Raw genomic sequence first — 71,013 nt, 5'->3', positions numbered from 1 at the left:
TGCCCCTGCACTGGGCCCTCCTCGGGGCGCGGGACCCCCGGAGTAGTGCATAGAGTAGTGGTAGCCCCGGTCGGCCGCGTCCGGCGACGCCGCGTCCTGGTGGCGCAGCGAGAAGTTCCCGTTGATGTAGAGGGGAAGGGGGGGGCTGACGCCAGTCTCGTACTCGCCGCTGTCGTACTCCGGCGAGCCGCTGCCGCCGCCGCCGCCGTACAGCGAGTCGTAGCAGTATCCGTGGGAGCGCAGCGAGAGCCCCGTGGCCCCGGAGCCCACCGCAGCCGCGCCGCACTGCGAGCCCGAGAGGCGTGAGCACGGATACGGGTGGTAACCGTGCACCGAGGCGCCCACGGCGGAGCCGCCCGAGGCGAAGGGCCCCGCGCCAGCAGCGTGGTAGCGGGCAGAGGCCGGGTCCTGGCAGTGCTCGGTGAGGAAGTTCCGTGTGTTGAGCTGCAGGCAGCCGGCCACCAGGTTGGTGGTGGGCTGCGACAGGCCTTTGCACAGCGTCTGCACATAGGACACCAGGTCGGGCCGCTTGCCCGAGCGCAGGATCTCCGACAGCGCCCAGATGTAGTTCTTGGCCAGCCGCAGCGTCTCGATCTTGGACAGCTTCTGCGTCTTGGAGTAGCAGGGCACCACCTTGCGTAGGTTGTCCAGGGCCGAGTTGAGGTCGTGCATGCGCGTGCGCTCCCGGGCGTTGGCCTTCTGCCGCCGCACCTTGGAGCGCTCCAGACGCGCTGGCGTCATCTTCCGCTTCTTGGGCCCGCGCTTCCGTGGCTGATCGCTGTCCTCACCGACGCCACCTTCCTCCTCCCCGTCCCTCTCACACTCATCTTCGTCGTCGTCGTCGTCGTCGTCGTCATCATCGTCGTCAGGGGCCACATCAGAGGATGGTGTTTGTCCAGCGCGCTCGTGCTTGTCGTCGCCCAGCCCTACCCGCACTGACTCCTCCTCCCGTGCTTTGGACTCCTCCCCTTCACTGTCCTCAGCCCAGCTGGGGAAACGGTGGACGTTGGAGAGTAAGGACGGGTCACTGAACAGTCTGGTCAACATGGCACCTTTACCCACCGAGAACAAAAGAGAAGGAAAATCATCAAGTGAGGTCTTTGGAAGTTCAAACAATGAGACACTCTATGCAGTTAGACCTAATTTCTTGATAAATTGATAAATAGGATTATTTAAGGACAAAACGAGGGAAAATAAATGCAACACAACAGAAATCCATCCATAGTTCTGGATAAAACCGTAAATTCGCCATTATGTTGTTGTGCACAGTTGTGTGGTGTGTATTAAATTATATTCTTGTCATGAAGTGAATACAGCTACATCTCACAAATTAAACAAATTAGGTTATAGGATGAAACAAGACCTGTAGGCCTACTTATAGGGTTTAGACATTTTTGAACATTAGGCCTATCTTATAAATATGGCACCATGAATTCATTGTCCATTCCATTTAATCCTTAAATATGGCTTTTTAAAAAAGGCTTAGAATGTACTAGGCCTAATCCTGTCAACCAATTTGTACATCTGTAATCTGTAAAGCAGTCATTTAACACAGTAATAGCTTTAATCTCATCCACTCAGAGCACCAGCACAAATATGGATCTGCATGGATTGATGTGAAATTCCAACCAATGGCATACCCATCCAGCGGCCTTCTGCCGAGCAACCAAGAGCCACCAGACGGGGCCTCGCGGTAATTTACCTCCCTGCTGTCGTCCGCGTGGCCTTTCGCGCCCTTGCACAGCGGGTCTCGGCGGCGCGAGCCACATTACTGATCCCGTGGGGCGTGAGGTAAAGTACTGCCCAGCCCCCTATTCCCCAAAAGCCTTCCTCACGCGATCCTGGCTACATTCCAACACTATTCACACCACAATCGACCAAAAGAACCAACTAATCACTTCTTCGAAAAAACATGCGATTTCATATTTGCAATGCTATTTGATATAAAGATGTTAAACATTCCGAGAAGACGTAAATTAATTGTTCAGCCGTTACCAACCAACCAAGACAAAATTGTCACATTTTGATCGAACATTTCTTAATTTGAAGTCATTAGATATAGCTCAGTTTTTTGTTACTTGGCACCTGCGGGCACCGGCGCGAAAGCCCCAGCTGAGCCCTTGCAAGCTTGCAAGGCCCGCGTGTTCTGTCTGTTGAGCTCATTAGTCTTTCTGTACCTTCTCCAACAACATCTGTCACTTTAATCAATAAATATGATTTTGAAGCAACATTATTAAAAAATAAGATATATGTTACTACACGCGTTAACACAAAATACTTTGAAATATGGAGGCTAACTGGATGAGGATAGACGTTTTATTGTAGGCTGACGACAAATCCACTTAACATGGAAAACGAAATTATAAGTAACATTATTTAATTTTGTTTCTGCCCCCTCACGGATTATTTTTCTTCACAGAATGGTTGTGAGTTAATTACACGTGATGTACAGTGCTCAAAGCAACGAAACCTAATCATGAGTCTGTGTATAAAATTAAAACACCTACCAGCAGGACGATCACCTCAATAAACTGTTTGATCATGAATATTTTTGGTCAACTACTGTCTAAGCGCGCATATATTTCAGACCGTCTTGGTTGGAATATAGCATGCGCTACGGAAAGCCACTTAAAAGTGTTGTGAATGTGAAATTGTGTGTGTGTGTGTGTGTGTGTGGAGAGAGAGGGTGAAGGAGATGTATAGAGAGAAAGCAAGAGACAGAGAGGGAGAGAGAGTGTATGTGTGTGTGTACGCGCGCCCATTAGACTCAAACGCAAGGTGGTGGCCTAGGCTTCTTCACTCTAGGGCGTGCCAGAGGCGAAACCAAGCTTTTGCATTTAGGGCGTCAGAGATTTGTTCAATGAAAAACTTTTAATTAGTGGTGCATGATTTTACAAGACATCCACTTAACAAGCTTGTATGCAAGAATGGACATGCTAAAAGCACATTTTAACTCCCGAATAACGTGTAATATTGTCTCTCCATTTAGCCATCGTTAAAAATAGATTTGAATTAAACAATAACAACCAGTTCAGATTCATAAGCCTTTAAATACATTCTGTATTCTGTCAGACAGTGAATAGCCCGAAAGCCCGTGTTAAAGCATCTTCTGATTATCAAATAGGCCTATCATTAATTAAAAAAACAAAACATTTTCTATAAGTCACGTTCCCTTCCTACACGTTTCTCTTTTATTTAGGATGTCCCACCCATTCGCTCAGCTTACCGACTGCGCAGAGAATACGGCAATAAATTCCCCATTTCGAGCGGGGCCATGAAGCGCGAGGGCAGTTAGCTGACAGCAAAGGAGAAACCACTCTCGCGCTTGCTGGCTCTCTCTCTCTCTCTGTCTCTGACTCTCTCTACCTTAGCCCATCTACGTTTTCTTTTTTTCTTTTTGTAATGATTGACAGACGTATCCATAGCAGAAATCTTGGTTTTAAAGACAAGTGATTTTATCGCTCCATCTTCGCTTGTAAGTAGGTAGGTGTGCGCCTCACGGTTATCCGCGCCAAACTGGCGTGAAATGATGAATTGTCCGCCTGTTAAAAGACAATTTGATGTTCCGCGCTTTTCGAACCTGAAGGACGAATCGATTTGAGAAGATACACACAGACAAAACTATAACGTAGTCTATATGATCAATGTAGACAAAAATATCCTTCAATCAACTGCAGTAATTCCACAACGAGCTATTATTGCGCCTGGCGTTAGACAAAACATGCGAGATAACCTAGAAACGTACGTGGTTGACTCAGGTTTGCATTATTAATAGCTATGTATTAATTAAATTAATTATTTCCCAATTTCACGCGGTCACTCGACTCACCCCGGTTTGTTTACTCTCCAACTTACCTCCGCGGGAGCTCGTGAGGGGTGAAAATGCGCGTGTGCTCATCAGACCATCTTCAGGGACCGCGAGCCGAACGTACGTGTAGGTGCGGCCAGACGGGACTGTGTGTGTATGTGTGTGCGTTCTCCGCGTGCTGAGAGAGAGAGAAAGAGAGAGAGGGAAAGAGAGAGTGGCATCGCTACCAGGCAGGGCGACATACCAGCCTCGATGCCAGGCCATATGGTTGGCACGTCACCGGCAGGAGCCATCACACGAGCCTCGGTTGATTGACACGCGCGTGCATTCGGAGAGATTGCCTTCCCGCGGGAGGAGGAGCTCGCCATCTGTCACTGCGCGCTCACACAGCCAGAAAGAGAGAATGCGAGAAAGACAGACTAGGGCTGAGATGGTGAGATGGAGATGGATAAAGAGAACGGAAGGGTGAAACGGGCAAACCATTGGGCATAGATAATGCCACCATTCGGCCAAGCCAGATACCCGCTCAACCTATTTTGGACTGTCTTCTTTTTACAAGCCAGTAAGCAAGTGGTAAAAGATAAAGTGATGGAGGAATGTGTGTGTTTGTGTGTATGTGTGCAGGGTAGGTGGTGGGGGAGCCATTTCTGAGGCCTGTGAACAGAAGGTATATGATTTATTTATTTAACTCATTAAGTAAAATTATAATCTCTTGTTTGCGGGGGAGGAAAAACAATCAGAAATTCTGTGCAGGGTCTGTGGAGAAGACAGGCATTTTAAAATCAAGGCACTCGCCCTCAATAAAGAACGACAGAGGGAGAGAGAGAGGGAGGGATAAGTGAATGACAAAGAGAGAGAAATAGAATATGAGGAAAGAAAACAACAGAGAGAGAGAGAGAAGGGAGATGTTTATTTACAGATCACCACAAGCATATAGGAAAGCATCAGAGGAGTGCTATGGGTGTCTACTGGCTCACACCGACACACTGTCTTTGGAGTGAGGGGATGGAAGGGAATAGAAATGGGTGCCTTGGGCTGGGTGAACACCAAGGACCCAGGTGTGGCTGTGTGTGTGTGGCGGGGGTTTGGGTGAATCTCCCGGGATGAGCTTGATGGCAATGCCAACAGTCTGGCATCCACTAGTCTGTGCACACCATGGACGGCTGAACTGTTGCAAAAAAGGGAAAAAAAATCAAACGCTTCTTTTTTGACGTTAGCTTTGTGTAATATCTTCGATTTATGCATGGAGTCCTTCCCCTTTCCCTTTTAACGTCTTGCGTTTGGGTCCAGTTTCTCTGCGACATCAGGGGAAATATTAGCACAAATACAAGAGGTAATCAGGCTGCCTTTGGAGGAGATGGGGGGGAGACAGGAGAGATCATCTGATCCCATGCCCAGTGTGAGCTCCCCCATCTGGGACAGCTCTGCGCACGGACCCCCCAGTGGCTGGTTGATGTGTTAAATACAGGTTTGGGTCACCAGCAGAAGTGGTGCTGCTGGTAATGCTGAGTGTGTATATTTATGTGTTTGTGTGTGTGTGTGTGTGTGTATGTGTGTGTGTGTGTGCCTGTATGCCTGTATGTTTATGCTACAGTGTGTGTTTGTTTAGGTGTGTGTGTGTGTGTGTGTGTGTTTGTGTCTTTGAGAGTGTGTGCAGCCGCACCAGCGGGTACGGTAATCCTGGGCTCTCAGGAGAGCAGGCTGGCACGCAGACGGACAGGGTGGGCACCATACCCGCCTCCCTGGCACAACCTCAAACTCAGGCCAGACACAGGGGAGAACTGGGTACCCTTCTGCCAGCCAAAATCTGTTTGTGTGTGTGTGTATGTGCATGTGTGTGACCGTGTGCATGTTTATGGGCCTGTGTGTGTGTGTGTTAATGTGTGCCTGTCTATAGCTTTGTGTGTGTGCCTGTATGTGTTGCTTATTGTGCATGTACAGTATGTCTGAGTGTGTGTGTGTGTGTGTCTGCTGTGGCCTTATGTGACGTGCTGGATGAGATGGGGGGGGATGGGGTGTGAGAATCAGCAGGAGTGTGTGTTTTGTTTTAGCTGGCTGGCACAATAAACAGAGGTCAAGTGCAGAAAGTGTGTGTGAGAGGATGGGAGATGGTTATCCAACCAATTAGGTGCCTTTGCCAAGATAACTAGCAAATGTCAACAGCCTCGCTTTAGCCTGTAGTTGCTAAATTAACATTTCTAGACAATTCTCTTACACTCTTACACACACACACACACACACCCTAATCCTGAGGTTGTATTTTCTTCACCTTGACACTGCTCTTCTCTGACCCATTCACTTTCCCTGTCACACTCTCATGGTCTTGCATTCTTCTTCTAAATCTCTAAATTGACCACTACTTCACCTTTCCCTTACCCTGTCCTTGTCTTTGCCCACGCTCCCCCCCCCACCTACACACACACACACACACACACACACACACACACACACACACACACACACACACACACACACAAGCATACGGCACAATGTAGACTCATGTTGTGGACAGACACACACATTCACACTCCACAACCCCCCACCAAGCAGACCCTCTCTCTCTCAGACCCCATCTGTACTGTGGTCGTTCCTGCAGCCCCCTCATTGCATATGCACAAATGCAAATGCCTATTAATTAATTACTGGACTAATTAGTGCAGTGCTATCTGCTATCTATAAATCAAGAGGAGAGGAGAGAGGGACCTCACCAACGACTAGCATACCAGAGGGAGTGTCCGAGTGTCTGCATGCACATGCGTGTGTCTGTGTGTGCGTGTGTATGCAGCACCTGTGTGTGTGTGTGTGTGTGTATGTGTGTATGCATTTAATTAGATAGAGCATGTTCAATCTGCAAAGGGATCTACGTACAGTATGATAAGTGTACTATATGTATACAATAATCACTTCCTCATCCATCATTTCCGTAACCACTTTAGTGGAATTGTTATGCTAACATATCTGTAGGTCTCAGCCACCTTCCTTGTTATGGCAAAACATAATTGATACAGTATATGATAGAATAATAGAAAATCATGTACAAATAGATAATAATGGCTATATATATTCACATTGATTTGTTTATCACTTGAGTAATGTGATTTAATTTGTGAAGCTCTCTTAATAAAGATATTGTTAGACAGATAGACTTCAGTCTTTTGTACTTCTTGCTTACGTGGTGTGTTAATAAAACCTTGAACCCATCTGTAAATATTTCCACAGCACTTGCGTTTATGACGGTTGCTCAGTACAGCCTCGGCTGCCTTGGCAGCACCCTGTATTTGTTTTATGTGCGCTTGTAGGTGTGCCAGGCCCCCATCATAGGTGTCTGCGAAGATCTCCGGTCTGAAATATTTATTTCTCACGAGGGCCTAATTGCAGCTTCAGAGGACTCCACCTCTTGGTGTAACACCGGGGATGGGTGCAGAGAGAGAGAGAGAGAGAGAGAAAGAGAGAGAGAGAGATGGGGGGGGTGGAAATGAGGGACAGAAAACAGAAAGACACGTCTGGCCTCTTGCTCACTTCCTCCCTCTCCTCTCTTTGGCCAGGCACGATGGTTGGAGCTATGGGGTTTTTGGTCTTTTAATTATAGTTATGCTGGATTAATTATGGCACCAGAACACACACACACACACACACACCCTCTCTCTCTCTCGCTCACATAGTCACACACTCAGGAGCAATAGCGCCATGTATTATTGATGAATGAGCAGTGAGTGCAGAGCTTTAGGGGAGAGCAGGGTAATTAAATCACTGCCCCTCTGCCTCTTCTCTCTCGGCTCCATCCTCTCAGCCATCCCTCCCTCCAACTCTTGGATCATCGTCCTCCTTTGTCAGATCTTTCTCTCTCTCTCTCTCATCCTGCGCCTCCTCTTCCTCCTCTGCTTGTTCTTTCCTCCCTCCTCCTTTCCTTGTTCTCCCTTCACTTCACAATGGATGGAACATGCGCACGAAGGGCTAGATCTGAGGCTTTAGGTCAGATTTGTGGATTTCTCTAACTTTTTGGGCAGGTTACCAGTTACTAGGGGCAGCTGTGGCCTACTGGTTAGGGCTTCGGACTTGAAACCGGAGGGTTGCTGGTTCGAACCCCGACCAGTAGGCACGGCTGAAGTGCTCTTGAGCAAGGCACCTAACCCCTCACTGCTCCCTGAGCGCCGCTGTTGTAGCAGGCAGCTCACTGCACCGGGATTAGTGTGTGTTAAGTGTGTGCTGAGTGTGTTTCACTAATTCACTATGTGAATAATATGTGGATAAATGCAGAGACCAAATTTCCCTCACGGGATCAAAAGAGTATATATACTATACTTATACTTATACAGTTGTTTAGTAGTAAGCAAGCACCTTGGAAATGTTGGTTGAGCACCGTAGTGAAGCTGCAGTTGGTGATGTTGCACTGTTTGAAGCTGAGGAAATGTATCTGAATACGTTCTTGCACAAAATGTATAACTGAATGGGTTTTATTATTCAACATAATGCTGTTTGAATCATCCATGAACATTTTGTTAAAAAAAATAAAGTATGTAGCAATGAGCCAATTTGCACTTATTTTACAAAACTGAAATAAAATGGATCCATCCTTAAAATTTTGTAGGCTCAAGATTACATTGATTTGGCGTTTTGATCGTTCAGTTCATGAAATGAAAGGTATGTCTCCCGGAAACTGCCTCACAGACTCCTTTGGTGGGAATGAGGGGTGTATTACTGATGATAGGAAGTATGTCTTACCCTATGAGAGGACTTTCAGTGTGTGAAACATGTTCAGAGAGCTTCACTTTGAAGCAAGTCATTGGCATGTGAAGTGTAATCACATCTATAACATCAGCACCCTGCTCCAGATGCACAATAGCAAAAAAATAATGACTCACAATGAGTCTATTTTTGCAAGTTGAATTAGTGAATTCACAATAGATTTCAACTGGTGTGCATAGACCGTTCTGTTGAAACAATAATATTCATGAAATGTACTGTAATGCACATGGTGTTCAGTACTGGCATTGCTAATGTCATTGACATGCAACATTCCTTTCATCAGCCATGTATTATAGACAATACAGTTGAAAATCACATAAAACATTTAAATGTCACAATATATAAAACATTTTTAAATCATTCTGTGGAAGAGCTGTGAGCTCATGACGGGTGAGTAGGCTATATAAGGAGAAATCACTGGGCCAAAATGTGTTTTAAAAAAATGCGGGTGGAAAATAGTCACTTAGCCTATGCTGAACAGTTTGCCTTTTCGTTTTTGGCTAGGTGTATTTATTTTAAGTGGCCTGAGAGGGAAATTTATTGAAATGTTACGACTAAAGTATTATTATTTTAAAAATCAACCGATATGGAAAAAAAACCCTGCAATTTGGTTTTGAACTTCTCACTTAAAAGGGAAAACGGTTGATTTTGCTTCATGGACGTATTTGCACGTATTTGAGTTCATGGTGCCAACTCTTAGAATAGAGCGACATCTAGTGGATGAATTGATGCCAAGCTGCCAAGGCTACTGCTGTCCCCCTCGTGTTGTATTCCTGTAGGCCTAAACTAGCAATGCCACATTCTACAAATTGTAGGTTTACCTTTCGCAGGGAGAAAACATGTTAGATTTTTTGCCATAACAAGGAGAAAACAAGTCAATTAATGTCTGATGACTTGGTTATTATTAGCCTATCTTTAGTCAGACTCACACTGATACTTAGCAGCAGGCTATGTTGATTTATCCTGTGCGTACATGAATAAATATATATTTTACGTATAGCCTACTTTACACTTTACATCTACATTTAATATTGTAGTAAAATATACTTCATTTGAGACATTTGCGTTGTGAATACTTTAGAGGGCGCCCTACACTGAAGTGAGATACATCGGCATTCCCGTGTGGTCAAGAACACACGCGAATACGTGCGGATACTGCATCGGTAATATGATGCTTGTAAACAAAGTTTCTTTTTTTATGGATAGACCAGTCGACAAAAGCAAGTGCTTTTAAAGTCGAGGTAAAACACTGCTTTAAAATGCAGATTTACATAAAGAAAGTCTCACATTGCTTTGTGCCATTTGATGTAGGATTGATCTCGCCTGCAGATGATGCTATCAAACAGTGGTTGTTAGGAGAACGCTGTGTTCTTCATGATGGCACCTTACGTCAGTTGTCAGGAAATTGACGTAAATCCTTCAGTCCTATCATAATGGTTTTACTTGTCCTTGTATCCTGTGTATAATGTGTAATGTCACGGCACACTTTTTTGTTTCAATGTTGTGTGCTTTTTTTCAATTAGTCATAAGTTGTGTCTGTCTTTGAGCCCTTGCATTTAAAGTTGTAGATCTATGTTGCGTAAATCCCAAGACATAAAGATAACATTTTGTCTGGTATTTTCGTCATAGGCCTATCACTGAAATAAAGGTCAAAGAAGGAAGAAATGTAAGGAAAAAAGTACTTGCTCACAAAATCATGACCTTCAACTTTGCCTGCTATGAGTTGATGTCAGTAATGAGATACAGCTCTCCCTGTTGATGTGAAAGTGTCGCATAGCAGTGTAGCATTTTGGGCTGTCGGGTCTTGTGTGGTTGTTCTTCCGTTCTTCCTTGTGGCCCGTCCTGCCATCTCCCAGGGAGACACAGACAGATGTGGCCAAACATGTCATGGTAAAGGTCAGTGTGAAGGCATGCCAGGCCTCTGCTCCTCAGCCATGCCAACGTCCGGAATTGGACTTATCTCAGAAGGACACACACACTGTATCATCTGTGGCACTGTTAACAACAGAGGGAAATCCTGTTTGTGACAGTGATCCGAATGTGTCCAGTAGTTCTGTGGTACACCTGTGTACATGTACATCAGATCATAGACACACATACACTCACACACTCACACACTTTTACACACTTTTCGCGTTCATGCAGTCAGACAGTGGCATAGACACTCATAAATGCCATTGCCTCATGTAATCTCTTCACCTCTTATTCCCCCTTTACCCACTTGTTTATTTCATTCCTTCCTCTGTCTGCTGCCCTCCCTCTATAGCACCACCCCCCTCTGGATTATCCATCATTCCGTGAATGTGGGACTGTTGTTCTAACACATTCCAGATGGATCTTAGGTTAGGCAAAAGAGCTGCTGCTTGCAACTGAACACAGCCATAATAACAGTCATTACAGCGCCTTGTAATCCCCCTGTGAGTTAGTGTGTGCATGTGCATGCATGCATGCGTGTGTGTGTGTGTGTCTGCCTGTGTCTGTAAGTGAATGAGAACTCATATCTCCCCACAAGCTTTCAATCTTATGTTTACCAATGTGTTAGGTCTGTATGTACGTGAAATCACGTTCATACTGTACACCACCACCCCCCCCCCCCCCCCCCCCCCCCCAATCTCTCCAGCCTGTGTGAACCAGATCACTGTGCATGTGGACACTAGACGTCAACCCAACGCTGTGTCCATGTGGACACTAGGAGTGAACCCAACGCTGTGCATGTGGACACTAGGAGTGAACCCAATGCTGTCCATGTGGACACTCGGAGTGAACCCAACGCTGTGCATGTGGACACTAGGAGTGAACCCAACGCTGTGTCCATGTGGACACTAGGAGTGAACCCAACGCTGTGCGTGTGGACGTGTTGTTGCCCTGTGCTCCCATGAGGGAATAAAGCAGGCCTTGTCTGGTCCCCCCTGCTCCCCTCCGAACACATCTGACCGCAGAGTGCATTCGTTGCTTTTATCTCCCTCTCAGTCAGCGCGCCGAGGCCTCCCTGACAAAGGGATGTCCTTGGGATATGAATACCTCGGTCTGGAGAGACTGTCTTTTTTTTTGTGCGTTGGGATGTTGTCCTGTCATGTGTGGGATGTTCTCAGAGACACACAAAGCAAGCTGCAGGGTGATCTCATGTGCGCCGTGTGTGTGCGTACTTGCCCCAAATGTTTCCTAACGTATCGCCACTGACGTCTTAGTCTCTCTCAAGTTTTTCGCCCATGCGTTTCAAAGTGGCGCAGAGCTTAAGTGAGTGGGCGCAGCATTGACACTTCAAAACCAAGGAGAGTCTGGAGGGATTGAGGGTGTTAGAGAGTGGCAGAGGAGAGGGATGAACAGGGACCTTCCCTGAATTTGAGGCTCAGTGGTTGTTTTGAGTGGAGGGGGTGGGGGAGTATGTGTGTGAAGAATTGGATTTCATTTTTTATCCTGAGACCACAGATGGTTGTGATTACGGCTGGGGGTACACCTGGGGTCAACTTGTCTGCATTTATATATTTGTGAGTGTGTGTGTGTGTGTGTGTGTGTGTGTGAGAGAGAGAGAGACAGACAGAGAGAGAGAATTGGATAGTTAGATGGATGAACTAGCTACCAACACTGACAGAAGCCATGCTGGTGTTTTTGTGCGTCCAGGGCCACCACACTTCCTCAGCCCAACTCTGTTTTCCACAGTCTTAAGTTACTAACTCACTCTGTCATTGGAGCTGCTTGTCAGAGTGTACTGGAGGGCAAGGGGCTGATGTCCAAATCTATATTAAGGTGGAGGACATAATATGTCAACTGCTATGTTTACTGAACTTAGTATATGTTCTTTCACTGAAACATTTCCTAATTAAATTCCCTGTATTTGTGTAAAGGGTATTTGAGTAAGTCATTTTATCACTCTTATTAATAATGGAAGCTGTTTATTATCATTACTGTGGTCTGTCATCAGTGTTCCACTGTCATCTGTAGCTGTAAGCACAAACTAATAATTTTGCCACCATAATCTCTGGATCTGACAGGCTGTCATGTTTTATTGTGGTTATCAGCCAAATCTGATTTCATGTGACCCCTTTGTGACACTCTCAGTGTCCTGCTGTCTCATTGGGCAATTCCATCCTCTCCCTACTTGTTTATAGGTAGTATGTTCTACCTGGCTATGACCCTGTTGCTGATTGGCTACTTTTTTTCTCTCAATCCAATGAAACTAAAAAATAAACAGTGTACAGCGCAACCTCAACTGTATGCTCAACCTAATAGGGGTCAAGAACTGTTCCCAGTTACCCAGCTCAGCTCTGCCAAATGTTACATGCTACTTTAAAGGGCAGCAAACAGACAGGGAGGACAAGAACAACTCACTTTTTCTGTCTTTTTTTGTCATCTGTATCTTTCCTGTCATTCTCTCCTGATCTTTACCCTGTTTACTCTCTGAGCGCTTGTCTGTCCCTCCCCCCTTGCTCTTTCTCCTCCTCTCCCTCTCTCCTCCTCTCCCTCTCTCCCTCTCTTTCTCTCTTTCTCTCTTTCTCTCTCACCCATTCTAAATCTCTCATTCACAAATAGAGGCCAAAGGAGGCTCAACAGACGGGATGGGATTATCTTTTTTTTTCTGATTACAAATCAAACACAGCAGAAGTGCGCATGCCCACACAGCCAGGCAGACACAAACACCCACACACATACACTTATATATATACACACACACACACACACACACACACACACAGACACTCGCTCACCCACGCAGGATTCCGTATCCCCCGTCCTCCCTCTCTCTCTCTCTCTCTCTCTCTCGCCCAGTTTCTCCTCCCCTCCTCTGTGTCCCCGCCCCTCTGGCTTGCCCAGCTGAAGGGACGTCCTCATTCACTCTGCCTGCACAGGTTCTCAACGAGAGGGAGGGACACAGAGAGAGAGAGAGAGAGAGAGAGAGAGAGAGAGAGAGAGAGAGGGGCACAGAAGAAAGGAAGAGAGATAGAGGGATCAAGATAAATACACTACACTGCAGAGGAGAGCTGAGCTGAGCGGACTACTGGACACTACAGAGAGAGAGAGACAGAGAGAAAGAGAGAGAGAAAAAGTGCAGATTAAAGAAAGGAAATAGAGAGAAAGGGAGAAAGAGGAGGAGAGAGAGAAAGACCATTTGGCGGTTAAGACAAAAAACGAGAGTGAGAGGGACAGCAAGAGAGGACAAGGGAGAGAAACAGTAGCAGTAGTGGTGTTGTGTGCACTGTGTGTGTGTGTGTGTGAGTGTGAGAGTGTGTGTGTGTGTGTGTGTGTGAGTGTGAGTGTGAGTGTGCGTGTGTGTGAGTGAGTGTGTGTGTGTGTGAGTGTGCGTGTGTGTGTGTGTGAGAGAGATTGGGGAAAGCTGTAGTGCTAACCTGGGGCCAGGTGAATGATGGAACCCACGGCAGCAGCACCTGAGGTGGCAGCCGAGCCCAAAGAGAGGCGGAAGATCCAGTTCGCCGTGCCGGCCACCGAACCCACCCAGCTGGACCCACGGCAGGTCGAGATGGTAGGTGCCATGGATGTGTGTGTGTGTGACCGTCTTTGTGTGTTTGAGATGGTCCATGAAGGAATAGGTGTATGTAATATAAGTGGTCTTAATGTGGGTACTGCAATCTGTGTGTGTGTGTGTGTGTATAAACAGGTGTGATTTGTCTTGCTAATGCTGTTTTGTGTGCTTTTGGGTGTGTGTGTGAGAGAGAGAGAGAGAGAGAGAGAGAGAGAGAGAGAGAGAGAGAGAGAGAGAGAGAGTGTGTGTGTGTCTGTGTTCTGTAAACATGCACCATAACCCTGCATTGTGACACAGTGAGGCAGGAGTTGAACGTATATGTATTACTTAGTTGATCTGAACTCTAATCTGCTTTTATCTCATGCGTTTCATACATATAGCAAAGCAGTGTGTGTGTGTGTGTGAGAGAGAGAGAGAGAGAGAGAGTGAATGTATGTACTGGACAAATAACTAAGTGTGAGTGTGGCTGTTTTCCCAATACTCCAAACTGTCCCCAACTTCAAAAATACAAATGGAGACCTGGCTGGCAATCAAGTTAATCATTACAGTATTAGCTGGTGTCTGTTTCTGTCTGCCTTTGGGACTGTCTACTTTGCCCTCCTCTCTTCTGTTTCTCTCTCTCTCTCTTCTGTCTGTCTCTCTCTCTTCTCTTCTGTCTGTCTCTCTCTCTCTTCTCTCTTCTCTCTCTCTCTCTCTTCTCTCTCTTTCTCCCTCTGTCTGTTTGTATGGCCAGTCTTCCACTCTTCTTCATCCAGCCACCTGCGCAGGTTTGCGCAAAGGTACTGTACCGGTGTGTGACCGGTGTGTGGTTGTGTGTGTGTGTGTGTGTGTGTGTGTGTGTGTGTGTGTGGTTGTGTGTGTGTGTGTGTGTGTGTGTGTGTGTGGTTGTGTGTATGTGTGTGGTTGTGTGTGTGTGTAGCTCTGGTCTGGGATGGGCCCGTGCTTAGCTGTACAAGCTCCCCAGTTTGTGTTTAAGGTTTTATTTTAGTCCGGGAGAAAGTGGGTCAAAGTCGCCTCCGGATACTGGTGGGGTTTGTGTGATCCAGGCCAACCCGTCACTCTCTGGAGGAAGAAGAGCAGAGAGGAGAAGGAGAAGAAGAGGTTGAGGCGAAGAAGAAAGAGAGGTTGAGGGGAAGAGAAGAGTGGAGGATAACAGAACAAGTTGAAGTGGAAGGGTGTGATTAAAGGAGAGAAGAAGCTGTAGAACGCTTAATGAATGATACAAGTGTCTAATGCACTTCACTTGGGCTTCAGGCTGCAGATAGAGCAAATGGCAGTTGTAATTTAGCTTTGCCATCCACCCCACCCTCATCAGCATTTGTCACTCTGTGTTCTTCACAAGCTTTTCACTTCCTTTTCATAGAGGAAATGGTTACTAAATGTTTGTCTGTTTTGCACTTACAAGGGTGTGTGTGTGTGTGTGTGTGTGTGTGTAAGAAGAGTTCAAGTGGTTCTGCATGGACAGATAGGTTGAGACAAATGTTAAAAGGATAAATGTTGAGTCTGTGTATGGAAATAGTAGTTTTGTGTGTAATAACGACAGTTAAAGTCTGGTGCCCTTGTAGTACTAGGCCCATAAAGTCAACCTTTCTTGCTTAAACCAACAGTTTGCCACCTTCAAGGTAGGGAGGAAAGCAGTTAGTACTGAAGGCATATTCTTGTTGACTGAAGTGTCTAACTTGTCCTTGATGTGACTTTCACTAGATGTGTATGACTGAATTGGCTACAGTGTCAATATCATGGCATACTTACGGCAAACATCTACAAAGACCTTGACAGAGAGGGATATAGTATGGTGACATTACACCTTAGAATCTCATTGTTGTAGGATTTGTAACGATCACATTATCAGCATGAATCACTCTTCACCTTTTTTTGGAAAAAGCAAAGAAAAGATGGGTAGTTTCATAATCAGAATGAGAGCTTTGTTTCACAAAGCCTGACAATTATAGCCTGGCCACGCCCACCTAGAGCTCGTTTCAGGGAGATGCTAGTCTCGAACACCATTATTCACTAACATTTCCATCGGTAGTAGGTAGGAGGAAAGGGAAGGTTTCATAATCGTGAGTCCCCAGACTCTATTCATGAAGTGGTTTTAACTAGGCTATAACAATTAGCCCTTCTTAAAATATATACTTTTTGTTTAATCTACATCTGTTGAAGGATAAAAAAAACTGGTAACTGGTCATTGCCAATTCCAGTACTTCCATATCATACTTCTAATGCTATAGAAGTGTTGGAGTGGACATCTGAAACAAATGCAGTTTTTTCTACCAACCTCAAGTTTTTGAGAACTTTAATGATCAATTTCTTGAGAACATTAATCATCCAATCGGAACACATAGAACCGGTTATGTGGTTGCCCTGTAATATTGTTCAATCTGGGCATGCATTGACAATGTCAGAGAATTGGGTTACACTTTACTTGACAGTGTCGACATAAGACACTGTCATGAACGTGTCATAAACAAGTCATAAACATTTATGACATAACGCTTCTGTTATTAAGTGACATTTGGTTTTTGTCATGACAACTTAGGGTTAGGATTGGGGTTAGGTTTAGGATTGCGGTTATAGGATTAGGGTTAGAGGTTAGGATTAGGGTTAGGGTTAGGTTTCATGTGTCATGACAGTGTCATGTGTTCATGACAGTGTCATGCAACTCTTATGTCGATAGCGTCAAGTAAAGTGTTATCGAGACTTGTCTCCACTTTGTACCACTTTACAAGTTCAGTTGTGACTTTTTGAGTGCATCTCTGATACAGTTTTTAGGCTATGAGATGTAACAGGCAGGTCAGTATAGTTGATCTGTTGACTGTTTGCAGGTGATGGCTTAGCCCACCCTGGCCCCTGCCTAGAGCCGGTCCTGTACTATATATACTGTACTTTTATTTCAATATAGAATATATGTTGGAGTGGACCAAAGCTGTTTGATGGAAAACCGTTGGAAAAAGTTATTATGATGTTCAAATTATCTGGACATTTTTGAAGTATACAGACATGTGTGGATCTGGATAAATTTAAACGCTCACCCTGATTGTGAAACAACCCAGACATTGTTAAACTGTCGTGACATTTTCCTGGTATGTTTCAGGTCTGAGTAACCTGTTACAGGGAAAGTAAACACACGGTGAATATGAACTTCACAATGAACTTCTATTGACCATTATGTTCTCTAAGTTTCTCATTAAGTTTCAACAGCACTCTCTGCAGATGCATCAACAACCTTCTCTGCATCTTCACTAACCAGTGCAAACAAGGAATTCAGAGCACTTAAAGGGACACCAGGCAACGTTTTCGTGTTAATTAATCATCTTTGTAAGTCGGTATATGGTTAAATGACTCATTACGGGGCGAATGAAGGCTCTCTCGCCCGCTCCTAATGCCTGTAGGAAGAATATCCCACTTGCAAGTTCGGTGTATCCTACCCGCCGACCGAAGCAGGATCAGTTTACAGCACAGAGGCAGACTAATGAAACGCTAGAGATTATTGCAAACGGAGCCGGCGAAGAGGCAGCGAAAAACCCTTGACGGAAGACGCAAAGAAAAGGAAAAGAGCTTCAGACCGAGCGAGGGGGAGTTTCGATGAGAAAAAGAGAAAAAGTCCCTTTAAAAGCACAAGGACTGATGATGTTAGTGACCAGCTGTATATCAGTATTTTCCCTGTAGTTTCGCTGGGCCCAGAGGACACAATAGTAGCCGGTAAACAACCAGGTGGAAATGTACCTGGAATTGGGGTGAGGAGGATGTTTAGACTGTTTGGTGTGTTGCATGTGAGGCCTCTAAACCGATCTGATGACCTCTGAGTTGGGGTCAGTAATGCAAAGTATTTTACCACAGTTCGGGGGGAAGTCTGGGGATTGTGGCCTTGAGTGTCCTAGACTCAGATAGAGGATTCCTGTAGGAACTCACTTGGAGTTAGCATCCATCACAGAGTTCCAGACTCTTCTTGGCCGTGAGCTATGGTTCAGAGGGCATTCTAGTAGCTATGTGTTGTCTTAATGCCCTACTGAGGTACTCTGTGTAAGAAACGCTTGAACTACCAGATAGTGGAAACATAGATGGAAGTATGTCCAGTTAAAGCATGGACAAGTGTGTAGTACCTGTAGGGTTACCTATGGGAACACATTTAATGGAGGAGAATACTGCTGTTTACATTCAAAAGCTTATCTTTGAGTGTTGTAGATTTTGTAGTTGTGTGTGTGTGTGTGTGTGTGTGTGTGTGTGTGTGTGTGTGCACTTGCAAATGTGTTCATGCACACTTAAGTGCCGTCCCTGGGGATATAAAAGTGGGTTCACCTTAAACACCCCTGTGTGTACACTCATTCCCTCACTCACGCCCTTTCTCTCTCACACACACATACACACACACGCCCACACACGCCCACACATGCACACACTCAAACAAGCGGCCCTCTCACACCACAGGTGGCCTAATGTGATTATTGCAAATGATTTAATGGCACCAAACAACCTTAGATGGCTTCAGATGAAACACTATCTCCAGGAGAACTCTGAGCACCAATGCCACAGAACAGATCTGAAAAAAGTCAAGTAGAACAGCTCTGCTTTCCATTCCATTAACTCCTGCACTGTTGTACGAGTTTATGCCCACAGCAGCAACTGCACACCTACTCACACACTCACCCACTCACTCACACACTCACTCACACACACACACACACACACACACACACAATCCCTCACTCACTCACTCACTCACTGACTCACTCACTCACTCACTGACTCACACACACACACACACACACACACACACACACACACACACACACACACACACACACACACACACACACACACACACACACACACACACCCATATTCAAACACAGTTTATTTGAAAGAAGGAAAGCTTTCATTTGACACAGTTACTGGGGAAACCATATGTTGGCCACTGAGTGCAGCAATTAGAAATAGACATTATCTCTAATGATAGGTAATAGAGTAACTACAGCCATTATGGCGTCAATGATTTGTTTGTACGTAACATAAACAAACTGCTTGACACACACATGCAAACACCCTTACAGTATACACAAAAACAAATATGGAGTATAAAAGATATGAATCAACACTGAATAAATAGTCAGTGGTTATTTGTTATCCGGCAAATTTCTCTATCATCCCTCCCTTGCGCTCTCTCTCTCTCTCTTGCTCAGACGTCATACAACGACCTTTAGTGCAGTGAGTGTTTGTGTGTAAACACAGAGAGGTAAGGGACTGTCAACACACACTCCTATCAACAGAACATCAGAAATGCATTTACACACACACACACACACAAGTGAGCAAGCAAGCACATTCCTTGGCAAAAACATGCTAGGAACTAACAATGCTTTGGTTAACAGTTTACAAGTGACTTAGCTGAATAAATATGTGAAAGAGGGAGATAGTGAGTGAAAGCACGTGTGGGTAAATGATCGTGGGTGTGATTGTAACACACACACACACACACACACACACACACACACACACACACACACACACACATACATCCTACCATAGACAAAAATGGGTGCGCAAACGCACAGACATATTGATCAGTAAGTCTGAGGAAGAAAGGACACTATAGGGAAAGAGAGAGACTTATGAATGAGAGAGAATGAGAATGAGAACAATGAGAAGGCCTAATAGTCCACAAGGTGAGTACTTGATAGAATACATATGAAAGGATAAGTGGAAAAGGTGACTGAGGTAGTTAGAATGATTGAGGGAACTAATCTTGGTGTGTGTGTGTGTGTGTGTGTGTGTGTGTGTGTTTGTGTTGTGTAAACAGTTCAAACACATTTTTTTTTTTTAATGCGACAGGATAGTGGAGAATGACAGGAAGTGAGTGGGAGAGAGAGTCGGGGTGGGACCCTGGGTTGCCGGCGTACGGTGCAGGTGCCCCAGCCAGATGCGCCACGGCTGGGGCCCAAACACAAATATTTAACAAAACCTAAATGATTTGTGTTCTGATGACACTTGAAACAGCAATCGCATAACCCATTGCATATGCATACACACACACGCGCGTACGTGCGAGCGCACACACACACACACACACACACACACACACACACACACACACACACACACACACATAAGAAAGAGAAGGCAGGGAGGTTACCAGCTCCTTCAGACATCACCTTTCAACCAGCATATTGCACCCATAAACATGACATACTTTTCAACTACTCCTGTCCACACACAGACATGTGTGTCTCTCTTTCACACACATGCACACAGCATGTCAGCGTGTTCCTTCTTGTGTTCAGAAATGTTGAAACTGTCTACACGAGGAACATTTGACTTCAGTGTCTAGTAGTCACGAGAATCTAAGTATCTGATCTACGGAACAGGAAACAGCTCTGTTGTAAGCTCCTCGCCCCATACGACTTCTGCTCCTCGTAGCTTTGCTGCAGGCCCTGCATTAGAGTCTAGTGCACGTTAGTGGGGCTGCTGCCTACCTGCTCCTAACTGATGCTGTATAAGAAATGAGGTGCTGAGCGCTGGTTATTCTACTGAGTAGTGCTGAGTCTCATCTGGAGCTTTGGGAATGGGTAAGGTTCTCATTTAGATGATGGATGACCTCAAGAGTCTTTAGCAGCGGGTTTTCTTCTTAAAGTGAATCTCTCTCTCTCCCTCTCTCTCTCTCTCTTTCTCTTTGTGTCTGTATTTATGAGTGAGTGTTCCTTTTAGATAGATAGATAGATAGATAGATAGATAGATAGATAGATACTTTATTGATCCCCAGGGGAAATTCAAGGTCTCAGCAGCATACAGACAACACAAACACATTCTTTAACAGCAGAAAGAGTAATTAAAGTATCTAATATAAAAACACAACTAAGCAATAAGGACAGTAGAAGATAAAGAATATGCGAAATATACTAAAATACAAATATACTAACTAACACTTAATCTAAATCAATTCTAAAAACAGTATCCACATAGTGGTGATTAATCAATCAGAAGCGCTTGCGATGACTGAGGCAGGGACTGAGCCAGTGATTTTCTGTGCATAGTAAGGTAAGGTAAGGTGCTCTGTGTGAATGAGTGTCATGGTGATAGTGCAATGGTGATAGTGGTCATGGTGATAGTGCAAATGAGTAAGTCCAACAGTGCAACAATGCAGAAATAAAGTAAAGTCTATATATCTATATATTTAACTATTTTAAGAAAAGGTATAAGTGTGGCCACAGTTCGGCTGTGGCATGGAGGGAGGGGTTATGCATATGTGCTAATGTGCTAATATAGCATGCAAACAGTGAGGCAGAAAGACAGTGGTAAAAGTGGCTAGTGGACAGACAGTATCCAAACATGGAGGGGGTGAAGAGGCAGACAGACTATGCAGAGAAGTCTATCTCTCCTCTTCCCTTAAGTGAAGCATTGAACAGTTCAATCGCCCTGGGGACAAATTACTTTCTCAGTATGTCTGTTGTGCAAGGCAGTGAGCGAAGTCTCCAGCTGATCAGTTCAGCTCCCACTACAGAGCCAGCTTTCCTTACCAGCCTGTCAATTCGCCCCGCATCCTTCTTCCTTGTGCTTCCTCCCCAACATACTACTGCATAGAAGAGGACGCTGGCAACAACAGACTGGTAGAACATCCTGAGGAGCTTGCTGCACACATTGAAGGACCCCAGCCTCCTCAGGAAGTACAGCCTGCTCTGCCCTTTCTTGTAGAGTGCATCAGTGTTGGCTGTCCAGTCCAGTTTATTGTCCAGGTGGAGACCCAGATACTTGTAGGTGCTAACCACCTCCACATTGACCCCATCAATGTGGACTGGTAGCAGAGTGGGCTTAGACCTGCAGAAATCCACCACCATCTCCTTGGTCTTTGAAGTGTTAAGTTGAAGATGATTGAGTTTGCACCATTGCACAAAGTCCTCCACCAGGCTCCTGTACTCCTCCTCCTGCCCGTTCCTGATACACCCCACAATTGCAGTATCATCAGAAAACTTCTGCATATGGCATGACTCGGTGTTGTAGCAGAAGTCAGATGTGTACAGGGTGAACAGGACTGGAGAGAGCGCAGTTCCCTGTGGCGCTCCGGAGCTGCTGATCAGTGTCAGAGAGACAGTTCTTCAGTCTAACAAACTGTGGTCGCTCGGTCAGGTAATCTGTAATCCAGGTTACCAGGTGAGCGTCCACACCCATCTGCAAGAGCTTGTCTCCCAATCTGAGGGGTTGGATGGTGTTAAAAGCAATTGAGAAATCAAAGAACATGATTCTCACAGCACTTTTCCCCTTGTCTAGGTGAGAATGTGTCCTGTGTAGAAGATAAGTGATGGCATCGTCCACGCTCACTTTCTCCTGGTATGCAAACTGTAATGGGTCTAGTGCATGGCGTACCTGGGGTCTGAGCATAAGACCAATCGCTCCATTGTCTTCATCACATGTGATGTAAGAGCGACAGGTCTGTAGTCATTAAGCTCACTAGGGTGTGGCTTCTTAGGGACGGGGGTAAGACATGATGTCTTCCACAGTGTTGGAACTTGTCCAAGGCGTAGGCTCAAATTGAAGATGTGCTTCAGTGGCTCCCCCAGTTCAGCAGCACAGGCCTTGAGTAGCCTTGGACACAGTCTGACAGGCCCCGCTGCTTTATTGCTGCGCAATTTCTTTAGTTGGACTGTCACTTGATCTGTTGTAATGGTGAGGGTTGTAAGGGGAGGGGAGGGGGAGGGGTGCATCTGGGATCTGTGTGTCTGATGGCTGTTGACTGAGGTCGTTGTCACCTCATTGTTCGTGATCGCCATGTGGGGGAGGGGTGCAAAATCCAGTGATGGTGGGGGTACGATAGCCTGTGATGATGGAGGTGAGTGTTGCACTGGTATTGAGGGGGTGTGGGGGTGGGGGCTGGGGGATGGTGGACAGACCACCGCCATTGGAGCGTGAGCAGGGTAGTCAAACCTGTTGTAGAAGTGGTTCAACTGGTTCGCCCTGTCCAGGTCCCCCTCCACAGAACTGCTGTTCTTCTTCTTTTTAAAAGCCTTGGGCGCTGTTGAGGAGTTTCAGACACAGTTGAAAACAGCATAGTGTCCTTTTGGAACATTCCTCCCGATTTGGTATCACCCACTTCCTCACCCCATCTCTGCCTCTCAGCTGACATGAGCTGTCCTCTGTAAAGCGCTCGAGAGGTGATTTAGTGTACGTGAAGGAGTGAGTGACACACGGCACACCCACCCATTAAATCTGCCATACTTGTGGCTTTGAGGTTTCTGAGTGGAGATTCCCTGCATCTCTGTCGATCAGGGCAAGGCGAGGCATACTAGTGATGTGTGTCTCCAGGCACGTTTCATGTACTCTGATTATTTACAGTTTCGTTATTTGTCAGAATGACATCACCTGTGCTGTGGAAGTAGATTGCTAAAAACTAGGCTGCGTGTCTATGCTTGTGTACAAAACATTCTCATGACCACCACCGAGTTCCACCGATCGCATGCCACTTCCCCACTGTGTCGTCTTGGTTGCTGACACTTCACTGACTTTTGTGTGTGTGTGTGTGTGTGTGTGTGTGTGCGCTCCTGGCGCGTGGCTATATTTACACCTGTATGTGTTTCCGACTTGCTAATATTTCCCTGTGCTCCCCGTGAGGCCCTGACTCTCATCCCAGTGGATAATTTGTGCTCCATTACTACATAACAAATCCTACCCACAATCCCCTGCAGGCCTAGCTGTACCCCTAGGTAAGAAAACCGATTCATTAAGCACACAACGGGTGGTGGTGCTACACAGAAATAATTGTGTGCATGTGTGTGTGTGTCAAAAAGGAACTTAAGAAACTGTTGGGCTGCCAGCAGGGAAAATTTAGGTCCCTCTGAAAAGCCACAACAAGACCCCCTGATGCTGTTTTGATCCCAAATTCTCTGTGTGAGTGAGTCTGAGTTCTCATATGCCGACAGAACACACTTTCCATGTTTCCATAGCAAAAGCACTCAAGTAGAAGAACAGATACTTGGGTTAAAAAAAACGTCTGTAAAAGTTTAAGTACTGATTCAACTTCTTTACTCGAGTAGAAGTAACAAAATACAGGCTCTAATATGTACTCAAAGGGTAAGGAATCCCGCTTTTTTGAAGGACTATTTTACTGGCTGTTACTGTTGGAAGGAGCAGACTGCAGCCCACACAGATACTGTATCTATTCCAATTTAACAACTGTTACTCAAATAACAACTTCTCACTGTCCCTAAAACTACCAGGCAAGCTTGTTGCCTTGAACCAAGCCAAGGATGAACTTGCCGAGAAACAAACATTCTGTTTTGAGGTAAGCTTGCTGGTAGAATAGGCCTAGTAAGTGGCAAATGACAAAACAAATAATAAGACGCGTCATCTGTTAGACCTTCATGTCCTGATAAAGCGCTAGATTTCAGAGAGAAGTGTTTCTGTTATCATGTAACCATTGTGTCTGGCACTCTATTGCCTGTGGCGCCTCAGCATATGTTTCAAAGGCGTCCCCCTTTTGTCCACTATTGTCCAATCCATTCATTTCTTGATGCTGGGAGACACACATTACATGAAATACAAATAATCAATACCTCCCCTCAAATGCACCAATGCAAAAGTACCAAGGCTATTTTGAAAATGTATGGAGTAGAAACTATAATTATTTCGGTTTAGATGTAGGTGAGTGAAAGCATGATCATGGTCATGGAGACAAACAAGAGAAAAGCTCTGTTTGTTTTGTGCCACGGCGTCAGAACTGTCATTTTTTCATGGTTGTGTTCTGTCCGTTCTCAGCAGAGGCAGTCCTATGACTGTGACATTCAGCATAGCCTTGCTGTTATGTAACTTACCAGGAGCATGGATAAACATCGGTGGTTAGTTGTGCAGTGACGTGTCCTCTCTCTCTGCGTTCCTCATAGATTATGGACTGCTTTAACCTGTTGAGGAGTACGTTCACAAATATGTGATTAGAATGTTCGCAATCCGAGAGTTCCATATTATGATGCGACGTATATCGTAGAATTCTAGAAGAAACCAGGAAAATAATTCACTCCTCAACAGGTTAAGTCCCTCTCTGTGCATTGGGTCTGATCCTAAGCTCAATGACAGTGGTAAACACGTTTGCAAAAGCAGTGTGTAAAATGTGGACAGGTCCATTTCAGGTCAGCTTAATAGGGAGCAGGGACTACAACAGTCTTACAGTATATTATTATTACATACAGAGATGGCGTCACAGATGAACACCACTTCCTGTTATTGCTGTAGTTTTTCATAGGCACTTCCTAGTACTGATTTGTGAAGGGCAGGGAACCAGCACTCTGCTCTGTTGTGCAATAGCACAGTGTACCAATGGAAAATCTGTTATTCAAAGATGTCTGTTTGTAGAGTTGGATATTTTACTAGATTTAATGTGTCTGCTAAAATGAAATGACAAAGATCCAAAGAAGCAGGCAAAGAGTGAGATAAAGGAGAACCAAGAACCACGAGAGAAGAGTGAGATTTGTTAGTGGAGATCAATACCCTGTCAATTAAGGGAAAAGTCAATATGAATGTCAATATGAATGAACAAACTGGAGTGTAATAGACATACAGGCCTGTAGTCAATATGTCTGTGCGTTTGCGCACCCATTTTTGTCTATGGTAGGATGTATGTGTGTGTGTGTGTGTGTGCGTGTGTGTGCGTGTGTGTGTGTGTGTGTGTGTGTGTGCGCGTGCGGGTGCTGAGATCTAGTTTAGGGTGTCCTACTGCGTCGGCTGATGCTTTTAATAGGCTGATAGTGCTATCAGAGAAACATTCTCCAGGGGGGAGTCCCACATCTGCCACAGTTATGCCCTGCACAACCCACCCACCTGAGCATGGACTCTCTCTCTCTCTCTCACACACACACACACACACACGTGTACACAACCACAGCCCTTATTGCACCATACTCATCACTCTGTTTGTCTCTGTCTCCCTCCCACTGGTGCCCTGATGGGCAGGGGCGCTGCTAGGGTTGTATTCCATAGTAGCACCATGGCCCAGGGCGCTAATCACCCCCCCCCCCCCCCCCCCTCCAAAAAAAAAAAAGAACGGTGGCTACCCTACACGTAGAGGTGTTTCAAGCTTTTTAAAAGTTATGGGATGGGGGAGATTTCACCCAGGGAATTTTTTTTACATTCTGGCTGCTAAACACACCATTTTAACGCAATTTGGGTGGGACAGAAATACCTAATACCTTTACAGAGCAAGCAGCTCTGGCCATATCGGCTCTGGCTCATGACGTGAACATTGCTTTAAATGCATTATCGCTTCACTACCCACTATCGCTTCACAAACACGCGAACAAGGGAAAGAAAAGAAAAAAAGAAACCAATGAGCTTATGTCGCAATTTGCGATAGGCCTAGAGAAAAGACAGCTATGCTAACCTAACAATAATGATTTGCTTACACTGCTGTTTGTCCCAAACTTTGAGATGATCCATACTCCGCATTAACTGAATCTTATCAATCTTGAAACCCGAACTGATGTTCCAAACAGCGTGACTGTAGAATGCCTAATCTCACTACCTGCTAAGAACAGTGCTCCTATTACTGTTAAACACCTGAACAATATTAAGCTGCTGTTTTCTTTTCATGACGAGCACTACGCTTGAATGATTTATGACTGAATGGAACGTTGCGTTTTTAAGCGTCAGAACTGCTTATCATGTCGTGACAAAGTTTAGGCCTACACCAATCATCTTCTAATGTATCCTTATGTTGAGATGCCCATTCTCTTTGCCCTAATCATCATTTGTGCCCGAAGTATGTTTCAATTAAGACAGTACACAAGCTATTTTTGTTGTTGTAATATTTAATAATTTCATGAATAAAGCGTTTAAAAATTGTACGCACAGTGCGTAGGCCTACTGGATTACGGCTGGCGGCGCCATTGCTGATGGGGCATGTCTCCTGATTAGTAGTGGATGTGTGCACATCCCCACCGGTGTGGTGCAGGGCAAATGGAACTAGAACGGCAAAGGAACGTCGGGTCGAAACGTTGCAACACAATAAATATATATGGGAGTTTTAGCAGAGTGCGGGCATTTTATTCCTTTGCATGTCTCCTGATTACCGCTCCATTCTTAGGTTTGAATCACCTTTTAGAGCAAAGACTGCTGGGAAGGGACTGAGAACCAGTTCTGAGAGACAGAGACAGAGACAGAGAGATGTGATGCACTGTGATCATAAATGATCTGGTATATTGAGTAACAGAGACACAGCCTGTCAGACTGATGTGTGTGCATACAGTGCCCTGCTCTCTGGTCAGTTTTAAAATGGCCCAACCATTTTAAAGATGAATGGACCAAGCAAATGTATTGTCCACGACAGTATTTCAACCACTCTTCGGTTTTGACAGTTAGCAAGAACATCTTTCATAACAGAGACTATAAATGATTGCCTGAAATAGACTGTCTGTCTACTTTGCATAGCCCAGAGAATAATGAATAATGAAAATGATAGTGAAATGAGGTAATGCTTCCTGTGAACTTCCTATCATTATACTGACATCACTGTATGATTGAGAACAATTCCAAATCCGATCGGTATACTGTATGTTTGGATGTGTTTGGTTCTGAGTGCGGAGGCTGTGCATGTCAGTCTTTCTTGAGAATTTTCTTAACCAAAGTTAGACAAGTTTATTAACCTACAGTTCTACCTGAGTACTCACGCACACACCTGCACATACACACATGCACCTGCACAGTGCGCACAAACACACACACATGCACCTGCACAGTGCGCGCACGCACACACACACACACACACACACACACAGACACTTTTACACCTGCATGTGCACCTGTGCTGCTGAAAAGCTGTTTTCAATGAGAAGATCAGAACAATAAGCCTCTACAAATGCTGGTGCTGCACATAGAGATTTTTTCTCGTGTGTGTGTCTGTGCGCATTTGCACATGATGAAAGAATGTTTGCTCATTAAGCATGTTTCAGAAGTCAGATTTGATGGCTTGAGTCTGTAGTGTAAAGAGAGAAACTTACGTAATTCCTAACGAGGTTCTTTTCAAAGCCAGAGAATTACAAGACTTATGGCTTCTGGTTACATCATTGTCTGTCACTTTCACAATCCTTGTCACTTGGTGGGGGAGAGAGAGGTTCTTGTGCATGTCCCAGTTTGCAGTAATGCTTCTCATTCATTGGTCTCATTTCATTTCATCTCTCTGTGTTTCTCACTCCACTGCCTCTCTCTCTCTCTCTCTCTCTCTCTCTCTCTCTCTCTCTCTCTCTGTGTGTGTGCGTGTTGGGTGGCTAAATGTTGGTTGCCCCATCAGCTGGAATATGGGTTGAAAGCTGAACAGTCCAAATCCATCTGATTTCATCTGACACATAGCTTGTTGATCCAAATGTCTCTCGTCCTCTCTCTCTCTCTCTCTGTCTGACATATTTCTATCTGGGCTATTATTTGAGCTAATTTTAGACCAATGTCTTGGAGTAAAGTAAAAAAAAAAAATGGAACCTGTGATAAATTTATAAATTGTTACAAAACACCTCCTTGACCTTAATTATCTTTGCACCACCAACCCTGTCTCTCTTCTTGCTCGCGACCTCTCTCTCTCTCCTTTCTCTCTCTCTCTCTCTCTCTCTCTCTCTTTCCTTCTCTCCTTCATTCCTTCACCTGACCTCTTTCTCGTCCTCTCTCCCTTCTTCATGCATAAACAGACTCTGTTGATGTTTCACTCTCTGAAGCAGGTCTCATCCACACACACACACACACACACACCACCACCACCACCACCACCACCACCTCCTTGCTATTGCTTTGCTTTATCCGTATGGAATGATAGACTGACAGAATGACACAGACCGAGAGAGAGAGAGAGAGAGAGAGAGAGAGAGAGAGAGAGAGAGAGAGAGAGAGAGAGAGAGAGAGAGAGAGAGAGACACCATATGAGGTGAGGGAGTGTAGATGGGGACTGTGAATGGCAGGGATCTTTAAATAGGGCAGTGATGTGCCATTAGTGGGGTTTACAGGAGCAGAGATGAACACAAGAGTGGATAATGGAGAGGATTGGGGCAACAAAATAATGGGACTGAGTTTAGCTGGGCATGAAAAAAGGGACAATGAAGCCCCCTCAGGATAAGAGAAGAGGTCAATAGGATGAAGAGAAGAAAGGGAAAGAGAAGAGGAGAAGAAAAGGGGTCAAAAGGAGAGAGATAGAGAGAGCGAGAGATGGTGGGATTTAAGTGCTGTTGGAATGCTGTGGGTGTTGTCCCAATAAATGTGGCTCTGATCTGTGGCCGGTTGTGCTGGTAGCTTTCCACCATGGCTAAGTCGCACTGCTTTGGCAACAATTGGATTGTTAATATGACGCAAAACCTTACGTCCACCCACAATCACACCAGCATGCTGAGAGAGAGGAAAAGAGAGAGAGAGAGAGACTAGTATTGTTTGAGTCTTGAAAAAAGAGGGCTAAGAGGAATATTCCATTAATTACATGATTTATGAGTGGTCCATCACTGGAATTAGCCCTGCATGTGCAAGACACTTCCCGACAGCTCCCTAAATTCCAGTTCTTACAACATTACCCTGAGACTATATACATTATAGTGTTTCATATGTCATATGCTATATGTTTCTATGTCTCCTTAGGGTCTGCAAGTAAGACGTAGAGAGAATATAACGAATGTGTCCTAATGAATGATGAGCCACATATTTCCATGGCCTGAACGCTTCCTCTGCAGACTGTGGCATGACCTTATGTTTGATTAACTTTTACCCAGAAATATGTGTTGGTGGATGTCATGTCTTACACCACGGCCTCCCCACACCCAACACCCTCTTAGGGGACTGGAGTCTCTCATGCCTCCCTGTAACCCACTTACATCATCATCCCACAGATGGCTCCAGCAAAAGCCAGCAAAACAAAACAACAGGGTGAGGGTGCAACCCCACGGTCAGCACGTGTCCACCCCTGGAGTGGACGCGGTCACTGCAGCCCCACACAGACCCAGCTGTCTACACACGCACAGCTGTCTCTCCCAGCACCTCTGACCACTGTCATGTCAGCCCCCCCCCCCCCCCCCACCCCCACACACACACAGTATCGCCCACGGAACAGGCCTTGTTTGTAAGAGGGCCCCAGTCTCCATAGAGGGCCCAAGACAGGCCCATGCTGAACCCTCAGGAGAGTGAGCTTCTGCTGGGAAGACAGTAGGGTGGAGAGGGGACAGGGCAGGGAGGAGTGGAGGGATGGCTGATAGAGGCTGTGGATGGGGGAGATTAGCGTTATCACCTCTCCATGTCCTGTCAGATGCGTCAGGCTGCCGCAGAAGGGGGTCTACGCGCAAGCTGACGCACTCACTCGCACTCACAGACACACACAAACACACACACTCTCTCAGAATGGATACAGGCTCAAGGGGAATGCGTAACTCCATGCACGTATGTACAGTGCTTTTAAAATATAGATAAGCTGAAAACTAGAGGGATAGGATGACTGACATACACACGCTCAACAACACACCGGCACAAACACACGCTTCCACTACACCTAATTGGCAGCTAATATGCATTAGTGAAGCCAAATACACAACAGTTAGAGCCAGCATGTACTGCTGATGTGTAGCTGTTTCTGTCTAAATAGGCACCACAACACGGAAAAAATACTTTCTCCTGTTTTTCTCTATGCCTCTTTCTCTGCCCCTCTAAGTCCCAGCTTGTTGTGTAAAAGTCGTTTCTGAGCATGATTTCTGAGGGTCATAATTGCACGTAAGCTGTGGCAGAGCAGCATGAGCCAGAACATTCTGGAAGACTCCTGCCTGTGTTTGGATGGCCCCTCGGAGCTGAGGTCACCCACTGGCTGACCCATGACCTCAGCTGGAATTTTGATTGGAGCAAATCCTTGATGAGGCGGCTGTGTTCCAAAATGCCCCCCTCCCCTCCCAAGGAAAAAAAAGAAGGTTGAATGTGGCTGGCCAGGACGTTAGATGACAACTCTCATGGCAACTGTGTTCAGAGTCAACTGCACTGTATTTTTTTTGTTTGTGCTCATGGGTCAAGGTTGTCTGTTTTTTCTCTCTCCCTCTGTGTGTGTGTGTGTGTGTGCGTGTGTGTGTGTGTGTGTGTGTATTAGATACGGCGTCGGAGGCCCACACCTGCCACCTTGTTCAGAGTGGCTGACCAGTCCCCTGAGGACGATAATTCTACTCACCAGGTGAGACATCTCCACATCCAGTCAGGAGGATCTAGATCTCCACACCCAGCATGTAACATTTACTATGACACACACACACTGAGTATATATATATATACTATAAAGTCCTCCATCAGTGAGGGAAACATTCAAGACCTACTGCGGACAGATGAAACCAGTGATAGTGGGGAACTTATTCTTCATACACATGCAAGTCAATATCACATTATCACATTTATATCAATAAGTAATACTAAAATAAAACAATTATAACAGCTAAGTGGTGTGTAGCAACGAATTTACAGGGGTCTGCTGTATAAACTATAAAGCCTAAATAAATAAATTTCAATGTCAGAGTTCATATGCACACATAGACAAGGTTGCATGGGATTTCTTTATTAGCTAATGAAATGTTGTTTTGGACTGTAAGCCTGCATGACATGCGACACACACATATCACCTTGTATCATAGTTTAGAGCTAATTCAGATGACTGTTATGTTGTAAGAATATGATGTACCCGGGTCTTATCCCAACACCCAAGTCTGAAGAACAAACAAGACATTCTGATTCCTGTCTTCATCTCGTTAACCTCCACATGCACATTGTATTCTCTTTGATGAATATGACATCAGAGGAGCGTGCTACATCCTTCCTGTCAGGACACTTCCACTCAGTGGAATATTTAATTGCTCATTCCACTTGTCTGTTTGAGTCTGTCACTCCTTTGTGAGTTTATTGGTCTAGATTTTCTAAGAACACCCCCCACCCCACCCCTGTCTTTCTTTTAACTTTCCTTCTTCAGTGGGTCGTTGGGGAGAATGGGGTTCTCAAGCCCAAACGAGTCAACCCAAATGTGTACCAGCCGCCATCACTGAAAGGTATGAATGTGTGCTCAAACATGAGGTCAATGGTAAACTGCACTGCGTAGTTATGTTGTGTGTGAGCTGTGATGTGGCTTGCTTGGCTCGGCCCTGTGTTGTTGTGTATACCCTTTGCCAGTGTCCAAATGTGCTGGTGTGCCTGCATCAGTCTGTTGGGTATGCAACATGCTTCTCTGTGCTTCACTTGCACTGGTGTTTTATGTTCTGTCTTTGCACGTCACCAGCATTGAGGAGTGCACGTTTTTATATGTACATGCATGTGCATGCCAATTCACATGTGTGTGTGACAGAGTGAGAGAGAGAGAGTGAGAGAGAGAGAGAGAGAGATTAGAAGTGGTGACAGCTGTGGTGGGTGTAAATCTGTGTGGCCTTGGATCATCCAGGATTACAAAGTAGAGCATACAGCTGTGCTTGCACACACACACATACACACACACACACACACACACACACACACACAATAGACACACAGATGCACTCATACACTACATTCATCCACCCATCCATCCATCTATCTATCCATTGATCTACTCATCCATCCATAGTTATCTGACTATGTTGATATATAATTTTTTGTCTATTTGGGCAAGTACCTTTGTCTGAATAAAACTCAGACATAAACATGCATAGGCAATGTATGCAAAATGAATGAGAAATGTAACTTAATAGTTCATTTGACCGATTGTTCCATCCATCACACCAGTCTGCACAGGTGGACTTACTTGACCTGATCATTAACAGTTTGCTTCTGTGTCTTGCATGTTACAGTAACACTGGATTATTCCCTCTCAAATAAAGCTTCTGCTTTCCAGCTGTGAACTCACCTGCAAGAGAAAAGGGGGAATATTTTAGACTCAGACGCACGTCCAAGCTTTTTCATTACTCCTGAAAGAGGGTCTTTTATAAGTGAAGTGAGTCACTGCGGCCTAACACACATAACCTATCTGTGCCATCTCCCCACTGATAAATCCCTCATCAGTGCACATGTGCAGACTGAATGCTGCCTTTCTGTGTGGGAGATCAAAATGAGTACTTAGAGGGCCCAAGGTTGTAGCCGTTGTGTAAGTGAATGTGGTTAAGATACAGAAAGAGAGAGGGGGGGGGGGGGTAGAGGAGAGGAAAGACGACAGAAAAATGTCAAATCAATAGTGTATTCAAGGAAAGCCAATAGAAAAGAACTGTGTGGTGAAGCTTCTGCAGACTTCATGATCGCTCCATTGATGGTGGTGTCTCGCTATAAAGTGTACAGAGGCTCAGAATGTTTTTCACTTTGTCTGTAGGGGGACTCTGCTGGTGTGCTTTTCTAACTGTCTCTGGGGCTTTCTGCCTGTCTGTCTGTCTGTCTGTCTCACTCTCCATCTGTCTTCCCTGTCTGTCTGTCAGCCTGTCTGCGTGCGCCTACTTGTCTGACATTTGAACATCTCAGACATCTGCAGCCCCTGGCGTAGCACCCCAGTGATGCACATGACACCAAAACCTGTACCCTTTTTACCTATGGATGTGTCCCAATGTGTGTGTCCCTGCCTTGGTGGGTTGTGTGTATGTTCCCGGTGTGTGTGTGTGTGTGTGTGTGTGTGTGTGTGTGTGTGTGTGTGTGTGTGTGTGTGTAGCCGTGCAGCAGATGGCTGAAGCTCAGATGCAGAAGCTAGGTGTGTACCCACACATGGAGGAGGAGAATGAAGACTACCCTGGACAGGGTGATGAGGACGAGGAGACAGGCCTCACTGAGAGCAGTGGTAAACACCGCTCCAGACACACACACACACACACACACACACACACACACACACACACACACACAAACTAACACGCTCTATCATAATTCACACAAACATGCACGCACACACATACACAATCTCTCTCTCTCTACCGTAATTGGGGCTGGTTGTGTTTGCAGGGGCTAATCGGCCCTGCTCACGCTCAGATGGCACTCTCTCCTCTCCTCTCCTCTCCGTGCCCTTGTCTGAGCCAGTGACCTAAGCAGCGTCCGGCCAGCTGTGGCCATCGTGCCAGAGGAAGACCAGCCCAGCTACTGCTTCTGGCACTGCCTTAAATTAACATCTCTTTTCACACCTACACACACACACACACACACACACACAGCACACACTTATTGTGATGCAAAACATGCACACCCCCCCCCCCCCCCAAAAAAATGCAGAGACACTCACACACATACACACGCAGATGCAAAACACATCAGTGAATATTCACACACACACACACACACACACACACACACACCGCAGGCTCAGGCTCAGTGTTGCATGCAAATTCAGATGTGCCAACCGACACAACAAAAAAGGAGCCAGATAGCGTTTAACTGTCAATCGTCCTCCAGTAGGGCTGAATCATGCCTTTCCTGTAATAACCAAAGAGGACGTCAAATGAATGGCACACATACACATAAATAGACCCTTTCAAGAGAGTTCCATTATCAGCATCATAGTTGGCCCCACAAGGCTTCCGTTTTAACATTCCATATGTTATCTTAATGCAGAGGAAGTAGATTGGGAACCAAATAGAACGTTCAAGCATTGTTTTTGTTTTTATTGTTTAAAGGGTCTATACATACAGTATACATACACATAAATATACACACACACACACACACACACACACACACACACACACACACACATATACATATACAGTACATACAGAGAGAGAGAGGTGTTTGAAAATGATCAATGGGATTACAAGCTCACAGAGCTTGTTTGTGAAGTGTGAGTGGCCCACTATCTGATCCGTGTGTTACCCTCTGAGCTCTACCCTTTTGGCCTATCCCCACCTCTATGTTTCTTTTCTTAGCTTTTGGAACAAGCCTGTGTATTTATACATTCATTCATTGTGTCTGATGGAACAGCATCTCACTGTATCATCACAAATACAATTGGCCCAGAGTTTTATGCCAAAAAAAGGTTAATGTGAATTTTGAATTAAATGCTTCATAATCTAATATTTGAAAATATGGACCTCTGTTGAAAACAGGCAGCAGTGAAACAACTTTTTAAAAGTTGTATTTTACTTCCTATTGATTGCAGAGTTGGATGACTAATGTACTGTATGTATCACTTCATCTTTATTGGTGAAATCGCTTGGCATCACTAAGGCCAGGGCTGAGCACAGGTAGCCAGTGACCTCAAAATGCAAAGCACATAAATGTAATCAGATATGGCCAGGAGAGAGATGTTCCATCAGTCCACTATAGTATCCACCATCACAAAGGCCTTTTTAAAGGGACACCAGGCAACGTTTTCGTGTTAATTACTCATCTTCGTAAGTCGGTATATGGTTAAATGACTCATTACAGGGCGAATTAAGACTCTCTCGCCCGCCCCTACTGCCTGTAGGAAGAATATCCCGCTTGCAAGTTCAGTGTATCGTACCCGCCGACCGAAGCAGGATCAGTTTTCATCCTGCATCCACAGCACAGAGGCAGGCTAACGAAACTCTAGCGATTGTTGCAAACGTGTGTATAATGGCAGAGTCGGCGAAGAAGCAGCGAAAACCCTTGACGAAAGATGCAAAGAAAAGGAAAAGAGCTTCAGACCGAGCGAGGGGGAGTTTCGTAGAGAAAAAGCATCAAGCTTGCCTGGTGTCCCTTTAAAAGCGTCCAAGCGCTACAAAAGTTGTCACACTTTTATGACATCACTTCTATTTCACATAGATCAACAGGAGGTCGGACCTACGGACACCGGATCCGGGATGGGCACAGCGGTGGCCATGGCCCGGAGCGGCGTGGAAGAGGAGAGTGAGGAAGAGGAGGAGGAAGAAGAGGAGCAAAAGAGAGAGGAGGGGAGTCGGAAAGGGGAGTGACTGTAAAAGAGAGGTGGAGAGAGATGGGGATGGGGACAAATAGAAGTGCAAATGTATAAAAAGACTGACCCACTTGAAAAATAAAAAGGCATGAAGGATGTGTGTGTGTGTGTGTGTGTGTGTGTCTGTCGGTGTGTGTGTGTGTGTGTGTGTGTGTGTGTGTGTGTGTGTGTGTGTGTGTGTGTGTCTGTCGGTGCGTGTGTGTGTTGCATGCATGTGTAAGAAAGATTGTTCTATGTGTTTAGTGAGTGCAATTGAACACAAGACAAGCAGCACAATGGGTAGACAGGAGAAAAAAAAACATGAAATATGGGGATGAAACAAAATGACGATGATTGACATAAATGGGAGCGATATGTCATCATTTTATTTAGACATTTGTGAAGAGCAGTCTGATCATGATTCATTGAACCTTATGGTCATAATGGTATGGAAATATTACCTGTAAGCACAGTGTCACATTGTGGTATTCCATTTGACCGTGTAGTCATTTTCGACAGAAACTCCTGTTCGGTGAAGAATGGTACCAATATATGGGACTCAAGACCAATGGCATGGATGGGAACAACATACAGACACACACACATGCAAACATATGTTCACATACCCAAAGTTGTGTGAACGTGTCAGTCAGTATGTGTAAAGTGTTTGTAGAGGTTGACATGTTAAGCTGATTTAACCTCCTCTTAATATCACTCACAGCAAGTGTGGTATGATAACATTTCTGAGGGTTGACATGTACAAATGACGTCATTGTTATTCAGTTGGTTTGTGAACACTACACTATGGCCTAGAGGGCAGAAAATGTCAGATATTCCATGGCAGTTTCATAAAAACATGCATTACTACTGCCATCTAGTGGCGTATGCACCCACACTACATTTTAACACCTTGCACCCCCCCCCCCCCCCCCACCTTACAGAAGGGGTATTATAGTGTTGGCTTTATATCTTGTATATAGCTTTCTAATCAATTTAGGCCTATCTTCCTCCTGTTAAAAGTATTTTTAATTGTGATCTCTATCGTTCAGCAATAATGACCTGTTCAATCAAGTTGCCTATTTGATCATCTGGAATTGTTCTCTCTTCAGTTGCATTTCTCTCTTTCTCTGCTTCTTTCTTTCTCTTTTCTCTCTACTGATTGCTATATTATTCACTTGAGTATAACCAGTTTTTTTTTTTAATGTCATCTATCACAGACGTACAAGACTGAATGTAATGATCAGTTTAACTAGGTTATTAAATGTGTTTCCTGTCAAAACACAGACCGTTTTCCCAAGCCCATTCTGTTGTAACTGAACATGTAGGACTATTCAGACCTAGGCAATGATTGAAGTGTTTTTCTAATAAGGGATCTTTGTCTGTGCTGAGGTCTCTGGGCTGCATGTCAATAACTTTGTTCTAAGGGTTATTTGCTACCTTCCTAGAGCTGGTGTCTCTCTCTGTCTCTCTCTCTCTCTCTCCCTCTCTCCTCTGACCACTGTCTGCCCACAGCAATGCTTAAATTGATAACCTTTACTTTACTGATTCCCTTCATTTATTTGAACTTGTTTTAAATTCATTCCTGTTTGTTTTAATCTGTGCTTATTGAATTCAGTTCTGACACTTGTGAAGTTGTATCAGAGAAACAAATATAATATTCACTGAAATTAACTGAGATGTCTTGTTATTTGTGTGTGTGTGCACGTGTGCACGTTTTCAGTGGCATAGTGTGCAGTTACTCACATTGGAAGAGATGTCGCAAGTTCATTGTGTTTTATAAACCGGTCCTCAGTCTCTGGTCTCTTTGTGATATCCCAAATGGTTTCTGTTTTCATTCATTCATTTCAAATGTGCAGGCTCAGTTCAGGTTCGAGCTCTCAAATTGCCCCAAGCCACAGTATGAGGCGCAAAACATGGTCTTACACAACCTTCACCTTCATACACACTTCTCCTATACAATAATAGGCCTAATAGGCAGGGACAAAACTTTGAATTGAAATCCCAATCCTTTCATCATGTTCTTCCAGCAAAATCAAATTCAGTCTGGACAGCTCAATGTATAACAGAGGTCAGAGTATAATGCTATACTATACTACAATATATGCCATACTATTTTAACAGTAGTTAAACTTTCATGAAGTAAAAGAGTTGCAATTAGGCTATTTAAATTAATCTTCAATCTTCAGTGTCTTCTTCTTCTTCTTCTTCTTTCGGTTTTTATGGCGGTTGGCAACTAACTTTAATGGTGCATTACCGCCACCAACTGGACTGGAGTGTGGTACTGGAGTCTAACCTTTCCTAATAGGATGCAAACAAATAAAAACAAACAAACAAACAAAACAAAACAAAACAAAAAGATCATACTAAATTCTTTTAATTAGTCCTGTATTCCGCAGGAAGCCAATTACATAGTTTACACACATTTCCCCTGTGTTTCTTTGCAGAATTTCTTCTAAGTTTAGCCTCAGCTGTTCTCCATGTAATTGTGAGACTAGTCTTTGTCTTTCTTCCTGATATTTATTACAGTGTAAAATAACATGCTCTATAGTCTCTGGACTACCACAGAATTCACAGTTGCCATCAGCATGCTTCTTCATTATTAACAAAGTTTTATTTAGACGTGTGTGTCCATACCTCATTCTAGAAAACACATCCTCCTCCTCCTTACTTACTTCTATTCGTGTTTCTGCTCTTTCCCACTTTATTCTGAATATTATAGCACTGTCTTCCAGTCTGCCCACTGTCCCATAATGTTTGCCATTTACCCTTAACTATGTTTTTGACCATACTTTTAATTTCTGCTTTGCTGTAGTTTACTTCAACATCTATATTAGAATGTCTAGCTGCTTGCTTAGCACTTTTATCTGCTAACTCATTTCCAATAACTCCTATATGAGCTGGTACCCATACCAGAGTTATAGCAATTCTTGACTTTATTAGATTATTTGCAACTTTCAGTATATCATATACAATGTCCTGCCTTGACTTTGACTGAAATGTTTTAATACTAATCAAAGCTGAGCTGGAATCTGAAGCAATTACTGCCTTCCTTGGCCTATTGACCTCCACCCAAAGCAAAGCTAGCCACACAGCAATCAATTCAGCTGTGTAAACTGCTAAATCATCACTGATTATTTCTCCAACTTTAATGTCTAATTTTGGAAGGACATAAGCAACACCCATTCTTTTATCAGTTAGTTTAGATGCATCTGTATATATAGTTATATCCTCACTATACCTCTCCATTAAATAGCTCTGCACCCGACTGACTCATATGACCTTCATTATGACCTCTCAAGTTTGCCCAATACACAAGGGCCAGCTGATCTCTTCTAAGGTGAAGAGGCATTTCTCCCATCTCCACCTGGATAGCTGTTACTGGCGTGGTTTTGACAGCACCACAGCATAACCTTAACGCCTGATTCTGGATCACATCCAACTTATTCAGCCATGTTTTGGCTGCAGAGCCATATATTATGCAACCATAGTCAAATACAGACCTGATCAATCCTGTATAAATTGTTCTTAGAGCAGGTCTACTTGCTCCCCACTCCACTCCGCATAGATACCTCATTACATTTAATACCTTCTTACATTTATCAATTATTTTTTGAATATGCACTGCCCATGTTAATCTTTGATCTAACCATATGCCCAAGTATTTAAAGGAATCAACCCTTTCTAACTCATTATTGGATAACTTCACTTTTATTTCCTTAGCCAATTTCTTTCTAGAGAAGAACATTGTTTTGGTCTTATCAATTGAGATTCTAAAACCCCATCTAATAGACCATTTACACACTACATCAACTGCTGGCTGTATTTTATTCGCCACAAATCCTACATTCCTCCCTCTTTTCCATAAAGCCCCATCATCTGCAAACAATGCTACATTTACAAAATTCTCCACTTCCTTAAAAATGTCATTTATCATGATAGAAAACAACAAAGGACTGATAATACTTCCTTGCGGGATACCATTTTCTACCATATAACTCTCACTTGTCACCCCATTTATCCTATTCCTCACCATTATTGTTCTTTCTGACAAAAGTTCTTTAATCCATGTGAATACTCTCCCTTTTATTCCCATATGATTTAACTTAATCAAAAGTCCTTCCTTCCACATTGTGTCGTATGCTTTCTCAATATCACAAAAGACAGCCACCACTGACTCCTTATTTACTTGAGCTCGTCTTATTACATCCTCCAAGAATACTAAAGGGTCCATAGTACCTCTTCCTCTTCTAAAATCACTCTGATAATTATGTATCAATACTTTAGACTCAACTATATATATCAGTCTATCATTCATAATTCTTTCCATTGTTTTCCCCATTTGGGATGTAAGTGCTATTGGCCTGTAGTTAGGAATCTTTGGATCTTTCCCAGGTTTTTTTAATAGGGATAACTATAGATTCTTTCCATGCTCTTAGAATAATTCCCTCTGTCCATACCTTATTATATAGAAACAATAACACTTCCTTTCCTTTGTCAGTTAAGTTTTCCAACATAGCATAACAAATCCCATCCCCCCCTGGTGAAGACTTACCTAACTTTCTCAGAGCATTATTGAGTTCAGTTAATGTGATTAATTCATCCAACAACCCTCCTATCACACCTTCATTCTCAAAATCATGTTTATATTTTTCCATTGTTTCTGCTCTTGCTCTCTTTTCCTGTTGGCTAAAATTTCCATTACTATGTACCTTACTCAGAACCTTTGCAATTATCTCTGCTTTGCCAATGTTACTAGTAATTACATTCTGACCATCATGCAACACAGGATATCCATATTCTTTTCCACTCCCTTTCATTTTCGTTATCATTCCCCAAACTCTCTCCACTGGAGTGGTTCTTCCTATGGACCCTTTCAACAATAACAACAAAAACAATGCTTGAACGTTCTATTTGGGCCCCAATCTACTTCCTCTGCATTAAGATAACATATGGAATGTTAAAAAGGAAGTCTTGTGGGGCCAACTATGATGCTGATAATGGAACTCTCTTGAAAGGGTCCATAGAGTCACAAAACCTTCTCCAGCAACCATTCTTAGCCTCCCTTATAGTTTTCCTTACAACTGCTTGAGATTTCTTAAACTTAATTAGGTTTTGGAAATTATTTGTTCTTTTCAAAACTCTGAAAGCTTTGTTCCTATCTTTAATTGCTTTTTTGCATTCATTAGACCACCATGGCACTATTTTACTTATATTCTTGGGTTTAGATTTAGGAATAGCTAAACTTGCAGCACTAATTATGCCAGCACTAATATCTTTGCATAAACTTTCTATATCTTTATTCATATCTATTACTGACAGCATCTCATCACTCAACTCTCTAAATTTGTCCCAATCTGCTTTTTCTAATATCCATCTCTCATTTTTTACTTCATGCTCACTTGCAACTTCAATTCCTACTTGAATTTTAACAGGGAAGTGGTCACTACCTATAGTGTTATCCTTTAATACCTCCCAATCACATTTGTCTGCTAATGACATTGTAGCTAATGTGAGGTCTATTGCTGATTTTTTCCCCTTAGCAATATCCAGACTAGTCCCTGATCCATCATTCAGACAAACTAATCCTTCCTCATCCATAAATTCTAAAATCACATCCCCATTGACATCATTCTTATCCCCCCACAAAGTAGCCTACTATGTGCATTACAATCACCACACCACATCACTCTCCCCTTTGTATCCTTCTAAATGTCTGCCAATTGGCTTAATTCTAATTGCCTACATGGATTATAGAAATGTATTATCTCTATATTGCCTTCATTTGACCAGACCTCTATTATTGTATATTCTAGATCCTTAATTTAGGATCCTTATTGTATCCTTTAATTTCCCTATATTGAATACCTTTTTGAACAAAAGTTATGATTCCCCCACCTTTTCCCACTTCTCTATCTCTCTTTATTGAGGTATATCCTTTAATAATAAAATCCAGTTTGGGAATCAACCAGCTTTCCTGTACACAAATAACATTAGCATAGGTGCCAACTCTCACGCATTGGCCGTGAGACACACGCATTTGATTAGTTTCACACACTCACACGCCACACCCCCGATTTCTCACGCTGAAGTGTCATCCCGGTCGGTCAGATGCCTGAAAAATGAGTTTAGCCTATCTATAGATCTACCTGTTGTCAGAGACGGTGAGAGGGTTCAAGAGCACCCCCTGTCTGTGGAATTTTCTAAATTTTATCTCATTTGCGATGCTTCAGAAGCCATCCTTGGCGCATTCCCCCCGCATTTCCCCGGCTTCAGGTATGCTTTGAGTAGGCCTATTATTGAGTATTTTTCACGCTGAAGTGTCAACCTGGTAGGTCAAATACCTGGCAGATGAGGTTCAACTAAACTAAACCTATACATATGATATCACACATCGTGAACGTGCGGAATCTAAGCTTTCCAACGATATTAGCCTAGAGCCAAGTTGCTGTGATAAATGGTTCGCGAGTGCAATTTAGGCTAATCATATTTGCATTTTGCACACAGTGCACACCCATTACTCTTGGTTTAATATTTCACTAACCCTTCACACAACACGTGGCAAACCCAATATCACAATAAACAGCAAACCGTACCGAATACGAGGATATAAAGCATGCCTCTGTGCAATAAGTGGTTCCTGAGTAATCCGGTTTTGAAATTGCAACACATTTCTACATAGCCTCATTGGGGCGAAATTATAATGTATTCTAATGTAAACTATTTGTCAGTAGGCCTACATACATTTTTGTAAATTGCTCAGCCATAGATTATCACTATCATGGTTCTTAGGTTCCAGCCAATCCCATTACAGATACATGAATATATTTATATTGGCATGCTTCCTAGTGACATTAATGCAAAAATATGAAGAAAATCAAATAACGAGACACAAATATTGATATAAAGCCTGACATAAGCCATATGCAAACATTCACATCATGCAGATATGGGTACATCCTGAAAAAGGAATAGCATGTAGGCTTCTGCATAATTTCATGGAATGCTTTCATGCGTTCATTGAACGTCCGTGGTGCTGTAATGGAAACCTTATTGAATAGCCAAGTAACCTATATATTGAGTTATTTTTTAATTATGCATGATTTACTTTTTATTAATTTCGTAGGTTGGCGGTTGGCTTTATTTTGTTATATAGAAGTATCTAAATAACCTGTTAAAATGTACCAGAATTCAGGAAATTGCAAAAGAAAAAAAAAAATGTCTGGGGGCGGACCCCCATACCCCACTGAAATGTCCCACCCACTTTCAAAATGCCTCCGACGCCCATGGTCCTAGTAGTAGATCCCTTTGATACCAATGCTAATTAAACTCTGGGACCCTGGTCCCAGGGATGGATTACTGCACGGGCCTTCCGGGCCCAGGCCCAGGGGCCCAAGGTGTCAGGGGACCCCTGAAGCCCAAGCCTTTGCATGGAATCATTGCCTCAATATCAACACATCAGGATGTAGCCTATGAATCTGATTGAATTTAGTATTGCCCAAAATGCACCAGAATACAGGAAATCACATTAAACAAATTAAAAAAATTCTGGGGGAGTACCCCCAAACCCCCCCTCCACATATGCGACAATTAGTGGGGAGCCCTTAATACATCTGGGCCCAGGGGCCCGAAAGTTCATAATCCGTCCATGCCTGGTCCCTACACCTGAGAACCACTGATGTACGTTTTTTTTACTGTACGGTATAATGCTGAATGAGCCAAACAAAATTTTCCGCAGCAAAATTTTGGTTGGCCCCACCAAATCTCACTCCAGGGTTTTTTGAAAAGTTGGCAGCCCTGCATTAGGTTTTACATGCATATCATCAACATATTTTTAAATTCCTGCCCATTCGCTATTAAGCTAATCTTCAGTGTCATCCCAAAATAAAACTTTTGCTCTTGAGGAAGTGACACAGTAACCCATATCCGGCTAAACGCGGCATTCCCGGAAGAAACCAAGCAGCTGATCCGCGATGCTTTGCAAGTAATCAGGTGAGTTTGGAAAATAGTTAGCCGCGGGTTTGCAGATAAGGTCATTGGTGTCTGTAGTGATTTGTTGTTAACATAGAGGTCGTGATCAAAGACATGGCGTGTTTGGCGAGTGGCAACGGGAGGAAAAAACGAAACGATATTTAGCCTGCTAGCATTTGCATGAACCTAAGTTTAAAGTTAGCTATGTGTTGTTCACTCAGTCAGCGATATATCAAATGCTAGTTTGCCAGGAGTCTAGGCAGGAAGAATCGGTATGTGAAAAATGCCATCATCTATTTCAGAAGACTCATTTCAACGTGTACCATGGGTACACACGGGCGTTTGTTTGCGTTAGTTTAGGAAGCTGGTTGCTATCTACGTGCTGTATCAATGGCAATTTGCTAGTTCACTAGCAGCGGTCCGAATACAAGCAAACTTTTAATAAACCTGAGATAAACACTGGTAAGTTCACGCTGATTTAATTATCTGTTCGTCTTTCTGTAAAACCGTCTTGATTTGTTGTGTAACTAAAGGTGTTTGTTTATGTCAAGGGGTCCCCTGCTGTTAGTGAGTAACGGTACACAATAGATACTCTTGACATAGCTTGATGGATAGACAAATGTTCCTAATGATATAAGTTAGGGGTTTGTATCGAGACAGTTTACAGCGTCTTTCGCCATATCCATGGCTTTGTTCAAAGTCCACACTTCCTCACTTATTGTGTTTGTTCATGCTGGCAATTTGTCATGGTTTGTTTATGAAAGTTGTACTTTTAAGAGAGAATTGGTTCATAACAAGTTTGGAAATGCAAGCTAAGTGGATTGTTCCCAAGTGCATTTCTGTGACTGCTGCATTAGCACACATTTTCATAACATTAGTCTATTTTGCCAAAACATGCATCACAGTTTGCACTAAAGGTTTGAGGCTATTGCTCATTCCCTACCATTAACAGGTAGAATTGTGTGTCCCCAGTAATGTTCTCTGAAAGTCACGCATGTCAAGTCTTTAATTCTGAAACCAGTGTTTGAAACTACTTCCACAATTCCTCTACTGTTCTGTCTTTTTAGTGCTTCCCCATTTCCCTGCTCTACCACTTGGTGCGTTCCCCTTGTCAGAGGCCATGCCGGGTGGAGTGGACAACGGTGACTTTGTGGGGAGCCTGCCTGCCATTGCCTCCCTGAATGCGTCCTACTCGCAGGCCTCTCTGTCCCTGCCGCCTTCATACTACCTACCCACCCGGAAGGCCATCTCGGACGTGCGCCGCACCTTCTGCCTCTTCGTCACTTTCGACCTCCTCTTCATCTCCCTACTTTGGATCATCGAGTTGAATGTAAGTGCATGTATCGTCTGGGCGTGATTGATGATGTTTATGTTCCAGAAAAGTTTGGTTGTGTCGGTATTGATTTGTACTTTCATTTGGGTTATGGAGAGCCACCATGTCACTTCATAAAGTCACTAGGCTACATGCTTTCAATCTAGTACTATAAAGCACTCATTGAATTGCATTTGGATATGCAGTGTGCTGTAGACACAAACTTCTAGTGGATCTGTTGGAAAGTTTGACTGACATTTACAGTAGATGGAGTGTCAGGGTAGCTAGGGTCAGGGTGCTACTTTGGTAATTGGCCTATCCATTCACACTTGTTTGCTTTTTTGTGTTTATTTATAACACATATTGTGTAACAAATAAAAAACGGAAACAACACAAACTGTGTTGTCCCTATCTGGACACAGAGATGTGTTAAAAAAAACAGTTGTTGTTATGTTGTTTTCAACACATGTGTTTTATTAGTGTTGTCTTCTGTGACACCATCTCATTTGTCTCTTTCCGTTTCCCTTTCTATATAGCCAGTGTCTCAAATATAAAAATAACTAAGCTCAACAAGCCAGTTAATGTGAGTGTCTTCCAGTAATCATTCATGGGGTGAATCCTCTGCTTACTAAGACAGGGGAATTGTACAGTTCCTGCATAGCAACAGGACTATGGAGTCATACATTTCTGCTATTTTGATTGATTCCTCCTGTCCTGTGTAAACATATGGTGTGCTGCAGAGCCTGACATGAGAGGAAATGCGCTCATGTACACCCCCCCCCCCCCCCCCCCCCCCTCAGTTCTGTGCTGAGTTAACTGGTTACCTTTTCTCTTGATCAGATCGCTAAGAACATTTGGGACAGTCTCCAGAATGAGGTCATCCAGTACAACTTCAAGTCCTCGTTCTTTGATATCTTTGTAAGTACAGTGGAGCATTTGATCAAGGCAGCCGTTGAACTTCCCTGCCAAAAGGGTGATTAAGAGATGACGGTCATCTCTGTGGCATTCTCTGTGTGTTCCCTTGCTAGTGGCAGCAGGGGAGTGTCCAGGTGGCATAAATCACATGACCATTTACAGGGAAATGTACACAGAAGTTAGATATTCCCCAATGAAAGAGAACAAGGAAACTTTGTTTTTCTGGATGATTATGTTGGTAGAGAATGGTCAAGTGCTATTGAAACTGGGTCAGATGTGCTCAAGCTTTCATGACATGTTTGTGATCAGGCCAGTCGGTTATGTGCTTTAGAGTGGATGCCCTGAGCTATAGGAGTCTACACGACTAGTGTAATGCATGACAATACTTTATTAGTCAATAAACATTATTACTCTATATACTTGAATGTTGTCACTTTGGATAAAAGCATCAGTGTGTACATATAAATATTAGATTTATTTTTACATTTTGTGAGTGTGTTTAAGTAACAGAATTCTGTATTTATTTTGTATTAAATATTGATTTAGTCTTTGTATCTTCTCTCTCTCTCTTTCTCTTTCTCTTTCTCTTTCTCTTTCTCTCTCTCTCTCTCTCTCTCTCTCGCCACCTCTACCCTTTATCTTTTACAGCTCCTTGCCCTTTTCAGGTTTTTGTGTTTGCAACTGGGGTATGCAGCTTGTCGGCTAAAGCATTGGTGGGTCATTGCGGTAAGACATAGCTCAAGTGCACACACACGCATACATGCACACATACACACACATGTGCTCAGACACTATAGATGCTGACACAGATAAGCTTCAAGTTCAGTCACATGATGAGACTACATACTGACTGAAACAGCACACTGTTTTTTCCAGTGTGGTCGCTGAACTTCCTGTGCTGATTTAGCTTGTTTGGTCTCTCATTACAGATCACCACCCTAGTGACCAGTGCCTTTCTTGTCACCAAAGTCATCCTTTCAGATGTGAGTGTATGAATATTTCCTCTTGTGTGTGGGGTGTTTGTGTGTGAGAGAGTGTCTTCACTGAAGAAGATGGTGTAGAAGAAAAAATGTGAGAGAGTTTGGGATATGTCACTCTCAGAATATGAAGTGAAACTTGGTTGTCCAGACATCTTTACAGTCTCTGTTACGAGTAGGTGTTTGCCTTCGAAAAGATAACCGAAGGTTGACCTTGAGAGAGTCTGAATCAAAGCTGTATGAAAAGATTTGCTTCTCAAAAGGGAAGTGTGTGTGTGTGTGTGTGTGTGTGTGCTCCAGCGCTCATGCTATCAGTTGGGGCATGCCATAACGAAATGAGTCCAGTGTCGCGAAATATTATTTATTGGATATTCATAATCCACAGACCTTAGGGTTTAAGACAAGGGGTCATTTGTTCAATGCCATTTAGCCAACCTAGAGATATTGGCCAAAATGTGAAAGCTATCCTTGTCTCAGCAAAAAAATCAAGTTTTGAGATAATCAGCTTTAAAGTTTGTGAAGTGTAAATGATCTTTGGCTACGGATTTCTTTGGAGAACGGACAACAGAGATTGACAGCGACAGCAACAGCAAAGAAGACGAGCCATTCGCGCAGGCGGTAAAACGGAAACCTCCCTGTTCTCACGTACAGCAAGCGTCTGAACGAGGAAGAAAAAAGTCAACTTTCGCTATACAACATTCGCTATATCTCAAAATGGATTTCCGCGACACTAGGCTCATTTCGTTGTGGCAAGCCCCGTTTTTACATTTTTCGGTGTAAGATATGCGCACACAGTCAGGCAAAGTGACCATGTGTTTGACTTTAATGTGATGCATTTGTGAGTATCTCTTCACACACACCCACACGTTATTGACCACAACATTGACAGTGCCTCCAAATGAGCCAATGATGAGCATTGCTTAGTGTCACATTCACACCAAACGCTTTCCCCAGAGAGGCCTAGTGTATGTGTTAAAAACTATAGAGATGATGTTGTTTTTCATGGTGATGTGAATCTCATTTAGGTTCAGTTTGATTTAGATAACTGAGGTGACTATCCCATGTCTTCTGTTGGAACTGGAATTGTAGTGTCTAGACAGTCAGTTATCTTACACACACACACTCTAGTATGCTATTTACACCAAGCAGCTTACAGGTATTTGTGCGTTACAGCCATTGACTTGAAGACTAAGGCCTGGGCTAGTCCAGGGCCGCAACTGAAGCGCTCCGTTCTTGGTGTGTAAAAATAGATTTAGAAGACTGGTCTAATTTTTTCAAACGTCAAAAGCGCCACCGTCACGTCTGGTGTAGCCAGTTCCATTGCACATAGTGGAAGCTCATTGTTGCAGCAGACGCTTCACAAACAGAATGCGTTAGTTATGTGTCCGCTGTAGCCTTCCTGTAAGATTAGATCAACTGTTATGATGATGTGATATGAGGTTGGGCTGTACAGGGTTTAGTACGGATGTGATATGAGGTTGGGCTGTACAGAGTTTAGTACGGATGTGATATGAGGTTGGGCTGTACAGAGTTTAGTATGTATGTGATGAGGTTGGGCTGTACAGGGTTTAGTACGGATGTGATATGAGGTTGGGCTGTACAGGGTTTAGTGCGGATGTGATATGAGGTTGGGCTGTACAGGGTTTAGTGCAGATGTGATATGAGGTTGGGCTGTACAGGGTTTAGTATGTATGTATGTGATCTGAGGCTCTGTGCCTTGTCTTTCCACAGCTGTTCAACAAGAATGCCTTTGGCTACGTGCTGCCCATCGCCTCATTCGTGGTGGCCTGGCTGGAGACCTGGTTTCTGGACTTCAAAGTCCTCACCCAAGAGGCTGAGGATGAGCGGGGTGAGTGAAGGTGTGAGCGTGGCAGTGGAGTGTGTGTGTGTGTGGGGGCGGGGCGGGGCGGGGCGGGGCGGGGCAGGGGGGGGGAGCAGGGGCATACACCAACTGTATACGCTTAACGGAAAGTTATATGTAACTTTGTTGGTGTCCTCTATTCGACAGTGACATAGTTGTACTGTGTGAAAACATGAGCATTTTATGTTCCAACTTGCCTGTTCATCTGTAAAGTGTGTTTTCCACTGCTGCTGCTTCAGCTTCCTCAACCGCGATTATTAGGAGTTTGAAAACACTCCCGAACACGCCATTGCGAGTCTGTCACTTTGGATAAAGACGTATGCTAAATACCAGTCACTAAACTTTAGTTCAAGTGATGTGATGTTGAATCTCTTTCTCTCTACCCTCCTCAGCGTATCTGGCTACAGTGCAGGCTGCCTGTGAGCGAGCCCCTATGATCTACCCCAGAGCGGTGTCTGATGGACAGTTCTATTCCCCACCTGAGTCTCTGGCAGGTAACACAGCCTCTCCGCCTCACTCATCTCTCTCACTCATTGCTTCCTCTGCTGACTACATGATGCACAACACAAGCATATGATTTAATGCTGAAATGAGCCATTGACATATGAATTAAGTGTGTGTGTGTGTGTGTGTGAGACAGGCTCTGACGAGGAGATGGATGAAGACGGTGTGGGCAGGAAGGCTGTGACCACACAGGTACTGTACCTGTGCCAGTGGCCACTCCTAGATGGAAGGGGAAAACTGGGGAAAACTGCCTAACTGTACAAGTCTCTCAAAACAATGTTTTTCCTGTGTGTGTGTGTGTGTGTGTCAGGAGAAGGAGTTTGTGATGCAGGGGAGGGAGGCCATGACGGTGGTGGAACAGATCCTCTCTCAGGAGGAGAACTGGAAGTTTGAGAAAAACAATGTCAGTGTTTATGTGTGTTTGTGATTGAGAGGTGAAGAGACAGAGTGGATCTTTGTCTATTCCGTATTGAACACCTTCCTGTTTTCCTTCCTGCTGTAGGATATCGGGGACTCCGTGTACACCCTGGAGATCCCCTACCATGGAAAAACTTTCATCCTCAAGGTACAGCAGTCCAGCACAAACAAAAATGACTTCGGTTGTCTTCATTGAGCCCAACTAGTGATATTCCATGTATGTGTTTAGTGACTAACCCAGATAGGTTAACTCAGAGTAAGGGGTGAACCTCCTAACGGAAGAGCCCTGTGACGTCACTGTATTAGTGGAACTTTCATAGCCTCATGTTTTTCCTCAAGTTTGAGGAGCATCTGCCTGATTGGGTAGGTAGGGGGAGGGGGCTGGCAGGGTGACCGATCTTTAGCAGGGTACTGGTCATGTAGGGGGTGGTGTGTTACTCGCAGTCTAAACAGGATTATGGGTGTTGTTGAAAAATGTTGCTCAACTCAGAGAGTGTGTGTGTATGTGTGATCATAGGCCTTTATGCAGTGTTCTGCAGAACTGGTATATCAGGAGGTGATTCTACAACCAGAGAAAATGGTACAGTGGAACAAGACAATATCAGCCTGTCAGGTGAGTTCTACACAGGCCTTATCAGCACACGCATACAGGCACACTTCTCAAATGTTGGACATGCTTTGTGTTTGAAAGGTCAGTTAAAAGATGTTTAACTTGCTCATGGAATTGTTTTCTCTCTATCTATCTCTATCTCTATCTCTCTATCTCTCTCTCTAAATTCAAATTCAAGTTGCTGTATTAGCATGACTGTATGGGAACAGTGTTGCCATAGCTATTGTTACATACAACATGACACATAATAACATAAGACCGTAAAAGAAAAAACAAATACAAAGAATACATAAGTGTGTGTGTGTGTGTGTGTGTGTGTGTGTGTGTATCACAGACACAAATTTGTTTTAGTCCCTCAGATCCTCACATTTCAAGATAAATTGTGCTTCTACGGCAGCAGAGTGCCCTTCACCAAGAAGTATGGTCATTTTTTTTCCCACTGTGAATTCATTTAATTCTCTCATTCTCTCCCCCCACCCCCCCTCCTCCAGATATTACAGAGAGTAGATGATAATACTCTGATCTCGTATGATGTCTCTGCTGGAGCAGCAGGGGGCGTAGTTTCACCCAGGTAACACTTCATATCACACACCTGTGCTCAGGCAGGCTATATAAAGGCAGAAGAATACACAGGATGTAGTTGGACAACATAGTGATTTGTCTTTGTTTATCTCTCAGGGACTTTGTAAACGTCCGTCGGGTGGAGCGCAAGAGAGACTGCTACATCTCTGCCGGCATGGCAACCACCCACGAAGTGAAACCTCCACATAGTCGCTTTGTCAGGTCAGTAGATCTCTGAGCTCTTCTGGGTCCGCTGGATAACGCGAAGTCAGGTCAGGTCATTGCATTTCTTCCTTTTTTGTTCCATTGCTGCTTCTTCAAGCTGTCGGGTCTCTTTTCAGGGGAGAGAACGGTCCAGGTGGATTTGTGGTTCTGAAGTCCACCAGCAATCCTTCAGTGTGTACTTTTATCTGGATCTTAAACACTGATCTGAAGGTGAGGTCAACTTCGTGTGTGTAGTAGTAGTAACATTTTCATACTCTTGTAACCTGGCTAGCGCCACCACTTCTCAATGAGACGTGGTCTGGGAACCAAACGTTCATTTTCTCGTATTTTAAAAAAATGCCCAGATCCGTTTATTGGGTGCCACGGATGTCTATCAAATGCGTCTGTGCATAGCTCATCATCGTCTTGCTTTCCCCCCTGTTCTGTGATTGGTTCCCTATCTCAGGCGAAAATTTGCTCCATGGTCTCCAGGCTGCCTTAGCAGCGTGAATCAAATCGCGCGCAAGGCAGCATGGGAACACCCAGGCTAATACTCTTGCTGACCAAAGACTCAATCTACTTCTGATCAAAAATATGTAGTAAATGTCACTGACATTAGTCTGTACTGTTTTTTTTTTTTTTTTTTTTTTTTTGTGGAAGAAAGCAAGAAACTGAGGAGGAAATAAATATCAACAAGTAGGCAAGCTTAACAGCCAATCAGATTAACCCTTTTCCTGACAGCTCCGACTACGATTTAACATGTTGAAGCTGCAGCGACCAAGCTGATTGAGATCTGTCTTTGTTGGGGGTGCTGCGCACATCGTGCCAATAGGAGCCACAGACTCTCATCTCTCATTTTGTCCCCTTAGAATTATAAGGTTCTATCTGACATTTTTGTCAAAATTGAGCTATTGACATATTCTTATTCTGTCACGAGAAGGTGAGGAGGTTTTTCTTGTAGTTGAATGCATTTTTGGACATTATATCTAAAGAGGTTTGTTCCGCTTATCAGTATAACTATGGAATTCTAAGAAGGTTTGAAGCTCAATTACACAGAACGTGGATAGAACTTTATAATTCTAATGGGTCAATTTGTACATGTAAATGAGTGTGATGGTTTGTTTTGTGGCGAGGTTAACTTTTTGTTTTACCTCAGGGTCGTCTGCCGCGGTACCTCATCCACCAGTCTCTGGCCGCCACGATGTTTGAGTTCATGGCCCACCTGCGCCAGCGCATCACCGAGCTGCGCGGCAACTACCGGTGACTCTGAGCTGGAGGCCAGGCTGCACGGCTCCTCCGCAGGCCGGGAGGAGATACTGCACCCTCTGGGAACACCCAGTGGGAACTCGGCACAGGGTGGTTTTCGGGGACTCGTGTTCAAAGTGGGAACTCGCATGTGAACTGAACTAATATGGACCGAAGAAGAGAACCCTAAACTCACAGGACACTCAGTACGTCTTAACTGAGATGCCTCTCTGCCTTAGAGCGTCAGGAAGGTGGTCTGTTAACCAAGCCGGACCACTGAGAGCGCCCCCTTCAGGCAGCATGGAACTCAGTCTAGTCACTGACAGACTCGAGACTGCTTAGCCATGCTGCTGGCAAGGATGTGAACTCGCACCCTTTCAAGGCCACAAGGCAGCTGATTATACATGGGCTCCTGAAGCCTTGGCTGCCTTTATCTATCCTTTGTTTAAGCTATACCTGTCTCTTTTTATTTAGTTTCTTCCTTTGCCCCTTTCTGGCTGTTGCCATCACGTGATCCGTATGCCTGACCGTTCATTGAGAGGTCAATTTGCTCATCAGCCTCTCACGTTCCTCTGAAGTCCACATGACGCACATGTGATGCTTACACACCCTCTCCTCACTTCACTGTGTTGGAACAGGAATAGCACCTCTACCGAGCCTTTGGGGTAATGCCTGTCCACTCCTCAGACGACAGTGAGACTGCCTTACGTAAGCATTAATGAATCCACACATATGCACACACATATACACGTTGGTCACGTTAGTTAAGTACTTGTTCCATGGCGTAGGGTTGACTAAATAGGACTGTGGGGCATATAGCCAACTCCATGCTGCAAGAAAGACCCGGAGCCTGTCTGCAATTGACTAATGTCTACAGCATACATGTCAGGAGCTAACAAGAAATGTGTTAACGTTTTTGTTCTCTAAGCAATGCTTGTTCTGTCAAAAATCCCTAACTAGCGACTGACAAACTGCTGTGGCTGCATCACAGGCAACTGTAACCAGACGATGCACTTGTTTCTTTCTCTCTAATCTGGAAAATCCGACTGACCAGCCCTAACAGGCACAGCAGTGGTCACATAAACATTACAAGTCACAAGTGTAACAAGCGTTTCAAGCCTCCCCTGCTGCACTCTTTACCTGTAGCGGCCAAGTGGATGTGGTTCGCCTCACCCAAGACCGACAACAGTGAGTTTACGACGTTTGTTCTTATTTGCTGCGTGGAGGGATGATGGGGTTGCGATCAGTTAGTCTGTGGACCTGGCGCAGTCTGATTGGTCACATCACTTGACTTGTCATCATGAAGATGTTATTGCAGAGACGGGCAATCGGGCATGTGAACCTGTGGCGCACAGAGTTCAGAGAGAAGACTGGGCTTCACCAGCAGCAGAATGTGTTTTAATTTCTTTTCTCTGTTTTTAGGGGAATTGGAGTGGGGTGGGGTGGGGTGGGGGGGCTGTAATGTTCTGTTATTTTGCAGGGAATGTTTTGTTGTGCCTTCCTCACTGTGTAGACCATGTTTTGGAACTGAAAAATATCAATGTAGTTGCAGCACAGATTTTTCATTTGTTCCATTTTAGGATATAAAAACTGTTTTGTTTCTTTGGCTAAGCCTATTTCTTTGTAAAAGACTGAATACTATAGTGTATTTAATTTTTTATGATTATATTACTCTTCAGGGAAAGTGCTTGATGGCCATTTCCATCAGTCTTAAACTTAAGACATCTATCATTTTAAAGAAAAGTAAATTAAAACCTGAAATTCAAATCCTTAATAAAATTAAACATGAAGATTGACTCTTGTCTCTGTGGGGTGGAAAGGTGCTGTAGATGGACTTCATGGTTATGTAATACACCACCTCTTCAACAGTTTTGCCACACATTTGCCTCCTTGTGTGTCTGTCTCTGTCTGTCTGTATGTCTCTGTCTGTCTGTCTGTCTGTCTGTCTTGTGATCTACACCTCTATCACATGGCTCATCATTATGCATGTGTGTTCATGTCAGACTCCTCCCCTTAACATATGATTGGACAAGGAAACACACTGCTCTCGCATCTAGACTTAATGTTTAGGGTGCATTGAATGCATTCAGACGAGACCCCTAAACACTAAATGTTTTTGCCAGTGTCTGTCTTAATGAGGTATTAGGTGTTGCTGTTCCATCATCCATATGTTTGTCAGAACTAGAGGGCTTTACCAAAGTCCTTTCAGTCAAGTCCCTCTACTGTGCAGCCATATTGCAATGCTTTTTGAGCACTTATCAAGCATCTATTTCGGCAGAAATGCGCCTGTGCAAGGCTTCCCAACACCAACCTATTCCAAGTATGTGATTTAGTGACAAACCTGGGGAAGTTAACTCCGAGTAAGGGGTAAACCTCCTAATAGTAGAGCTGTATGGCTTTATTCTCCTCAGAAAACAATGCCATAGGGCTCTTGTAGGAGGTTTACCACTTACTCTGAGTTAACTTACCCAGGTTTATTACTAAACCACGTACTTGGAATCCCCCCCTGGACTAGCCAGTACCCTTGCATGCACCCCTCTAGATGTACTCTTTTGCTGACTGCACACATCCAGGCCAGGGGCTGAAGCCAGGCCACTCTGGTCTCATCAGCTGAGTAACACAAGAGCCTTCACAGTGGGACACGGGACTCCCTGCTGCCCCCGAGCCAATTGGAGGCCATGAGGGAAGCACACAGTTCAGTGACTTCAGCGGTGGGTCAGGAGGTACAGCAGACATCCACAAATCAAATCCGGCTCCTCCAGACCATTAAATGCCCACTGCCAACTGAAACTATGGTCAGCTCCCTGGGGGAGTATAATGCTTTGAGTATAAAAGCACCTTAAGGCAGTCCACTTACTATTTGTTTAGTTTACAGGATTATTGCACTAGACAGGACTCAAACCATGTTAATAGTATGCGTGTGTGTGTTGTTTGTACTCTGTGTGTAGACAGTAGGGCTGTTTTTAAGAAGACTGTGGCTTTAGGGGGGTCTGTTCACATGACAGCACTATGACTGTCTTCCTTTGAGTGAGCCAGCATGTGTGTGTGAGGGATCTTTTCATCTCTGGAGCAGAGCGCAGCAGGGCTCTGGACGGGACACGCTCCCCCCAGCTCCAAACGTTTCACTGGAAACTCAGAATTGAAACTCAGAGGAACTTGCCATCAAGGGATTCTGGGACCCCACAGGATTTTCTTGAGCACTGGGTTACCATCTTCAGGGTTAACTGCCTCGGGTCCAGGAGTGGAGTGACAACCGGCTGACCCTCATCTGGACCAACCTCACTGGATAGTGTTGTGAAGTCACCTCAGTTCTCTTGTATGTGGGTGAGTTTACCTTCCCTGGTCTCTCCGCTGTTTTGTGTGTCTTTCTGGAGTGGATTGGTGGATTCGTTTCTGGATGGATGACTAAGATTCAGATTCAGATTTGTTTGATGGCATAGGGATCTAACACACATGTCCAGCCGGTCCACTTTTGAGCCCAGCGTTGAGGGGAGGCTGTTCATGCCCTAGTGGAGACACCACGGCCTGCTGACTGTAACATCTATATATCTATATTCATAAACTCATACGGTGAGCATCTATATATCTATATTCATAAACTCATACGGTGAGCATCTATATATCTATATTCATAAACTCATATGGTGAGCATCCATATATCTATATTCATAAACTCATACGGTGAGTATCATATTTAAAGAACTTTGTACTTTATTGATAGTTTTGAGATTGTGTTAGAGAATTACAATATGTATGTGTACTGTGTTTGCATGGTCATAGATGCGTCATTTCTTTTTACTCTGTGTGCGTGTGCGTGTGCGTGTGCGTGTGTTTTAGTGTGTAAGTGATGGGTGCGGCCTTTAAGAGGTTCTGTGCTCGTTTTTGCTGCTGCTGTTGCTGTGATGAGGAGGAGGAGGAAGAGAAGAGACCCATACTTGGGTAATCACACACACGCACACGCATGTACACGCACACGCGCACACACACACACACACACACACACACACACACATACACATAAGCAAGAGCTGTATCTAGATGGGTATATGCTATGTTTAGATGATACTTTTTGGATCATCTGTCATATCAGTCTAGATATGTAGTAATATCTGAACTGTGTGTGTGTGTGTGTTTAAGGAATGAGACGCTGGAGTACTTCAACCGTGAAGCGCAGAAGAGGCGGGACCAGGAGACCAACCTGTGGAGCGAGCCTGGAGATCCCTCCCACTCTGAGAGAGATGACGATCGAACGCTTTACAACCTGCTGCAGCAGAGGGCAAAGACACGAACAGGCTCAACGGTACACACACACACACACACACACACACACACACACGCACACATACGTGCACGCACGCACGCACACACACACACACACACACACGCGCGCACACGCACACGCACACGCGCACGCACGCACGCACACACGCGCACACACACGCACACGCACACGCGCGCACACACACACACACACAGCTGCTGTACAATGTGCCCGAAATACAGGTCCTTAGTTATGACTGTCACAGATGAGCACATGCTGCAGACACAAATAAACGCTGATGCTCTACAGACTCTCTATTAAAACACACACTCACCAGCAACACCAAACCTGCGGATCTCTATATGTAGTAGTGGCAATCATCAAGTGCCATGTCTGAGAGCTCCACCAGGAGGCGCCCTGTTATCAAGTCATCATAAGCCTCAGTGCATATCTACAGTCCTGTGATCCTTCATCATGCATTAAGGGCCCTAATTTAAACCACTGGCAAAGTCTAAAAAATAAATAAAGTTAATTTAAAAGTCAACCAATGTGTGTTTGATTCAGAATATGGCTGAGATACTTAATAATGAGGAAGCATCAAAGCATGGGTATCGGCTTCAGTCTAACATCAGTCCCTCTCCTTCCCTTTCTCATGTTTGTCCCTGCAGGGCTACCGTCGTCTGAGCGTAGACATCGAGGCCGTGAGGGATTTCAGACGCGAGGTGCGGGACAAGTGGAAGATGCTCCTGGAAAACCTGGGTGAGAGACGAGGAGAAGAGAGAGGCAGAGAGAAGAGGAGAGAGGAGGAGAGAAATGGAGAGAGGAGGAAAAGAGAGGGAGGAGGGTGACATGACATGACATGACAAGACAGAGGAAATGATAGTTTATCTGACGTGTCTGTGGCACCATGGACTTTTTTTCTCTTCCCATAGAGAGTATATGAAGGGTTCAGATGCAAAAGCCTCTAAATGCCACCTATGTCAAAAATGAGATAAAGATGGTGAGGGGATGCTCTCCACACATAGTATACGCTAATCAAATAATTTAACTTCTAAACCCACTAAATACCACTCTCTTCCTGGTCTGAAATATCGATTTATAGGCAAAAACCTATAGGAGCCTGAATTTAAATGCTCATTTAAAAGAAAAGTAGTCAGACGGATTTAGAGGGTTTTGCATCTGAACTCTTCATATGTCTTCCCATAAAGCTGTTTTGAAATATCCAAATGGCATTCATATGAAATGAGAGGATACTATGGGAAGGTGCTGAAAAGTTAATAGAGGAGAGATTGCTACTGTATGTCATTATAATCCAGCATGTGATTTAATGCACAGCCTCTCCTGTCTCTCATTGGCTCAGGTTTCATGGCAGAGGCGGAGTCTTTGCTGACCGTGTCATCGGGCGCCTCGCTGGACCGTATGCGTAACGCCCCGCGCTCCCGTGCTCTACTGCAGACCCTCGCCTCTGAGACCTCCATCTTCAGCAGCAGGGAGCCTCCACCCGAGAGATACCTCTTCATTCTGGTACGAAGCAGTCAGTCAGTATCTTACTGATCAGCAGCAGCCCACACAAAGATGTCTCAGCATAGATAATGCATTACACTGCAGATAGATAGCAGAACCTGCATTAATTAAAAAATGGGCATTAGACCAACATCTCAGTCACACAGTTAGAATTTGCTAACCACAGTTCTAAGATGCTTCTATTGGGCCGTTTCCATTTTGAAATACATGTATATCTGTATGTTGTGGGCCACCATAGACTGAAGCCTAATGCAATCCTGATACCTATACTCTTACATAACTCATACAACCTATTCGCCTTATTCACCTGGCGGGCAGAACGAGGCTAAAGGGTACACTTGCCATTACACCTGCAGATTCCAGTTCAGCAGATTGTTGTGGTAATGCACTCCGTTTGCAAACTGCCCAAAAAAAACTCATTGAAGAAGAAGAACAGGCCAGTGAGCCCTTCTTCTTTTTCGGTGAGCTTTTTTTTAGCAGTTTGCAATCGGAGTGCATTACCACCATCTGCTGGACTGAGGTGTAATGGCAAGTGTACACTATAGCCTCATTCTGGCCGCAGGGTAAATAAGGCGAATAGTCAATTAATGTAAGTCTTTCCCAAATGAGGCCACTTGAGGTCCTTTGCTTGCTATTCTGTGTTCTTCCAATGGGGGGTGCCAGAGACCCAAGGAAGCTCTGTACTGTGCTGAATGAATCCCACGCTGCTGAGCCATCTGGGTCTGCAGGGGACTGCAGCCATCAGCAGGGACCAGAGCTCGTGCCCGAATTGTATGCTAGAGCACGGCACCTAAGCATGGTGCGGGCCAAGCCATGGACGGCACCAGTACTGCCAAAGATGGTGCCAACTGGCCAATGACGCAGGCTTGGTCTCCTGAGAGCCTCAGGGCACCAGCAGCCTCAGGGTCAGATCCGGGGCTGGTCCAGCCCACATCCGCAGTCACCCTGCTCACTCGCTAGGAATCGGCCACTGAGAGGCCAAACTCTGCCACCCCCTTTATGTCCCACTGGACTCCAAGTGCTGCTTAGTGACAGTGTGTGCGGCCATGGCAGGCTTGTGAAGCTCCGTGAGTGGCTGCAGAGGTGCTGGAGCCTGAGTGGACAGTCAGGCGCCCCTTGGCATGATGGGAGCCGATTATGCAGCCTGAGGTGCTGCCTGACGGACTGACCATAGAAACAGGCAGCTATTAATATGGGCCCGCAGAGAGAGAGAGAGAGAGAGAGAGGGAGAGAAACAGAGGGGGGGGGGGGGGGGTTGGATTAAAACCCCTCTTCCACCATGAATTAGTCAAAGCATAGAGGAAGATGATTTAGTTATAGCTTATCTGATGGCTTACTACAGTTTAGTTATTTATCATTTGGGATAGCATACGAGGAAAATGAGGGGGTGAAGGATCCACTTATTACTTTGTGAATAAATAAAAAAAAAAAAACATGAATACATTGGAAATGGATTTTTATATACAATATGTTTTATATTGAATATACACTTTTAAAATACATTTTTACAAGTATATATGTTTGCTTTGTGTTGTGTGTAAATGTGATGTGTGATGTGCCCTGTCCCTGTTTCTTGTTATATGTGCTGCAGAACAGGAACCTGCTGGAAATCAGTATTTTACTGAGTCAGGCCCGTTTTAAACTTTGTTACTTTTAATACTTTCCTGTATAATAAATATGAAATTAAATGAGAAATGAAAAAGCTCTTTAATGCTGTATCATCCACCTACTGTATGTGTTTCTTTGACACTTTCTCTCATATACACACATGTACACACACAGGACCGTTTGATCTACCTGGACGCCGCTGACGACTTTGTGGCAAAGGCTCGCCGCTTCTACCCTCCCAAAGACAGCGACGATGAGGAAGAGGGGTCAGGGCTGTCCATCAACCTCCCGCTGCTGCTCTCCAGAATCCAGCCGGCCGTGTCCGGAGGCGAGGACGAAGTGGACGGAGAGGACGGCAGCGGCCGAGACGATGACAACTACAACGGCCGCGATTGAACACAAGGAAGAGGAAGAGGAAGAGGAAGAGGAAGAGGAAGGGCGAGGAAGGAATGTGAGGGGAGAGGAGGTGCATGCTGAAGAGCTTACGAGAGGTGGATTAAGGAGCGCATGGGGCAATTCCGCGCAAAACTGTCACATCCATAACGGCAACACAATGCCATGGTATTTAGTTGGCGTTATGGATGTGACAGTTTTGCATGGCATTGCCCCATGTCAAATGTGATGTTTTAACATGTGATGTTTTAAACACCCAAAACCTGCATTGCTGTTTTAATTGACCAGATAGACCAATTAACCTTTCGCCTGACATGAATTCTATTACGAAGAGTTTGCTGTACATTCTAGATATTTTGACTTGATCTCATAAAATAAAATTTTAGGAATTCCATCAATATTTTATCTTTGGAACCTGGTGCCTGCAGTAACATTTTCTGTATGTAATTTGGCCAGACAAGTATTACTTCCATGGCATGTGGTGCTTGTGAGTCTCTAGAGGGTCAGTGCTGCAGGCAGTGGTGTTGGGATGACTCGGAGTGCTCGACTGCAACACTTCAGGCCCCTAGTGTCCCTTCCTAAACAGCAGGACTGTCTCGTGATCCTCATACTGTCCCTCACACAGTCACTAATTAAACATTCGTGTTTCTTAGAGCAGAAACACAAACAGCCTTGCCTGAGAGAGAGAGAGACTGTGGAAGTGTGTGATGAAATAATTAGGCAAGTCTAAGAAACTCTTGAGAAAATAAATGGTCTGTTTAAGCGTGATGCGTCTGTAATTTATAACCAACTGTGTCTGCATGCATGGGTAACTGTGTGTGTGTGTGTGTGTGTGTGTGTGTGTGTGCGCGTGTGCGTGTGTGTGTGTGTGTGTGTGAGAGAGAGTGAGAGAGAGAGTCCAACGCCCAACCTTCTGTTTTAATTGCCATACTGCTCTGCCAGTATTATTAATATCAATTTGCTGTGCCGTGTGTGTCTGAGAGTCTATGAGTAAGTGAGTGTATTTTTATTCAAGCTGTGTGGGTGTGTCATTTGTATAAGTGTTGGGTTGATGTTTCCATCAAGAGACCCACGTTCCCAGTCACATGTTGACATAAATACACAGTGTGTGTGTGTGTGTGTGTGTGTATCTGGTAGTTAGTGCTGTCTCCTTGTTATGTACATGACCCCTAACCCCAGCAAGACCCTTGAGGCAAGATCTGACTCTGACCCTCCCTCTGTGCCCTGACTGTATGTGTTTGTGTGTGTGTACGTGTGTGTGTGTGTGTGTGTGTGTGTTTTCAGCTGTTCTTCTGTTGCATAATCAGACTGCAGACTGTTAGGGAACCATCTCTCAACACAGCGACAGCAAAGCAGCACAGAGGCACGATTATTTGGGTCCAACTCTTTCCATCACTACTCAACTTAATGTGTTGTGTACGGACTGCTGTATACAGTTCCAGTTTGTTATTGCATTTTCCAGCCTGTAGAGACATGTAAACACGCAGACAATGCACCTTGTGCTGTGCTTCCCTAAAGCAGCTTTCTCATGCAGACCACAACTTGCACATCCATATCCATACATAGCATACATTAACAGATGGATGTACAATTACTTGTGCTTGTTTGCATGCACATGCAGAAGGCATCGACTTTTACTCCAAGGACTCATATATATCAATGTGATGAAATATAGAAATGCAAGATATTATATACTGAAAATAAGTTGTGCAAATATTTGCATGCCTCATAAATGTATTTGCAATGCATGTGCACACACACACACACACACACACGCACACGCACACGCACACGCACACGCACACACACATTGCTCTTGTGTTTGTTTAGAAATTTGCCACAGCAACTGGTCTTGTGTTCCCAGTTATGCTGTTCCAAAACCCTGTCACGTTGCCTGGTGTGTGTGTGTGTGTGTGTGTGTGTGTGTGTGTGTGTGTGTGTGTGTGTGTGTGTGTGTGTGTGTGTGTATGTGTGTGAGACATCAGCCCTCCCAATTATCTTGTGTGATCCCTTTCCTCTACCATTCCTTCATCTCTTCATTGTTAAATCCCTCTTTGTTTGTAGAGTTTTCCACCAGCTGCCTGAGCACTGGGCTGTTCGGTACAAGCTGACATTGAAATGACACAGTGACATTCTCGCTCTTCCAATCTTCTCTCTCTCTCTCTCTCTCTCTCTCTCTCTCTCTCTCTCTCTCTCTCTCTCTCTCTCTCTCTCTCTCTCTCTCTCTCTCTCTCTCTCTCTCTCTCTCTCTTACACACACACACACACACACTCAGAAAACCACTCATTGAGCTAAACACAAGGAGGATGCACGTATTCCCTAAAAAAAAAAAACTTTCAAAACTCTCAAAAACTTCTTCCCTTCTCCCCAGTCAATCATGGCATTTCTAAGAAAGCTCAGTGTGCCTGTGAATCCCCCACTGCTCAGATGTCTGCAGAGGGGTGGGGTAGTTCCCCTCGTGCCCCCCGCCCCCTCCCAGTGATAGGTTCTGCCTTACTGACAGTGACTGTGGCAAGCGTATAGTGGGTTATGTAATGAGGGCGTACAGGGCCGCTAGATAAACCTGAGTGACTTCTTATTTCAGAAATCCACTTGCACATTTGCTTCATCCATTTCTAAAATTGGACTGGTTGTTCTAGATGGTGATTCGTTGGGTTGTCAATGCTGTCCCTGTTTGTCAACAGCATCACGTGGCAACTGAAGTGACAATATGTAGACAATAAGGAACAGAGGTAGAGGGATTTTGTACTCCTCACACATTGGATATCAATGCAAATGCTGTATGATTTTTATGCCCAAATATTTGTAAGGGAAAACCATGAAAAATATTTCCAAAAGTGCGCATGTCATGGAATTACTGTCTTTGTGTCTTATAGTTTACTAACTTCTAATGCACCCAATAATTATTACATTTACATTTGGGTAATTCCGTGACAAATCAGGTAAGGTTGTTGCTACACCGCCTCAGATTTTGTTCAGCCCTTGAAATTACTTCAGTTTTACAGCCTGAAAATCACATTATTTGGGAAGCAATGTTTGGGCATTAATATAAATTAAAGTATTATTCATACGCAGCCCAAACTTTGTACGGTGGAAGACCAAACATGTTCTCAGTTTGACTGAACCATTACACGTTTGTACGCCATGCTCATTGATTTTCTACAAGGCCCTAGACCTGGACAAAGTGCAAAAACAGTACCATTAAGGGCAGTATAAACATGTTTTTGAATTTTCTTCTTTACATAGGCCTATTCAAGTTTTTCAGTCATTTTCATAAGATTAAAATGGTATGTGGGATCGCTTGTAGGCATTTAAGAATCTATGTGAAAGTAGCTCAGTGTATGGGCATTTAGTGTACAAAGTGCCAATGGTGTACTATAGATAAATCTCAAATGCATAGGTATACAATGTAACTATGTATGTATGAATAATACGTGCATTTATGTATGAATGAAACATGGTAGATCATTGGGACTTTATACACGTAATACAACTATAAAGCCACATTGATTTTCATGTTCCTACTGGCTACATACCATTTTAGTCCTATATAAATGACCAAAAATGCAATCACACCTTGTTTTATCCTTCATATCTTCATTTGCATTTGTTGCAGAGACCTCAAATATTGGCTCAACATTAATAAAGTATTATAGCCTATTTGCAGACAAAATAAATGATTGATGCCATGTGGATACAAAAAAATTAGTTTACAAGACCCTCAACATCACCAATTTTGCACTTTGTTATAAAACTAATGGGCATGCAATACAAACTTTTAAGGGTTCAATCATACTGAAAATATGTCTATCTTCCATCCTTCAGGGTTTGGGCAGGCGAGGAATAATACTAAGATATTGTGGTGTCAAATAATAATTAACTGATTCAAACTCAGAAGAATTGTGACAAAACAACAGGATACTGGAGAAGGTGTAGCTTTAATCCAACACAGAGCATAGGTTCATGAAGCCAGCTGCTTCTGACTTTCTGTACATAGTTCTTATACCTTCTCATGTCGTCACTTGTTTGTGTGAACTTTTGGTAATACATATGTGCCTAGGTATTTATTCTATTTCTACAAAGGACCTTTGACCCTGGCTAAACACCTGCTAGGGATGTCCAGTCTCTTCTATGCATTCATACTGTATCCTTATAGGTAAACCTCTGGGCCCCTAGTTTGTGCATACCTTAACTATATTTACCCCTGCTCTTTTTACCACACAGAGGTTACACATTAGCCCAATGTATAGAACATCTTTTAGCACAACTACAGAATATCTTATCAGGAAACTTACAAAAATTCACCACATATTCCCCCCTTTTGAGGACAGCATGTACTCAATCATGCAGCAAGATTAAACATTATTATTATTTTAACACAACCCCCACTATCAAGAAAATTCAGCAGTGAAGCTGATTCACTGCAAACCGTCAACTAGGCTAAAATGTCACAGCAGCACCTATACGATTAAACATTTGTTACCAACACCAATAATAAACATCACACCCATAAACCATCCCTCAAGACACCAAATCCAACAGTGTAGTGACATTATCAAATAGAATGGCAAGTTTCAAATCCTCTCGGTGGAAGCGAAAACCCTTAAGGAAAACCTCTTTTGTCTGTTGTCTTTAGAGGAAAAACCTTCAGTAGGGAAACTCTTTGCACACAGTTTGTAGTCCATTGGTCCTTGGAGATAGCAGAGTGTAAATGCAAACGCAGATGTATTAGCAAATGTTGGATGCTGCACTTCAAGTGTGAAGTGTGATACGAATTAAGGAACTCGCAAAAATCCTCTTCAATGCTTTGTAATCCACAGTCCATTCCAGTAGCTCTAAGGAGCTATTGGGCACACTGTTGAACAGGGTTGGTGTCTGAATCCAACACCCCTAATTTCTCCCCTCCTCTATGAGGAGCATCAGTTCTGGCATCATTGGCATGTTTCCATTTCCTTGTCATCAGTCCTGGCCCTAGTATCTCCTTCCACAAGGTTTGCCATTTGTTCTTCATTCATCAACAACAGTGGCATTTGACTACTGATTCCTTCCACCACTGTTTAAGCACTATAGACCTTAGACACGGAAGAAACAAAAAGAACACAAACCCAACTACAAGTAAACATATTCCTATGACTATTCCTATTGGTGCTAGCCATATTCCTAATCCTCCTAATGCCCCCTTAAACTGACTTTCTATCATTATTAGTTTTACCATATCTGATCCAACATCATCCAGTGCATAGCTACCCTGGAGGTTGTAGTCACCTGTTCTCTTAGTGCTCCCAGCACATAACGGACTGAGTTCATTCTGGAAGATTCATCAATATTCCAGATTCCTGTGGTGGTAGATAAGATTTGGTCAGTCAATAATTTCTGTGTTACCTGACCCTTCTTTGTCGGGCTTACTTGTGAAAGAACAGTTGGATGGTTAATCTCCTGGGGGTTTGGTGGTATAGTCATGGACTGGGCAGTCAGATCCAGAGTCTCTGAACTCTGTGGTTCCTTGTTCACTTCCTGGTTGTTGTTGTTGAGGCAGATGAGATTGGGATGGGGTCCCCCCTTCCAGACTGGATTCATTGTATGGAAGTCTAAAGCCAGCAGGGGAAACAGGAGCATACATGCCAGAAACACTATACCCACCACTGCCAGGATCATTTCTGTCCATCCCTCCATTCTGTTGCTGCGGGTTACATGAATCCTGACTCGGGCTCTTCTGAACTGTCTGTCTGGCCTCCTGTTCTCCCTCTGGTACACCATCATCATTTGAGTCTGTCTCTCGGTCATCAGCCGGTTGTTCACCTCCTGTTACACTGTCTTCAGGAATAGAGGCTTTGAAACAAGATGTGAGATGATACCAAGTTTTGCACCCTTGTACTCTCACCGCTGTTGGAGTGGCCTGAGTCACTCGGTATGGTCCTTCTGCCCTTGGTTGGAGACAGGACCACTTGAACACCTTTAAGTACACCCCGTCTCCAGGGAGTATAGGTTGTTGACTCTTTTCCTGTAGGTCCTTCCAAAAGTCCTGTACTTTTCCTGCTTATAAATTGTTTTGTGAGTTAATAACAATTATTCCATATCATTTCTAATTTATCCTCGGAGCTGATCCACAGGTGGGTCTCTCAGCTTTTGTCTTTAGTGCAAAAAGTGAGTACTCTGGTTATGTTGTGACCTTATGTGCATTGAAGCAATATGTAAGGCATCACACCAGTTTAAATCTGTTGAGGCACATAATGGAGCAATTCTCCCATTTAACATCATTTGCCCTTATTATCTAATAAACCATATCTAGTATTTCAATTCTAGGAACAATTTTTTACTTTTAGTAATAAAACTTCAATTCATGTTTTTTCCATCAGGCCCTGGGCCTGAACGAGCTTCTTCCCACCTTGAAAAACCCTACAAACCAATAGCAGCGTTCTTTTGTTTTTATCATATAAATATAATCAATCACTAAGTGTTTCATGATCCTTCTGGGACTGGTATATGTCCTAATGGTTTAGACAAAACTATCACTTTCCTGATATTATGATTATACACATGACATTTTCTTAGACTATCATCAATAACTTCCTCTAACTATGAAAATCAAAAATCCTTCAATAAAAATATTCCTCCTTACTACTCCCCCCTTGCGCATAGATCCCAAATATGCGCAAGAGAAAGCAACATATCAAATATCTGTTGGGAAAGAATCTGGTTAGTATCATGTAAATGCCACTAACCATTAGAGTTACGGTTATGGGATTTAACAGACTCTTTTTCCAAAGGGACGTTCAACTAAAACAATAATCAAATAATGACAGTAAAAATTGTAAACATCTGTAACCCAATGTAACAAATGTAACAAATAATATGATTTAACATTATACCAGGGGTTCGCCAGGGGTTCGCCCCCCTTTGTTACTGTGATTAACAGTATAGAGTTGGTGGACCTCCATTCCTTCCATGAAGACCAACATCTTTCCACCAGCTTTTCTATTTTTGAAATAATAAAGCATTGTAATCTTCTGACAACGACTTATGATTATCCTAATTCCATCTATACTCTCTTTGCACAGAGACTAAACAAATTTCCCTATAAACAATTTTATTTTACTTATGTTCAACTTGGGATACTACTTTAAGACTGGTTATTATGTAATCTATATTAATTAGCTGTTGTAGAACATACAGTATTCTCATAATTTCTTCATCATGCCTTAATCCAAATTTCTGCATGCCATAGCCTTTTGATTATGTTCTATTCATCAAACTGACCTCTATTCCAAATAATTTTAGCCCTATAGTACTTCAGCTTAGACTATTTTTAAGTCCTAGTTCTATTTTCTTAGGCCTAGTCCACACGTACCAAACCGATCTTTTTTCCTCCGTCTTCCGTGGAACCGTATCAAGAATATTTGCGTCCAAACGGATCCATCTCAACACGACCCAACACGTTACTTCACACCCCGGGCCCATAGGTGGCACTGTGTCTTTACAGAAATTCACCAAAACTTGCAAAACTTGCGCTTTAAAAACAGACAGAATAGGCTATGGCGAAATGGCTAGTGCAAGGAAACCAGAATTGTTTGTGTGGACTGATGGTGAACTGTCAACTGTAGAACTAATAAACTTTATTTTACGGTTTGTGAAGGGTGCAGTCCCGTCCTTTATTTGGCTAACGCAGGTAGGCCTACTAATCACCTTTACTTTCTTTTGTTGTAGGATAGTCCGTGATTCACATTAGTTTTGGCTATTACCGCAATTAGGCTACTAAACGCAAGGCTTACCCAAGTTCTAGGCTATTCTGTCGCCACATTTATAATATTGCTATAAAACCTTCGTTAGTAACAGTCAATACTTTTGCCTGCATCAAATCGTGCATTCACATTCAGTGTGCTACCATCGGCTTAACGTGAGTTCTAAGCCTCTTTGTATGCTTATATCTGATTTCACTCGACTGTGAATGCATGTATATATGTTGTAAGACATGTAAAATAAATGAATGACACTGGCACTACGCACAAATTAATGTAGCCTAAACTTACACCGCACTTTCCTAATAACTTAAGTTCTCTCGCGTCACTGACAGTAGCTAGAATGCATAAAAAACACCGGGAAAAACAGTGTTCAGTCCACCAAGTCATAAGCTATCGGCGCTGCGCAGCATCAGTTGTGATATTTATCTTAACGGAGTGTAATCGTAGGTAATGTCATGTATGAAAACTAGTATTGTTAGGCAATACTATAAATGCAAATCCAGGGCAGCTGAGGTGTGGCGATGACATCATCGATACGCAAGCAGGATGTGCGGTTTCGCTGTCTAAACGAACTCAAACGGGCTACGGTTTCAGATTTCTCCACTCTGGGACCAGGTTTCAGAAAAGTGCGGTTTCGAGCAGTGCGTTTACAGGATTCGTTTGGACGCTCGGCCAAGACGACGCAAAACCTCTGCGTTTAACCTAAAAAGCGTCTCCGTGTGGACAGGCCCTTATTCTATCAATCCTATTTCTCTGCTTCCTTTATCTTACCCATTGTTTTTTTTTCCATCAAATGTTATAGTATAGTAAGTGGGATCTTTTGGCTTCACATTATGTAAAGCAGATATTACATCATTTCAATATTCCTACAAACTTTATATTTCCACATTAAAGCTGAATCACTTTATTCATTAGACTTGTTGAGTGTGAGTGACCACTAGGGAACTGTTAGGATCCAAAGGTAATCTTTCAATGAACAACAGTTCCTAGGGCACATGCAAGTTAGTCTTACCTACTTACACCACCAGCTCTCCTGAAAAATTAATGGGGTGTCATTTGTATTTTAGAAAAAACATTGTCACTTTGTCACTTAATTTGATAAGGACATTTGCATTTACAATGACTTAACAGTAACAGTAGTCACTTCTATTCAAATTAACAATCAAAATATAATAAAGGTAAAAATAAGAGTAAATCATACTTTAAATTTTTCTTAACAAAGTATTTACTTACTTACCCTGAGATGTCTTAACTATCTTTTCTGTGCCTAGTCTGGGCATCGTTGGGTATCAAGTGGGCTCACCCATAAGATAGTATCTTTTATTATTACCCAACTTCCCTCAGCATGGTTTCCTCATCATCTCCCTATGATAGTTGTGGTATCCAACCTTCTCCTGTAGAATTCTCTAGGCCTCCTTAAAAATATACTATTTCACAAGGGACAATGAAGGCATGCTCGTTGGGTTCATCCTTCAGTGCCTAGGTGTCTCCTCCCTCTCCCTGTCCTGTTTTGTCCAGACAGCTTCTGACAAATGTCCACTTTCTTTGACAGTCAAAACAAACTGATGATTGTCTTGCTTCAGATGTCCATTTTCAAATGATGCCTCCTCTGTAATGTCCTCTCACTCTGCCTTAGTTATCCCCATCGTGTCTGTCCCCACTGCTGCTGATGTGGAGATTGTGGCTGCCATGGGCTTGACTGTGGCCCACTACAGCAGGGGTTCATAGGCCATAGGACAGGGTTAGGAACACCTATGGTTGTGGTTGCTGCTGAGGTGATATTGGGGTAGTTTTCCCCAGGCTTAAAGCCTTAGGTCACCATAGGTGCCTGTATTGTCTTTTTGATGCTGAAAGAGCTTCCATTGTATTTCCATGTTCCATCTTTACTCTCCAGCTTGCCACTGTTGCCTAGACAAAGGCCTCAGGGTCCTCATCTCTTTTCAGTTTGTCCATGCTCAGCCCGGTTGTGCTGAACTTGCTCACAGCTCAGTCAGGACAGGGAGTACTTGGATTAACCCATGCACATCAGCATGTCCTTACGGCTGGTAATGAGCCTATCCCCCCTTAGATATAAGAGGCAACATTACATTTACTGTTTAGCTGGAGGGGATGAGGAACTCACGCTGCAGGCGGATTATATTGTTTACTATTTTAGCTATTTTACCTTGCCCTTTTATAGTTAACCATTACATTTACTCTTTAAATATTTTTCTATAACACATGCATCAGTTATTCCTTCATCTATGGTCACTCACTCCCAAGTCATCTCCTTACTTCTGCCTCTTAGGTCCTATTGTATTAATCTATCAAAATGTCCCACTGTTTCTTTGAACATTTTAAATACTTCTACTGTGACTGACCTATTCTTTTTCTTATATCTCTAATATTTTGTAATTTTCTCATGTTATCCCTGATCTTTGTATTAACAGTTTTAAATCCATTCATTCTTGTATGGGCCACACATCTGTATGTTTCCTCATTCTCTCAGCCACTTTCATGCAACACTTTTTCATTGTACTGTTTACCAACTGATCCCTTTTGGTCTCTTTAACTATCAAAATGAGGATTTTACTTTAAACTAAGTAATTCCCAGTAATACTTAACCTAGGTTTTCTACAATGCTACTTAATTACTTTAAGTGACTATCAAACTTCAGTATTTACTTGGTTGACTGTGGCATTCCCTTTACCTTTTATCAGATTACCCAGTTTCTCTAAACAATGACTAATTATCTTATATGAATTATATATAAATTAAACCATTGAAGTATAATTCCCAAGTTGACTCTATGTAATTATTTTATATCCTTTAGCACTATAACTTTACCAGAAGAGTAATATCAAAATGTACTTAATGCAATGAAAATGATCATGACACCTATCCAAATTTAACCTACAGGTAAATAAATATTCTTAGACCTTTCTTTTAGTATATGTTTACTAAATATATCTAAGTATTAGCATAGACTAGATATACTTAAAACCCTTTATGTATACTTATCAAACTAAAACAAGCATTTTCTCCCTGCTTAGTACACAAAAAATCAATCTATGCATTTTTTTAATTAAAAATAAA

At 43.7% G+C, this 71,013-nt stretch overlaps 4 protein-coding genes across 13 annotated transcripts in view; 3 read left to right on the top strand and 1 right to left on the bottom strand.

The window, feature by feature from the left end:
* The window catches only part of LOC121705431 (neurogenic differentiation factor 2-like), a 12,638-nt gene extending 8,538 nt beyond the window's left edge, over nucleotides 1–4,100 (bottom strand). For 2 of the 5 annotated variants that reach the window (XR_006030784.1, XM_042086413.1), the window contains exons 1-2: nucleotides 3,856–4,100; nucleotides 1–1,052 (exon numbers count right to left, since the gene is read on the bottom strand). The exon at nucleotides 1–1,052 is cut by the window's left edge. Coding sequence is in view for 4 of the 5 variants with exons in the window: in XM_042086413.1 (XP_041942347.1) it covers nucleotides 1–1,052; nucleotides 3,856–4,072 (1,269 nt within the window). In the remaining variant the exon portion in view is untranslated. The other 3 variants (XM_042086416.1, XM_042086415.1, XM_042086414.1) reach the window with 3 other exon arrangements.
* A 9,283-nt stretch (nucleotides 4,101–13,383) lies between these two features.
* On the top strand, nucleotides 13,384–37,509 carry ppp1r1b (protein phosphatase 1, regulatory (inhibitor) subunit 1B). Of its 2 annotated transcripts, none has more exons than XM_042086449.1 (5): nucleotides 13,384–14,033; nucleotides 31,096–31,176; nucleotides 31,960–32,035; nucleotides 33,649–33,774; nucleotides 35,709–37,509. In XM_042086449.1, the coding sequence occupies exons 1-5, from the start codon at nucleotides 13,914–13,916 to the stop codon at nucleotides 35,855–35,857; spliced, it is 552 nt and encodes a 183-aa protein (XP_041942383.1). In that variant the 5' UTR covers nucleotides 13,384–13,913; the 3' UTR covers nucleotides 35,858–37,509. The 2 variants fall into 2 exon arrangements, with proteins under 2 accessions (XP_041942383.1, XP_041942382.1); XM_042086448.1 differs by lacking the exon at nucleotides 13,384–14,033 and adding an exon at nucleotides 30,342–30,404.
* Nucleotides 37,510–43,718: 6,209 nt separating this feature from the next.
* stard3 (StAR-related lipid transfer (START) domain containing 3) lies at nucleotides 43,719–60,560 on the top strand. Of its 4 annotated transcripts, none has more exons than XM_042086422.1 (16): nucleotides 43,719–43,827; nucleotides 44,167–44,268; nucleotides 44,874–45,136; nucleotides 45,959–46,036; nucleotides 46,682–46,759; nucleotides 46,963–47,016; nucleotides 48,742–48,859; nucleotides 49,264–49,365; nucleotides 49,512–49,567; nucleotides 49,686–49,778; nucleotides 49,878–49,940; nucleotides 50,310–50,405; nucleotides 50,894–50,973; nucleotides 51,081–51,185; nucleotides 51,305–51,398; nucleotides 52,324–54,208. In XM_042086422.1, the coding sequence occupies exons 3-16, from the start codon at nucleotides 44,927–44,929 to the stop codon at nucleotides 52,429–52,431; spliced, it is 1,335 nt and encodes a 444-aa protein (XP_041942356.1). In that variant the 5' UTR covers nucleotides 43,719–43,827; nucleotides 44,167–44,268; nucleotides 44,874–44,926; the 3' UTR covers nucleotides 52,432–54,208. The 4 variants fall into 4 exon arrangements, 3 of the variants coding, with proteins under 3 accessions (XP_041942356.1, XP_041942355.1, XP_041942354.1); XM_042086421.1 differs by having other exon boundaries at nucleotides 44,109–44,268; XR_006030785.1 differs by lacking the exon at nucleotides 43,719–43,827 and adding an exon at nucleotides 60,550–60,560 and having other exon boundaries at nucleotides 43,834–44,268; nucleotides 52,324–52,622.
* Nucleotides 55,499–60,541, top strand: mreg (melanoregulin). 2 transcript variants are annotated; one of them, XM_042086441.1, is made up of 7 exons: nucleotides 55,499–55,736; nucleotides 55,853–55,982; nucleotides 56,250–56,351; nucleotides 56,550–56,712; nucleotides 57,342–57,432; nucleotides 58,034–58,197; nucleotides 59,980–60,541. In XM_042086441.1, exons 3-7 carry the CDS (start codon nucleotides 56,260–56,262, stop codon nucleotides 60,199–60,201), a joined length of 732 nt encoding a protein of 243 aa, XP_041942375.1. In that variant the 5' UTR covers nucleotides 55,499–55,736; nucleotides 55,853–55,982; nucleotides 56,250–56,259; the 3' UTR covers nucleotides 60,202–60,541. The 2 variants fall into 2 exon arrangements, with proteins under 2 accessions (XP_041942375.1, XP_041942376.1); XM_042086442.1 differs by lacking the exons at nucleotides 55,499–55,736; nucleotides 55,853–55,982 and adding an exon at nucleotides 56,061–56,093.
* Nucleotides 60,561–71,013: the final 10,453 nt, after the last annotated feature.

Source organism: Alosa sapidissima, chromosome 3, assembly GCF_018492685.1.
Source record: "Alosa sapidissima isolate fAloSap1 chromosome 3, fAloSap1.pri, whole genome shotgun sequence".
NCBI classification, from domain to species: Eukaryota; Metazoa; Chordata; class Actinopteri; order Clupeiformes; family Clupeidae; genus Alosa; species Alosa sapidissima.
This window is presented reverse-complemented; position numbering and strand designations above follow the sequence as displayed.

What these genes read in the sequence shown, in the direction of transcription:
- ppp1r1b (XM_042086449.1), top strand. Translation starts at nt 13,914, where the DNA reads ATGATGGAACCCACGGCAGCAGCACCTGAGGTGGCAGCCGAGCCCAAA. An exon ending in ACGATAATTCTACTCACCAG is followed by an intron (nt 31,177 to 31,959) that starts GTGAGACATCTC and finishes TTCCTTCTTCAG; the next exon opens with TGGGTCGTTGGGGAGAATGG. An exon ending in CCAGCCGCCATCACTGAAAG is followed by an intron (nt 32,036 to 33,648) that starts GTATGAATGTGT and finishes GTGTGTGTGTAG; the next exon opens with CCGTGCAGCAGATGGCTGAA.
- stard3 (XM_042086420.1), top strand. Translation starts at nt 44,927, where the DNA reads ATGCCGGGTGGAGTGGACAACGGTGACTTTGTGGGGAGCCTGCCTGCC. An exon ending in AGAGGCTGAGGATGAGCGGG is followed by an intron (nt 48,860 to 49,263) that starts GTGAGTGAAGGT and finishes TACCCTCCTCAG; the next exon opens with CGTATCTGGCTACAGTGCAG. An exon ending in CCACATAGTCGCTTTGTCAG is followed by an intron (nt 51,186 to 51,304) that starts GTCAGTAGATCT and finishes GTCTCTTTTCAG; the next exon opens with GGGAGAGAACGGTCCAGGTG.
- mreg (XM_042086441.1), top strand. Translation starts at nt 56,260, where the DNA reads ATGGGTGCGGCCTTTAAGAGGTTCTGTGCTCGTTTTTGCTGCTGCTGT. An exon ending in GAGAAGAGACCCATACTTGG is followed by an intron (nt 56,352 to 56,549) that starts GTAATCACACAC and finishes TGTGTGTTTAAG; the next exon opens with GAATGAGACGCTGGAGTACT. An exon ending in GATGCTCCTGGAAAACCTGG is followed by an intron (nt 57,433 to 58,033) that starts GTGAGAGACGAG and finishes TCATTGGCTCAG; the next exon opens with GTTTCATGGCAGAGGCGGAG.